General features: G+C 38.0%; 5 protein-coding genes and 1 pseudogene across 6 annotated transcripts; 3 read left to right on the top strand and 3 right to left on the bottom strand.

The window, feature by feature from the left end:
• Positions 1–4,899: 4,899 nt before the first annotated feature.
• LOC144642155 (uncharacterized) lies at positions 4,900–17,961 on the top strand. Its single transcript, XM_078501146.1, has 5 exons — positions 4,900–4,993; positions 5,939–6,059; positions 6,706–9,216; positions 14,270–14,350; positions 15,264–17,961. The coding sequence occupies exons 2-5, from the start codon at positions 5,972–5,974 to the stop codon at positions 17,885–17,887; spliced, it is 5,304 nt and encodes a 1,767-aa protein (XP_078357272.1). The 5' UTR covers positions 4,900–4,993; positions 5,939–5,971; the 3' UTR covers positions 17,888–17,961.
• Positions 17,962–18,241: 280 nt separating this feature from the next.
• On the bottom strand, positions 18,242–29,929 carry LOC144638858 (mitochondrial proton/calcium exchanger protein-like). Its single transcript, XM_078498151.1, has 14 exons — positions 29,739–29,929; positions 29,580–29,613; positions 27,348–28,104; positions 26,721–26,864; positions 23,232–23,372; positions 22,789–22,992; positions 22,526–22,645; positions 21,929–22,060; positions 21,494–21,640; positions 20,651–20,680; positions 20,035–20,175; positions 19,434–19,609; positions 18,956–19,097; positions 18,242–18,732 (listed from the first exon to the last, which is right to left on the bottom strand). The coding sequence occupies exons 1-14, from the start codon at positions 29,767–29,769 to the stop codon at positions 18,589–18,591; spliced, it is 2,343 nt and encodes a 780-aa protein (XP_078354277.1). The 5' UTR covers positions 29,770–29,929; the 3' UTR covers positions 18,242–18,588.
• Positions 29,930–29,985: 56 nt separating this feature from the next.
• LOC144638957 (WD repeat-containing protein 1-B-like) lies at positions 29,986–50,265 on the top strand. The gene is made up of 16 exons (XM_078498236.1): positions 29,986–30,125; positions 30,281–30,402; positions 35,537–35,627; positions 35,818–35,965; positions 36,763–36,943; positions 42,216–42,293; positions 43,037–43,117; positions 43,790–43,881; positions 43,979–44,120; positions 45,391–45,472; positions 45,767–45,920; positions 46,389–46,473; positions 48,289–48,399; positions 48,937–49,107; positions 49,231–49,375; positions 49,609–50,265. Exons 1-16 carry the CDS (start codon positions 30,110–30,112, stop codon positions 49,716–49,718), a joined length of 1,809 nt encoding a protein of 602 aa, XP_078354362.1. The 5' UTR covers positions 29,986–30,109; the 3' UTR covers positions 49,719–50,265.
• Positions 38,672–41,491, top strand: LOC144638036 (uncharacterized). The gene has a single exon (XM_078497146.1). The coding sequence runs from the start codon at positions 38,672–38,674 to the stop codon at positions 41,489–41,491; it is 2,820 nt and encodes a 939-aa protein (XP_078353272.1).
• A 1,353-nt stretch (positions 50,266–51,618) lies between the features above and the next one.
• LOC144638988 (ZP domain-containing protein-like) lies at positions 51,619–58,655 on the bottom strand. Its single transcript, XM_078498260.1, has 9 exons — positions 58,504–58,655; positions 57,089–57,145; positions 56,761–56,901; positions 55,780–56,022; positions 55,046–55,117; positions 54,225–54,242; positions 53,442–54,024; positions 52,876–53,186; positions 51,619–52,054 (listed from the first exon to the last, which is right to left on the bottom strand). Exons 1-9 carry the CDS (start codon positions 58,589–58,591, stop codon positions 51,915–51,917), a joined length of 1,653 nt encoding a protein of 550 aa, XP_078354386.1. The 5' UTR covers positions 58,592–58,655; the 3' UTR covers positions 51,619–51,914.
• A 5,808-nt stretch (positions 58,656–64,463) lies between these two features.
• On the bottom strand, positions 64,464–69,772 carry LOC144638791 (metabotropic glutamate receptor 7-like; annotated as a pseudogene). Its single transcript, XR_013568011.1, has 3 exons — positions 69,541–69,772; positions 69,277–69,413; positions 64,464–67,415 (listed from the first exon to the last, which is right to left on the bottom strand). The product of XR_013568011.1 is annotated as a metabotropic glutamate receptor 7-like (transcript).
• Between the last annotated feature and the right edge of the window lie 1,400 nt (positions 69,773–71,172).

The following is a 71,172-nucleotide window of genomic DNA, read 5'->3' on the forward strand; positions in this document are numbered from 1 at the left end:
GAACACACTTCATGTTAGATAACACTACAGGAATATCCTAAACTTGAAACTGAGAAGAAAGACTGAAATAATTTTTCAACTGAAGTAAGATGTACGCCGAATGACGTTAGTTTTCTAAGGAGTTTGAAATAAAGTCGAACCTCCCTTATGCGACAACAACCTAAAATGTCAAGCATAGTTAAGCCCGTGGCGTCTTTAGAAGAGGTCTAACGGAGGCTTAACCACTGCCTAAATGCATAACTAAACCCTAGCTGTTTTAAGACCATGACTAATCGCACCATGCACGAAATCTCACGGTAAAAAAAATAAAATAAATAAATGAAACAAGCGTACGCATGCGATGAATGTCATCCTTTAAACAAGTGGTCAGTCTGTACTAAGACTGGCAGAGTCAGAATGCATGATAGTTCAAATAGAGTTTTCAAATGGTACAATGTTCACATCAAATACAAGTAACAATAATATCACTACCATGCTAAGCCAATACATCTGAGTTACGATGTATACAGCAAACATCGAACGTCGGAAAAAGGTCTAAATGTAAGAACAACGTTAACATCTCTCGTTGTCTCAAGATTGTATAGCCTGCGTTGCAGACGAACAACCGGGGTTTTGTTCGTCTGCAACGCAGGCTAAAGATTGTAGGGCTTCTCGTTTTCCAGTCGCCCTTAGTGTGGTCGGCTTCCGTGTCAAGTGGTCGCTGAAAGTAGAAAATAATATAAAACTTCGAACCATGAGAGATGGTCGCTTACAGAAGGTCCCGAAAATGGTGATTTGACTGGGAGATATTTGACACTTTGTAAAAGTGGTCGCTTACAGGAAGTCCCGACTATAGTGATTTGACTGGGAAATATTTGACATTTTGTAAAAGTGGTCGCTTGCGGGAGGTGGTCGCACAATGAGGGTCGACTTTTTTGCAGCTGCTTTCTACGAACTTATCCAGCGTTAAATACTAGTTACAGTTGTATCTTTGAAAACATTCTTACCTCAATTCCGGGCCTCAATTTCCACTTGGTATAGTAGACACAAGCGTTTGGGGTGAGACCGAACAAAAAAGAGACAAAAACATTCCTACCTGCATGATAAACGATCTTAGATTAAACGATTTTAGATTAACCCTTTTGGAGTTAAACCCGACTTTTTTTTCATGCAAGATCATGAGGAGTCAAAGTAAAGCACCTAAAAATTAAAATCGCCAAGCAACTGTCGAAAGGACTTATCTTCTCATCTCAGTTACCAGATTTTTTACTTAATGCGATTTTTCCTCTTTTTCCTTAAAACGCAAATGACCACTGATCGGAATTTCTTTGAATTTCTTTGTGCAACCAACATACCGGGCATTCCTCTAAAGTTCTTTTTGGTGTAATGGATTTTGTATCAGCCGTTGTACCAAAATAAGCTGTCAGTTTATAAGCTAATATTTGACCGACAAAAACCAAAAATCAACCAGTATAGTATCAGTGTTTGCATGCAAACACTGTCTTGAAATGTCTTTAATTTTTTATTGAATCATAAAGAAATGGGCACAAGCTTGAGCTTAAAACAATAAATACCGGTAGGCGCCAGAACAATAATTCGTTACGTTCTAATTTTCTGCACCGCAGCTGTCAGTCTGGATGTAAGTTTTTTGTGAATTTTCAAAATGAATTTTATGAGTAATTTTATTAAAATAATAATGAAATGAGACTGACGGTAGCTTCCTGAAAATGCTTTCAAATTAATCACACATATCATTATCTTTCTAATAAAAGAAACAAAGACAGCCTTTACTTCTTTAAGATTAAAAACATTATATTTTCATTTGACCACATCTGACCAACTGTCGCTGGCACAACGTTAAGCTGACCCCAGTTTACGCCGCAGGAGGAGTGAAATCGCCTCGGAATATATTGCCAGCCGCAAGATCATGCACTAAAGTAACCCAGTCTGGACCGGGTAAGCGAAAAACATTTAAAAAAGTTCACAAACCAGTCAAAATAGGATTTGAGGGAAAATTTAGCACCGGGTGAATATTATCGCCAATGTTTTTTAATACAGTGATCTTCTACCAGTCATCAAATATAGGAAATTGCATAAACGCGAGTGTTTTTTGTCATTTCTGGGCACAAGGTTCTTAAAATTGTACTAGCCTTTAAGTGATTGCAGTTCGAGAAAACAACGCGAGTGACAACTTTAACACTGCTTTTACTGAATGCTATGGTAGTTGACATGTTGCCGGGCTTTGATTCAAGCGCTTTATTAAGACACTTACGAAAATGCGAAGTTTACTTTCACAGGTTTAAATCTCTTCTTCAATAAGGGCAGTTTTGATAGCAAAATAGAAAACGTTGACAGTCAGGTTCAAGTTATTGAATTACGTAATATCTGTAAAAAAAACAGCCTCAGCTAGTTGATGTGAATAAGGTTTTATGAAAACTTCTCGATTTTACCGAAAAAAAATAAACAGAAACAATCGTCTGTCATCTAGGTTAGGGGCAATGAAGTTTCTTTCCTCTGGTTTTACTTAACAATAATATGCAGACACCATAACTAGTACCCAAGCCAAAGAAATATTTAAAAATTATAAATTGCTTTGTATATCTTATTTACATGTCGGCTTTTAAGAATTGTTTTGTTTGGTTTGCTCGAATTACTTTACTAAAATTCCATAAATTGTAGGTTAATACAAAATCACCAGTGAAGCCACTTAAACGTATTTTCTTCGTCTTAGATATAAGTTTTTTTTCTTGAGTATGAGTATATCTCACATAAATATCTCGCTTAGATAGTTGCATGTACTTCTGTAATCCGTACTATTACTTTTTTATGTTACCGATCTCATTGTTTTTGTTTTTAAATTTTCGGGGCCTTATGTTTGTTGAAGGTGGAAATTTAGTAAAAAACAAAAACGTATCGGCTTAACTAAGAAACCTTTTTCAACACTTTGTTTTTTAGTTCACATTTCACAAACGAAAACTAATAGCTACAATCACTGACAAAACTCTTTGGCACACCCACCCCAACTCACCCCTATCCCCCCGTTTCGGTGTTGAATAGCGCAATGTGCCCAAACTTCTTGTAGTGCGTTTCAGTTTGTGAGCATAAGTAGGCAGCAATTGAAGGCATTATTTTTTTGCATGTTGCGCAACATTGTAAAGGGAGGAGGGGGAATTACTTCTTTTATTCATGTTTCAAGTAAGGAAAACAGCAATTTTGCCAAGGTTCTGTAGCCAAAGCCGACTTTTTGTATTTGTTTAAACTGAGACAGACACTGTCAAACAAACAGGTATAGGCAAAGCTCACACTTTTATGTGCTCGGAGGTAATTGAGAGATACGCAAAGACATCTTAATGTTCTTTCGACATTTTGACATGGAAATAGCTGTTAACATTAACTTACAACCCTTAACCTTTTAAACAGTGGTTCATGTAATAAGAGTAATGACGGAAGTTCTGTGAATTCAGTCAGATTAGTCGCAGACACACGCCATCTGTTTTACAAAAACATTATTTCCATTAACCACACAACACACACAGTAAGATCATTTAGTTTACATCGCAGAATTTGCTGTTTTTTTATGAAACCTACCTGCCATTTTCAAATTGTCATCACATTCTTGGTAAGAAAAACGACTTTTTAACTGATATTCATTAAATTAAAGTGTTTATGATCTAGCGATTGGGAAGAAGCTCGTTCTCAGTAAAGTTTGTGAAGGAAGAATGAAATTCAGATTTTACCGGGGAAGAAATTCAATAAAGGTGAAATGAACAAGGGGAGGATGAGTACTGTTTGTATTAGCTAGGACGATTACTATACTTTCGGAAATTATATAAGAGCAGGCTTAACAAAAATAAAACCGACACTTTCCACACTCGCCGGCAGAAAAAATGTCAAAAGTGGTTTCCAGTGAGGCTTGTTGACAAAAAAATAAACGATTGTTTCCATTTCATTTAAAACTTTATTTTGGCATTTAATTTGCGATTTGTTCACTGCCAATGGTGTTCCTGTAACAGCATTTATAAATGGATTCTTTAAAAACTTGCTTTAATAATGTCAGTGCATCAAATTCGCCTTTAAGAGTTGTGCCTCAATCTCTTGACTTTTTTGCTTTTTCGCCACTTAATATTCAAGCTGGGTTCGATTTTTGGAATTGGGAAGCAGCAGAAAATCTTAATATCTTCAAGAATATATCATCGTTTTGTTTCGGCTACACGCTGTAGATAGATAGTACTGTTCCATGAAAAGATAGCCATTTAATACTTTTCAAGTTTTGCTTGATTCTGGAAGAAACCAATTTTAGAAACTAATATTGATTTGTGTTTTTGTATAACAGCATAGCTTTTTATTATTATCAACACATCACATTTGTGATCAATCACCATACATAATCCTGTCAATCTAGCCATGGCTTATTTGTTTACGACAAGTCATCTCGCGTTTCTAACTTTATATTTACGTCCGGCCATTTATTTTTACATGTATTAGAACGATTCTCTACAGTATATCAAGGCCTTCTCCTTGTAAATTACGCCCTCAAAGATGTCCATATCACCTCCTTCCCGCGGTATCTCCAGTGCTTGACATTTCGTAATAAACAGAGGTAAAATTTTAATGCAAAACTGTCACATAAACTTCAAACTTATTCTTCTTGCGTCAAAATGAGAGGCGTATGTCAGTGATAGCACGTCTCTTGATGACAACCTATATTGTGCGAGATTTGTTCAGAGCATGGTGGGGCGCATGCAGCTAAACTATAAAGATATACAAAAACAGGTAGAGAAAGTTCACTTGTTTGGACTCGCTTCAAATCACAAAAGTATCAAACTTCGCAGACTATTTTTACACAGTCTTATTAAGAAATTAGAATTGAAACTTTCGCTGTTTACTTTCAGGAAAAATTAAAATTTTTGACTGCAGCTGTGTTTATTTTAGCATGACAAAATCGTTGGCGCTAAAATTATCAGTTCCATTCTAGAAAAGTATAGCTCCTTAATGGAAGACATACTAATCAAAGGTAAGCTTACTAATGTCTTGGCGTGCCTCACCTTTGATACTACTCAGTTTTGTTATTTTTAATTCATCCCACGAAAAAAAAACAGCTGTACAAGATGTGTTTTGCTGGTTATGTACTAAGAGGTGGGATGTTGACTGCATTCACATTTTATTTAATAACCTCATTTTGGAAAAAGCGAAACAAAAATCATTCAAAGGAAATGTGTTCTAGCCATTTGGTTTGTAACAACAATAAATATCAAAAAGTGGTTCGAAATTGGAAGCCGTCAGCTTAAGGAAAAACGAAGCGGAAATTTTAATCTATTACCTGTTTCACGACTTCCGCTCACATTTATCGGATTAAAACTTTCTTTGAAGGAAACGATTCTTATTTCCCTCAGGTTATGGTTCGCTTCCAAGTAAAGGGACCGACATCAAATTAGAAATTCACTCAATATGACTTTTCCTCGGGTTTTAATTACGAAAAGATTCGAAGCCAATAAGGAAACCAAGCCAAAAACGTCAAATATAAAATATTCGCAGTTTAATTTTGTAATTTCAAAGTTTCCTGTCTTTTAACATAATACAGGTTCGTTCTCACATTTAGCCTGTACTAAGCTCGGTAACTGATTTCATTTCGATATTTACCTGTCTTTACTAGACATGTCTCACAGTCTTTATCCGCGGTTGCAAGCCGCGAGAGGCGTATGTCACTAATAGCACGTCTCTGGATGATAACCTATATTGTGCGAGATTTGTTCAGAGCATCATTGGTGGGGCAGCTAAACTATTAAGATCTATATATACAATAACAGGTATAGAAAGTTCACTTGTTTGGTTGCAAGCCGCAAATTCAAGGGAAACGACTCAAAGATGCATGAAGCGGCTGGGATCGCTGTAGGGCTCAAATGGTTTTGTGTTTATTTGTCAGTAACATGTGTTGTTGTTTTCGTTTATCAATTTTAAGGGGTTACGAGCTGATCACACAGGACCACAAAACATGAAGTTTAATGTTATCACCTTGATGTTAGACCTTGGCGTTATATTAATGGTTTGTGAATGCTCCAGATCGAAGAGCTATGTACAAGGTAAGAAATAATCCACCTAGCTTCACTTGAAGTACTCCTCTTTGAGGTATCTCTTATATACCGGGAGCCTGCGGATCACAGGGCACAATTATTAAATTGCTTCAGTTTCACGAAAACATAGTGGACCATTCTGTGTTCAGTTGTTGTTGTTGTTGTTGTTTTGTTTTGTTTTTGAGGGGGGGGGGTAAATTAAAAAACACAAGGATAAAACTGATGGCCTACAAAAGACTATGTTCCCAATAACCTATATCAAACATCGTGATTTACACGTGCAAAACTAAATGACGGTTCATTCAAATATATATGCGATAAAATGACCATTCTAGTGTAATTTCATGTCCCTTCCCGCGAAACAGTAGCTCGCATTTCCTTGTCAGCGTCACTCTCCTGCGCGCCACCTGCTAAAACACAATAGACCATTGCACTAATGGAGGTTCGCGCGTTAACATGCGAACTGAATTGAAAAGAAAAATGTCACGTTTGGAAAACAAAAGGAGTGCTTCAAAAACATCAGAAAGTTATTTATGGTGTCATAGTAACTATTGGGTTTGATGTTACTAGTCACGGATACGACATGCAGACCATTCGTCTAATATTTAACTTCCTCGTTACCCCAAGTTACGAGTTTTGTGTTTCTTTTTCTTAGATGAAGGAAGTCAGCTATCCCTTCATATCGATGGCGACATAATTCTCGGAGGTTTATTTCCAGTTCATCGTCGAAGTAGCACGACTGAAAACGCATGTGGAGAAATCGATCCTCTTCCAGGATATCAATATCTCGCCTCCATGCTGTTTGCTTTGGAAGAAATCAACAAAGATGATAATATTCTTCCAAACATTACACTCGGAGCGAAGATTTACGACACTTGCCGAAGTCAGACGATTGGGTCCGATGGCGCTAAAGAAGTAATAAAGTACACTCTCCGTGGGCAGAATGGTACTGCACCGTTGCCTGGTGTTATTGGACCATTTCGAAGCGATGTATCGGTGGCTGTAGCTAATTTGCTTCGCGTGTTTAACATCCCCCAAGTAAGCTATGGTTCGACAACTCCAGTTCTGAGCGATAAAGATCTTTACGGGTATTTTCTGCGCACCGTTCCATCTAACTCGTATCAAGGCAAGGCGATGGTGGATGTTGTTCAGTATTTTGGTTGGAGTTATGTGATGACCGTGTATTCTCCGGGGCAGTACGGAGAAAAAGGAATGGACAAATTCTACGAGGAAGCGGAACGCGCAGGACTTTGTATTGCAAACAAGAAAAAACTTCCAGCCTTCCCCACGGAAGAAGACTTTGAGAACACCATAAAAGAACTTCTCGAAATAAGAAAGAAAAACTCGCGCGGTAAACTAGACGTTGTGGTACTATTTTGCATCCAGCGAGATAACAGAGGTTTGGTCCAAGCGGCGAATAAAATTCTGAAAAATGGCGAGAGATTTTCTTGGCTTGCAAGTAATTCTTGGGGAGATAGAAAGCAAGTAACCGACGGATGTGAAGAAGCTGGAGAAGGTGCAATCACAATAAATTACATTGAAGGCAAAGTTGATGCGTTTAAGAACTACTTTTTGAACTTGAAACCGTCCAACAATGAATACGGTCCGTGGTTTGAAGAATTTTATCAAGCAACCTTAAAATGTAAGCTTTCTAAATCATCAAAACCACTAGATTATGAACGGGAATGTTTATCAAATGAATCTCTCCCGCAAGATCTTGAGATCGGACCTATTCGTGTGGTGATAAACGCGGTATACGCCATGGCGCATGCTCTTAACAATATGCATCAAGTGCTGTGTCCAGGACAGCGTAATCTATGCAGCGACATGATGAATCTAAAACGACAACAGTTCTTGGAATTCTTAAAGAACGTGTCTTTTCCAGACGCGTCACTTAATTTTAACGTTACCTTCAACCAAAATGGTGATGTGGATGGAAATTATAACGTGTTGAATTTCAAAAAAGTCGACGGAAAATACAGGCATGTTATTATTGGAAACTGGAGCGGTGCGTTGAACAGTGATGGAAACATCGAAGGGAAAATAAAATTAGACAAAGGTGAGATTACGTGGGGCGGAGAAAAAATTGAAACTCCGAAATCATATTGCAGCAAAAAGTGCCCGGCAAAACAAATAACAATACCAGAAATTACGAATGCTCGCTGCTGTTGGCGATGTGAAGGCTGTAGCTCTAACAAAGTGATCATAAACAATACATGTTCGTCGTGCGGGAAAGGAAAAGTACCAGACGCCAACCTCACAAAATGCTTCAAGCTGCCAGTTATTTACCCTTCCTGGAATGACACTGCTGCGCAAGTCCTAACAGCACTTATATCGATTGGTATCATCGGCAGCATTACAACAGCGGTATTTTTTGTTTTGCAAAGAAATCACCGCGTTGTAAAGGCGTCTGGAAGAGAACTGAGCGCTATTTTATTTGCTGGAGTTATATCGTGCTATGTTGGTGCGTTGTTGCATTTTGCTAAACCAGAAAGTAATGTGTGCGGCGCCATGCGCTTTATTGACAGTGTTTCCATGACAACGTGCTATGCGCCTGTATTGCTGCGGACAAACCGCATTTATCGCATATTCAAGGCGGCTCAAAAGTCAGTTCGTCGACCTTCTTTGGTGAGCCCGCTGTCACAAATGTTTGTTGCTCTGGGTATTATCGGCGTGCAGTGTCTTATAACTATGATCTGGGTTCTATCAAAACCACCACTGGCTGTGGAATATTACGGCTATGAAGATCACGTGATGCTCGAGTGTAGCACAGACGACTTTAGTGTCGCAATAAACTTGTGTTTTAACGTTATTTTAATGTTTGTCTCAACAGTGTACGCATTTCAAACCAGAAATTTCCCAAGAAACTTCAACGAGGCAAAATACATCGGCATAACAATGTATATATCATGTTCTGTATGGGTTGTATTTTTACCTTGTTACCTAAATGCTGCTAATAGTATCTGGAAATCCTACTTCTTATGCAGTTCACTATTTCTCATTGGAACTGTAACACTACTTGGACTTCTTGTGCCTAAAATTGTTCTTGTATATTTTGGTAACGCAGTAGAACCAAGCGGGGACACCACACTGACTGGTACTATTGACAATCAGGGTAGAAGTGAACACCAGAGGGATGGTCAAAATCAAACTGTGATGTCCACCCCAAAATAATCCTGCGAACCTTGTCATACGATAAGATTGTATTTCACATCATAAGTACATGTAAATAGATACAAAATAATCAAGCTACTTTGTTTGCCATCAAAGGGAAACATTTTCGTTCGTATTCTATTAAAATGTCAAAAAATGTAAAAAACTAACAAGTGTGCTACTTCGTTTGACCTAATACTTTTTAATGGCGCTGAAAATTCTGCACGACCACAGAAAACACTGAAATACATATTGCATGTTATCCACAAAGCAATTTTTGTAACTGTAATTAAAATAACTACAGGGAAGATGGTGAGATACAAGTAAACAATTCTCCGACCTCCAACTTACAAAGACCCCCAAAAATCCCAGAAATAAAGCCTATTTTCATACAAACTGTATGTACTAATGATCGGTTCACAAACAAAAGACGACGTCCAAATTTTTTAACTCTAAACCTTGCTTGGTTGCGACGGTCAGCGAGTCGTGTTCTTTTGTATGGTAATTTCTTTGTTAATATATCGAGCAACTAAAAACAAAAGTAGTATAAAACGTTGATGATGTTACACGTGATGTCCAACCACCCCCCCAAATCATCTTCAATAGTTACATATTAGTACGCCCTGGGACATAAAGCCTCTTTTTCAAGCTAATACAAAAAGATTTGTTATTATTTTGAAGCATCGACAAAAAAGCATTCATTGCTGGCAGCTTGCTACACTTGCTGCACAGCGTGCGTATCCATAAAAACAACATGAAAAATTAATTTTCGCGTCCATGTCTTGCAGCGTATTTTATGATTAGCAGGGACCACAGATGGCTTGCTACGAATGGTAGAAATAAACCTAATTTCAAATTTATTATCACGAAACACAGTATTTGTATTTGGCCAGCCTGTTAGTGTTGGAGATGTTTTTTTTTTTTTTTTGATAACATAAGAGCTTTGGTCCCTGGTTGGTTAGAACGTCATCCAAAGAAATATAAAACATCGCTGTCTGTCCTGGCGGTAAGGGCATTACTTTTATTTTAACTTAACTAAGCTTTCTTGTTTTCCAAAACTGAATTTGGCCCCTTATAGCTTAGTTTATTTCTATGACAACTTCAATTGGAAAATTTTATTTATTATTCCGCAAGCCTACCAGTTGTTTAGGATGAATTTTAAATTATTCGCTCACATTTTATTTTCCTATTTAGCCTTATTATAACACAAAAGTCATAGTTCAAAAGAATCCGGGGAAGTAATATTATTCACGGCATTTTTTTTTTCAAATGCGAACGTTTTGTTTCTTCGTCGTTACGTTACGATTTCCTACTGATTTGAAGTTTCTTTAGACATCCGCCAGAAATCCTCTCCCGTGGGGGAGGTACTCACTTACATAAGCTATTTCTGAGGAATGTGCGTCCCAAAGGGATATAGTTTTTTGAAGCGTTTTCGTCTGAAATAGGGCCATAGAAATTTTCTGTGAAATAGAGTATGATTTGGGCGCTCTGGTCAGCACAGTAAGTAGTATGATGCTTAGAAGAACCTATTTTTATCATTATTACTTTTTCCCTACTGAGAAGGGCGATTTGAAGCCCTCTCAAGTGCTTACGCAAACCGAAGCGTTCCTGGGTAGGCGTGGTCTGAAATTGAGCCTCGGATTTGGGTCAGATATGTATAATAGGGTAGAGAAAATCGCATATTTTGGTCCCAAGTAGGGTAAGGCCCAGCACGCTCTCGTCCCTGTAGATCAGTGGTAGAGCGTCTAACCGGTGTGCGGAAAGTGTCCTGACTGACTAACATCTTCTTGAATAAAAGCTATCACAAGAACATCCGCCATCACTGTCCTATTTTATATATAGCCCATCTTCATAAAATGTTCCGTTATCCATTGCCTGATTTTTCGGAATTTTGTAAAAGCAATATTTCGCGCCGTTTGATTTCGCGTATTTGAAGAATCCGTTCAGTTTTCCTTTTTGGTAATTAGCCATTTTCTGTATACGCGACAACAAAAAATCGGAAAATTTTCTGTCACGGAAGTTTCGCGCAGTAAGGTATAACAGGCGATTAACGACGTCTTCAAACATCTTGTTGATAGCGGCTCTTGTCAAAATGGCAGTCACAGGGACGTTCAGTATAATGAAGGCTCCCTTCGCCTTGTGAATTACTTATCTATTACTTTGTCGATATTTCTTTTCTCAGCTTTGTTTTCTTAACCGACTGACCGACCAACCCACTTTCACAAGAGAGATAGCATTGGAAAACGAAACGTTTTATGTGGGTGGACTTAGTTGTATTCCATGGAAAATTTCACAGCCGGTCATGATTTTGAATAATCTCCTGTCGGGCATTTATTGGCTTAAATCGAAACATCATGAAAAATGTTAAGTGAATACATTAATATATCACTTTGTTTCGAGGTTAATTTCATTTTTAACCATCAAAAATCAGCCATTTACAACTTATTTTTGTTGTATTGGGTGAAAACTGGGTTGACAGCTCAATGTTCAAACCGGCTAGGTGTAATAAACTCCACTTATGTTTGTCGCTCTAACCGAACGCGTTCTGAAATATCCTCATCTATGTTTGAAAAAAAAAACAGAGTTTTTCCGATAAGCATTTTGTTGTGCAGTTGTAGCTAGCAAGGATCGGAGAGCTGAAGATTTTTCTTCCTAATCAGTGTTTTCCACCTGATGATTTGAATATTTAGTTGTAAAGTATATCTTATCCTGCCTTTAAACAATATATTCGCCCCAGATTGAAATTTGTTTTTAATTTTCTCGTTGGGCGATCTCGCAAAACATCAGCAGATTTTATTTAGTTTTCTAACCTTGTCATTCAACAACATAATAGCATTCATTGACAATTTACAGCCTAGAGCCAAACAATTAACCAAAATTCTCGTCTTCCGTCCGATAATTAAAATCAGAATTCTACAAAATTTAATAACACCAGCTGCACTGTTCAAATGACACGCAGAATGTCAACACCAGCGAGCCGTGCTGTAAATAACTTATCACCTTGTGTGGGGAGATCTTTTAGCACGATCCTTTTAAGACAAAAAGGAAAAATCCAAAGGACATTTTACAAAATAGGGCAACTAACAGGGATTGATTTATGAAAGCAAAGGAGCGTTGGAAATCACAGAGCTTAAATTCAAAACGGCGAAAAAGGATTGGATGGTACGGTAAGCTTAAAACAATGCATAAGGGAAACATAAGTAGTTTGCTCGACAGAGAACTCGTAAAAACGATATATTTGACTCCTTCCTGCTTCATATATTTACAAATAATAAAACCTCGTTAAAACTTTTAACGAATTGGAAGGGAATATAGAGAAATTTAGAATTTTAGGCTGGGAATTCCATTGATAACTCATCATCGCCATAACCGTAACAAACGTTCACATTTGATTAGCTCAATGCAAGACAGAATAATAATCATGGCCTCTCCAGTTCAAGTTATATATGATGGCCCGTTCTATGTCGTATAGTTTTAAATTAGAAACCCACGTTATTTTTTTTTAGTTTTACCCGAAAGAGCTCTCTGATTGCTTAGGACAAACGTGTGAGAATTTTACTGTAACAGTCGTTTTTACATTACCTTACAAATACAACGATTTTGCCATTCCTCGTGTTTTAAGTTCAAGAGAAAATAAAATGGCGAATTTCTTAAGTTCTCCTCTTAGAAAGAACTGAACTACACGAAGCAAAATCATTCGGCTTATTTTAAGGTCATTTTTTCCCTGTTTAACTTTGTTTATTTTCTCACAAATCAGTCTTACAGAAAGTCACAGTGTTACGAGAATTAAGGTTGCTTCTTTTGCTGAATACCCGTAATAGCACATGATGCTTTCAAACACTGATGTGAAATTAAACACTTTTTTCCTAACAGACACTTGGCCGAGGATCCTAAACGAATTAAATGTTCTAAAGATACATCAGTGTATGCGAGTAACGACGTCTTAAACTGTATGCTAATTTTCATTTGCTTGCTCAGCGGCAGAATCGCTGGACAGCAGGAACTCCTAACGAACGAAAAAAAAATACATAGAGCAGAGTCGGAAAAGCCTTTCTTTCTCGTCCGTCGGGCGTCTTTACTCGGGGAAAGTACTGATGTAAGAAGGCGTACATTAGACAAAGACAAGAGAAAAATTGTATTGACGTGAAATGTTATGACGAATTGATAGTTGACTGTAAACTACTTTGTTCACAAAGCTGTTTAAACTCGCGTCACCTTATTAAACATCACTTGTTATGGCTTAAAAACAAAGTAGTAGCAAGTAGCCATGGTAAAAAAACGTTAATACAACTTTAGTGTCGTATCGTTCCAGTCATTAAGATATCGCGGAAGGAAAATTGGCGTTTGCGTTCCAAGTGAAATTGTGTGCAAACCATAAATGCTAACCCCAATAAAGTACATTTTCTGAAAGCTCACATAATATAGATTCTAGTTTTGGATTTTGATTTGATCATCTAGACCATAATAAGAAACGTCAGCATTTTGTTTGCAATTATGATGTTGCGCAACATACGGTTTTTTTGAGAACACATTTACATGAGTGCCTCAACTTTTTTGTGGAATTTGATCTACATAAATTGGTCTAAATTTTTTTTTTGTGAACATCTTGTATACATGGGACCTGTACATACCAAAAAAAGTACCATACCCCGATAACGCCATGCAGTAAAACAAAAGCGAAAAATGCTGTCGATTAGTTCATCGACACGAGTTACTGTGCTATCACTGAAAAATTCTTACTTTAAGAATTAGAAGGCATAATATTCTTAAATGGAAATGGTGCAAACGATGTGACGTCACTTGATTAACTTGAAAATGGGCAGCGGCCGAAAAAAAGTCTTCTTAACTGGCTTAGAATTCTAACGGGAAAAGTTATTCACTTCGATAAGGAAATGGTAACTTTACAACTTGCTGCATTCTAATGCAACTACAATGCAGCACTTAAAATCGCTGTCACCAGTTTATTTGAAACTTTACTGCAATATCAATTGAAAGCTATGAGCCTAATATTATAAGTTATTTTTATTTTACAGACTTTTTATATCTCTTCATTTGCAGATTTTAAAACATGCTGGTTACCAGATTTTTCCGTTCCCTGATGGCACTTACTATTCTCTCTTATTGGTCAGCTCATTCAGCTGAACAAGGTAAAAAATTTCAACTCACTGAGGAGTGGCAGTGGTTCATGGTTTAGGCCTGAAAAGGGCCGTTAATGGATACTTACGGTAATGTAATTTTATATGAGATCATGCGCCGCAATTGCTCTTATGCACTTTTACATCAAACTATCTAATTTTACCACCAACCCTCCCTTTGCAAATATGAAAATTTTATTATAAATGAATTCTCAACGCAGCAAAGTGAATAGAACACCCACGAGAAAACAATATGAATGTTCAAGCGGTTTGAAAAGAATTTCGTGTATTAAACGAGGCTTGGGAGTGTATTTCAAGAAACTAAGGTAATTATGCATAAAGCATATTAATTCGACAAATGATTACTTAAATACAAATTTTAGAATCAAGTTCATAAGTAGTAGATAAAATATGAGCGGGAGATCTGTATGGGCGTTTACAATGGCGAGCCGATAGGCGAGCCATTGTAAACGCCCATACAGATCGGACGCGAATATTTTATTCTACTTGTGAAATGAAAAGAATAAATTGAATGCAAAGTATTGTTATGCGAATCAGTACAGATCTGTATCAAAAGTTAATGAATACTAATAAGCTGAGCAGGAGTTTGTATCAAAAGTTAATTCTATTGTTTGATTTGTATTGGGGTTTACAGTTGTGTACATGTGATCTGAATATCGTACTGGGATTGGTTTGTACCCGCATGAATATTTAATGAATTTTACAATTTCCAGTTATGAATGCAACATCAGAATCGAAGCGGTTGCATTGCCCCGCTTTTGCGTTTAGCACGACAGAACCACGTGCATAAATCTGGGTCCGTTTAAGTTCCATAAATGTCCCTACTTTTACGAGTTTGATTTCAGCAGACTTTGTAGGTTAAGCTATTACAAGTGTTTCTTTCCCGTTTTTATTTTTTATTCAGAGACCAAGGCTATTGAGCTGAGTGGAGATATAATATTGGGAGGACTGTTTCCAATTCACAGGAGAAGTAAATTCACAGAAAATGCTTGTGGTGTTATCGATCCTCAGCCGGGATTCCAGTACTTGGACGCCATGTTATTTGCCATTGACGAAATCAATAACGACCCGGACCTACTCCCGAACATAACGCTCGGTGCGAAGATCTACGACACTTGCCGAAGTCAAACGATTGCTGCTGACCGTGCCAAAGACATCATAAAATATACCCTTGTGGATCATGGCACGCCCTTAGCGGGAGTTATTGGGCCTTTTGTTAGCGATGTTTCTATAGCAGTGGCAAATTTACTGCGTGTTTTTAACATCCCTCAGGTCAGTTATGGATCAACTAGTGCCGATTTAAGCAACAAGGAGATCTACAGCTACTTTTTTCGCACTGTTCCACCTGATTCCTTCCAAGCATACGCTCTGGTGGATGTGATTAAAGAGTACAACTGGGACTACATATTTACCGTCAACTCCTATGGGAACTACGGGCAGAAAGGAATGGCTGAATTACAAAAGGCTGCAGAGGCGGCTGGGATCTGTGTTGCAGAGGCTGCTCAACTCCCAAGCCTCCCAAAAGATGAAGATTTTAAAAAGGTTATAACGACCTTCCTTACCAGGAGAAGAGAAAGTTCAAATTCTGTTAACACCATTGTTGTATTCACAACCCAAGCCGACTCTGCAGATTTACTCCGCGCAGCTAAGGAGGCTGGGGCGACACAATTTACCTGGGTCGGGAGCAACGGCTGGAGCAATCGTGTTGACGTCACAGAAGGAAAGGAGGAAGTCGCAGACGGCTCTTTAACTGTCAATCATCTTGAAGGAGAAGTCCCACGATTCGAGAAACACTTCAAGAATTTGAAACTGAATGAGAACAAGTTTAATCCTTGGTTTGAGGAATTCTGGGAGGCAGTTATGAAATGCAATATCCCGGAAAGAAATGAAAGCACTTTTGGTATGTCAAGAACTTGTGGGAATGATGAAAGCTTACCCTCTGGAATAGAAATGGCTCCTGTGCGAGTGGTAATCAATGCAGTTTACGCTATGGCGCATGCGCTGCATAACCTTCAACAAGTCTACTGTCCAGGGGTGAGAGGAGTCTGTCTTAACATGACTAAACAGTTTCAAAGAGAGAAATTGCTCGCATTTCTAAAGAATGTGACTTTTACTGATTCTGCTTTGAACTTCAACATTCGTTTCAATCAAAATCAAGAAATGGACGGTGTTTATGATATTAAAAACTTTCACGATGGAGAGGGTGGCAAGTGGGAATACACCAATGTAGGAAACTGGCAAGGACGATTGCTCTCCAATAACAAAATCCAAGGAATGTTAAAAATAAATAACTCCTTGCTACGCTGGGGAAGACACAAGTCGCATCCTCCAACGTCATTTTGTAGCAAGCCCTGCAATGATACACAAATCCACAAACCCAGACAAAGGAATCCCAAGTGCTGCTGGGATTGTATAAACTGTGGGGAGAATGACGTCATCAAAAATGACACCTGTCAATCATGTCCGCCTGGTTACTCTCCTAGCGACGACATAGCATTCTGTACAAAACTACCTGAGCTGTATCCAAAGTGGTCAAGCGCGTCCGTGGTGACCTTTATTGTTCTTATCATCCTTGGAATGCTAGGCGCGTTTGCGACAGCAGCGTTGTACATAAGGCATAGAAGTCACCATTTTATCAAAGCAGCTGGAAGAGAGTTAAGCGCCATTTTGTTCCTAGGTGTCATGCTCTGCTACGTAGCACCATTCACGTTTTTTGGTAGACCGACTGACACGCTTTGTGGAGTGCGGCGTTTTCTCGGAAGTGTCTGTTATACAACGTGTTATGCTCCTGTCCTCATGAAAACAATTCGTATATACCGAATCTTCAAAAGCGCCAAGAGCTCAGTAACCCGGCCTTCAATGACCCGCCCGGGATCACAGGTCCTCATTTCCATAGGGCTGATAGCAGTACAGCTGTTGCTCACCACACTATGGTACATTTCTGATGTCCCAAGGGCCCAGGAAGTGTATCTATCTAAGGGAGTTGTCACTTTGCAGTGCGCAGTTAACGAGTACACCTTAGCGGTTAATATAAGCTACAACTCTCTTCTAATGCTCCTATGCACTATTTTCGCTTTCAAGACAAGAAATTTTCCAAGGAATTTCAACGAAGCAAAGTACATTGGTGTAAGCATGTACCTGACCTGCTCCGTGTGGATAATCTTCATTCCAAGTTACCTTAATACACCCGACACTTTCTTTCGTGTTTATTTAAGCTGCGCGACTTTCGTTGTGATAGGTACCATAACTCTGTGTGGTTTGTTGGTTCCGAAAATAATCATTCTTTTCTTCACAAATGGTCAACACCCTAGTGTAAGCGAAACTTACACCACGTCTGGTCCGCCAGGGAACCTTAACAACCGCAGGCTAAGTAGCGTGTTCACGGATCCACATTTGCAAAGGAGTGCCTCCCGTGAGATGTGTGCAGTAACGTACAACGAGCCTCCAACATCACAGTTTCTCACTTTAAAGCCAATAGGCACAAGCACATCCAATGTACCCAAACCTTCCAAAGAAGTGCTCTTTTAGGGTGGATGGGGGACTGCGTATTGCTGTTGTGCACTAACTGATTCTTAGTCATGTAGTTTTAGGAGCTGTATGGTGACAAATAACATCCTTTATCAAGATGTATAAAGTTGCTTTGAAATCAAAGAAAACTTAACTTGTCAGAATATTAATTTAAAAAAAAAAAAAGAAAGCACGAGAGGTACAGGTGGTCATAGTTTTATTGATATCCTACTAGTTTACATCTTTGGATAGAACAATGTATGCACGATAGAACAATTAAATATATATTATTAAAGTACTTATTGAGACTTACATGCACCAACACCAGCCACAGAATTTTACATGCTTGTTTTCTCTCTATTTCTCTCTAAGGCGTTTTGATTGGCTATTCAGCTATTGTTGTTCATTGTACAAAGTCGAAAGACGATGACCACTGGCCGACAATCTTAGCATTTGGGTCGGTTTTTTGCTATTTCAGTTCACCATTAAAAAATTCCACTTTGAATAATATTAGCTGTTGTCATTAACTTTTAGTTTTGTTGACATTTAATTTTTAACGCGGCAGTGGCGCTCGCGCCGCGGAAGCATTATAGCAGAGTTAGTAACCATACGGAAAGGTATTTTCAGTTCTAGTTACGTGGGGTATGTGTAATTTTCACGATAAATGCTATTAAAATATCAAAGTAATAAAAAAAATCAACGAATATATGTATTGTGAATTATTACTCGGTTCTTTGTGTGACCTTGGGTGAATCTTCTGCCGCGCTAGTTTCTCGCAGCATGCTTTCTTTCTCCAGTATGTCGACAATGTCTTTTATTTGTTTAGGCGTAAGATCTACATCCTCCATTGACAACAGCTCAACAATCTGCAACACAACGCACAAAGTAAATCATTTCACGAGCGATATTAAGAAAAATGAAAAAACTGCGAACTTAGGACACCGAAGATAACACCATACATCATAGGGAAATGGGAATGGATTGCTGTAATTTAGCTTCTGTCATCAGTTTAAAGATTGGTCATAGACTCTTGACACGTCAAAAGCTCACGGAAGAATTGCAAACACTTCATGAACATAACCGACTAACCGTTCCCACGTCAACTAAGTCCAGGGCGCCATCGTGATCCTGGTCAAGCATTTCGGCGATTTTCTGGCATTTAGCTTCACTAGGAGCGTCCCTTAATCTGCGCACAGCAGATATCATCTCCTGTACAGTGATCTTGCCATCACTGAAATAAACAAATAAAGACGAGTAAGCTGATGATACAGGTTAACACCCAGTTTAGATCAAACAACTGGCGATCTGAGCTGCCCTTTGTCAGCACAAATGGTTTTCTCCAGCAAGTAACACAATAACGTACTTTCCGACAATACAACAGTCTTTTTTTAAAAAAAATAATCTAATGTTTTTTAAGCACTTCAAGGGGCATGAGCTAAGCTTGTAAACATCAAATATTTACATCTCCTACCCCGTCTCCTCTGTGTATCTTGCTATAAAGGACTCTTTTTTCTGCGTTTATTGCAGTCATGAAATACTTTGGTTATTAACAGGCCGTGTAACTCACCCATCAGCATCAAGTGGCTGTTCTACTGACTGCTGATCATCTATTTCAGCCTCTATATGCTTCAACCGATCTTCAATCTTACTTATCATCACATCAACCTTTCTACCGAGCCGTGTGGAACCAAGGGATTCTTTAAGCACTTGTTTTTCATCCTCAGATTCCAGTTCACGAAGTTCCTTGGAAACAAGAATATGAAAGTAAAAATTAGCTGAGTGCAGGGATTTTCATAACAAAGGTTCATAGCCTAAAAAGCACATAAGCACAGCATCTAAAATGAGCTATGTACAGTGTATCAGTCAAGTCCAAGATCGCCTAAGGGACTAACGGACATTATTACACTAATGAAGGGCTAAGCCCGAAACGTCTGGAATCAAATTAAATATTTTGGCATTTTCCATTCAACTTTTTGTATTTTTCTAGTCTTCCTACAAGTGCCACGCAGCCCATGAACCTTTTTTCTGTTCAAATTGCACTCGACAAACACTCTATTTAAGTCACCGTCACAAGTCAGAATTCTAGTTATTCTTATAATATACACCGTATTTTGTATTCTAAACTTTCTTTTGGGGATTTCTTTCAGGTAAGCTGATCACAGCAGTACCTCTTGATACTCCACTCTGTCTTCCTTGATTCTCTCCAGTTCCTCTCGTTCATTAGCCTGAGCAAGACTTGCTTTAATTGATAACCAGTCCTCTTGTGAGATATCTTCTTCAGCAGTTGGTAGCACTTCTGGTGCTCTGTCCTGTGGAAAAAAGGACGAGAAAAACCAATGTTCAAATTTTAAAAATAGCCACAGAAAATGTGCTCTCTCTTGATTGGAAAATTACTGTATTTCTGTCAGTCGGTATTTTCTAAAAGGATATATGCAAAAGCCTTTTCTTGTTGCTATAAAACGTTTGGGAGTACTCAAAAAAGGCCAAGTACATCTAAAATGAATGTCTTGTTCTTCCGCTTCTTAAAAACTTTTGCATAAGAGAACTGAGACCTCTTTTCCCACAGTGGATGAATTTTATTGTTTGTGAAAAAAAAGAGCTGCCATGACATTATAAAATGCTCTATTATACCAAAGAAACGACTTGTCATCTTTGTGGTTAAAAAAACATTCTTTTAGACATGTAGTACACCAAATTATTTCGAGAGAAATTTCACATAGTGGACTAAAATAAGAAATCTTGTAAAACCAATAAAAATACTATCTTTATGGTTATGGAACTCACCTCTAAAATCTCAGCAGCAATGGTTTCAATCTGTAGATTAAAAAATTGTCAAGTTACAAAAGCATTCACAACAAGACTCCACAATCACCCAAGAGTTTTATTTTGTTTCCTCAGAAACCAAATGGTATTGTTTTGACTTCAGGGGTGAACTATTGACATAGCAGTAAGCAATGTAAACATCTTCTAGGTTCACAAACAAACTCTCGAACACATGTTTTAAGTGATCAGCACAGACACAAAAGGAAATAAAAATATATTACAAATTAAAAGAAATTTTGATGACTGAAATGATGCTAAGTCACATTGAAATGATTGTGATTGTGGAAAAATGCCAAGGTATCCCTTTCTATGTTAAACTGTAATATTAACAAGGTGGTGAAATTTCCATCAGTATTACTGAGCTGCTACAAAATGTGGTCTAGTGCACTTTTTATAGCATTCCTCGTTTGAAAATAGGGAATTAGCATGTGCTTAAAATTCTTATTATTTTATTGTCATTCTGTTATCTCGAAGTGGACTTCTTACCAAAATAAAAATGTCAAGAAAATAATTATCTTTTCTAGGGAAAAACACTACTGTACTGTGCAGCACAACTGTTTATGTTATATTTTAGGCCTATCAAAGTAATAATTATTTTTTTTTTTTCATTCAATACTTTTGGCTTACATACAATGTAGGTAAACTTCCTAATTTGGAGTGACCACCAAAAACACAATGCAGTGACTCTGGCCTGAGCTCAAATCTCAGACCACTCAATCCCAAGTCCAAGGTGCTAGCCACAGATTACATGCACTGATATGTACTGACCAAACGTAACAATAACTTAGCCTTTTTGATGCAAACCTTTTTCTTTTTTTCCTCTTCCTCCTGAAGAAGCTCTTCATTTTCCTCAGCAATCATTTGCTCCTCTTTCTTCAGAACATCCAAACGAACTTTGTTATCAACTGGTTCTCCAGAAACTTCACAGATTTTTATTTCAGCCTCTTCCACCTACATGCAAAGTCATTTGTTAGAATATTATACTTAACCTTGCAGTAAGTTGGCAAATGAAGACAATCTTATCTGTAACATGAATTATGTGCAGTGTCCTCAGTTTTAGTCAACAGGAAACCGACTCCTATCCAATTATCAATCACTCCTTTTTAACTGGAAACAAGAAAGTTTTATTGCACTTTATCAAAGTTCATACCTTGTTTATTTATCCCAACCTGTGATAAACAATGGTAAGGAACTTGCAAACAATATATCGTAGCATGTTGAACATGTGGTATTACTCACCAAGGTTTCTGGCAGTTGTGATAATGTCTCTTTGAGCTGATCAACCTTACTGACATTTTCTGGAAGATACAGTGCTCTGGACATAAGCAACAAAGATGCTGGGATTTGTTCATCCAGGTGCAGTTCCAGCCACTGTGAGGAACAAATAATAATACATGTAATAAGAATTAACACCTGTCATATTGCCTTGAATAAGGAAATTACCACAATTAAGCACCAGGCCACACTCCAATGCAAGTATTATAACAAATATTTTTATATAAAACAGGATAATTTCACATTGATTTTTACAAACATGTCTTGAAAAAACTTCTGCCCTCTTTAGAAGATGCAAGTTTGAAATGTAAATTACTTTGTAAATGTAACTACCCAAACACATTAAAGAAGAAAGTGTTAGAATTTCACAAACGCTTAAATTAACATGTTGAAGTTGCTTACTAAGGGACCGTTTACCTAAAGGGAGGGGTATTCCCACAGGATATGAGAAGCTTTTCTTATAGTGCCAGCTTGAAACAATCATTGGAACTTCTGGAACCAAGTAAGTTTGCAAGGTACAAATTATGGAAAATGTAGAGTAGGGATCAGAACAAAATGTACCTGGCGAAGTTGGGACCTTAATCTGGCTGCAGGAACACCAATAGCTCTCATACCACGAGCTTGGCAAGCTGACTGCAGTTCTTGTTCTGTAAGGCTATCAACACCTTCTCTTTGAATTAACTGATGGTTGCAATAGACAAAATATTATTACTTCAGTCAGTATATGGTACCGGTATTTTTAAACTCATGTTTGTAAGCATAAATACCAAATTATGCAGGAGTTGTATATTATGGTTGCTTTTATGTACATGTAAAAGTCATACCAGATCATCAGCCCTAAGCTGACGCAATTTCATCCGTAGCTGAAATCTCAAGTAGTTGTTTGTTCCAATGGTTGGCAGCATCAGAAGTCTATTGATTGCTTTGAGCTGAGCACGGCTCATGTTGTCCAAGGTGATTTGATCCTCAAACAGTTTGGAAAATCTTAAGATTTCTTCATTGCTGGGCTGCTGTCCTTTGCTTCGAATCTGTTAAAAAAAAATGTTAAAGACAGGTTCAACCAGACACTTACTTTGATAATCCTGCTGGTAATTCCAAAGATATTCACGAAAAAAAGGAAATTCCGAACGGGAGGGGGAGGGGGGTTAAAGACAATGGAATTCCCACGGCATGGGGGATAACTGGATAACTACATTCTTTTTCATTATATATTTTTATTATTATTATTATTATGTACACATGTACCAATGGCATTATTTTTTATCACCTTTTCAAAGAAGTTTGCAAACTCAGCAACAACTTCCTGTGTTTTCTTCTGCTTGGCTGTTACTGCCATTTCTTCCACTGTATCCTGAAGAAACTTGGCCATCTGAATTTTTACCTTCAACTGTTTCTTTTTGTTTTCTTCCTAATAATTAGTTAAAAAATACAAGGATTATTGCAAGTCTTGATATGAACTTCAAGACTTGTTTGTGTTACAGATGATAAACAGCACTGGAATATACCATGAGCTATAGGATAAGTGGAGTTTTTTTCTAAATTAAAAGCCAATATCTTACCACTAAATTCTTTTCTTTACTACTCTGTTTACTACTTTGGTTGTTCGATCGCAACACATGGGTAACCAGGCTTTTATTCAACCGAGAAGACCTGGATGCTAAACTAATTTGCATTTGGTGTTACGGCGAATAATAAAAACACTGGGTAGGAAAAACTTTTACTGTTGCTAGGAGATTTTGGTTTTTGGCCAATCACTAAACCGGACAAACAATGGGTATTGTTTTTTAATTTCGTATTGAGCTCGTAAGATCAACGAGCACTCTCAATCCCCTAGTGAGGTATGAAAAAGGCGACAAACTTGAGTCTTTCCCCACATGGACGAACAAAGGTTTGGCAACCGGAAATGAATTTTGGTTTATTTTGGAGATGTTCGCAACTCAACGGTGGAAAAAATGTAAATTTCGGATAGTTTTGTGGTCGTTGTCGTTATTTTTGAAGGTTTTCACTATGGAGTAAGCTGGAGTTGTCTTAAATTGCCTAAACAAGCAACGAGTGACTTTTTACCGCTGCAACATGAACGGGAAAACACAGGCGTTGAACTCTACGCGTGTGTTTGTGTGGTCACAACTTACAAATATGAATATTTAAATCTATTCACTAATTGTTGTTGTGAATATTTAAGCTTCGAAAAATCGGCTTTTACGACTGAGGTTTTGAAATAAAATAAATAAGAAAAATTTCCGCATAGGGTGAGTTAGTTTTTATGCAGGTTTTTTTGACGAATTTAAGCTTGTAAGAGCGCTTCTTTGTTTAATGTTTTCGACTCGTATATATAATACAATTATTTACATGCGGCGTGCAATTTATTGTCGTCGGAGAATCCACTACTGTTTCTGGAATGTAGCCGATAAAACTTTATTTCCTCCACTCACTACTTCTCTCAACATTAGAACGTCAGATTATGACAGTAAAATAAAGAAAAGTAGTAAGAGCGGGCGAGCCCGTATTATTTCAATTTACTTTAATAGTTCTTAACTCCAATTCATAGTCGCAAAATTCAACCATTTAATTAAGCAAGACTCCAACGACTTCGGGTAAACCCATGTTCACCTCATCCCACTCCCTGTGTGAATGAATGGTTTCCTTTGTATAACCCCCAGGTGGGCCACCTTTACATTCCTTGTAAGGAAAATGGCGACCTTTGGATCTTACGAGCTTCACACGAAAGAAGGGATTATCTTCCTACCCATGGTATTATACACATAGTCCCAAATGCAAATTAGCGTGGTGGTCCACATTTAGGAATACCTACCCCCAAAGGCATGAAATGGTGCTTTTTTTCGGGGAGTGGCCAGGGGCACTCCAAATGCAAATTAGTTTAGCATCCAGGTCTTCTCGGTTGAATAAAAGCCTGGTTACCCATGTATTGTGATCGAACAACGAAAGAAGTAAACAGAATAGTAAAGAACAGACTTTAGAGGTAAGATATTAGCTTTTAACGTAGAAAAACTCCACTTATCCTATAGCTCATGGAATATACAGGTAAATATAATTAATGGCAACTGGCAAGGTGAATTCCATGAATAAGACACTTGTAAGACTGTGCAATGCTCATTAAACAAAGTCAATTTTTATTTTATTTTTATTTTTTGTAGGTGGAATGTTTGAATGGGTATAATTTCCCATAAGTTGTCCCCTTTAGAAAAAATTACTTAAGAACAGTAAAGGATAACCATCAGAAATCTGATTTTAATAAGTTCCTTTCTTAATTGGAAATCAAATTTGATTAAACGGAATGCCCATATAGAAAGGTACACTGTAATTACGTCAACTTACACACTTGCACACTTAGTACATTGTAAGATTTCGCATTTTTCTGCTTACATGTACGACATATCATGATAGCAGAGGCTAAAATCTTGGCAGGCCAGTCTTACGATGTACAGTACATCAGTATTTAAGTATATTTCCAGAGGTGAATCAGTGTTGTCCCTAGGATTTTGGGAAAGCCAGGCGGTATTTGGAATGTGGTTTTCAAATGTCAAAACCTGATTTGCCGAACTTGTTCCTCCACGTTACTATCACTTTTCTGTCTTTTTTTCCAGAGTAAAAAAAAATGAAAAGCTTTTAGTTTCTGTTCTGAGCAACCCAAGTCGGCTGACTTCCCCATTCTTTCCACAAACGCGAGAATTTCGTTTAGTATTCCATGGACGACATCTTGAAGTGCTGTTGTGTTCCTGTGACAATTAATTTGTTCAAGGAAACAAATGCATCACACTCACAGGTTTGAACATATTAATTCAAGGGTAAATCACTTTTATAATGATAAAAAAAGTGATATAGTCTTTGCTTATGGATATGAATTCCCAGTTCCAGATCTTAAACAATAAAGGTAATGTCGTGTTAAATCTTCAATTTTAAGCCAGGTGGCAACGATTTTCCGGTGAATCAAGCTGGCGGCCCGCCTGGCCTTAAATCCTAGGGAGAACACTGTGAATGGAAGCATGGGGGATACGAGCTATATCACCCGGCTAGAGGTGATATAGCATAAAGCTTGTTTCTAGCCATGCCACCTGACATCCAGGCAAGCTAACATGGCAGACAGGTGCTAATAAATTTTTCGTTCTTTGAAAGAAACCACTCCTGACCAACTCCTAGATATATACAACATTGGGAATTTTGAGAATTGACTACCAAGGTTTGGGCCAAAAATTTTTCAAAACATTGTGCGGCAAAGAATTGATCATACATCGTAAACATGGAGGTGGCACATTGGGGTAAGAAACTCAGTGACAGATCAAAATCTGGCAAAAATCAAGATCAAACAATATCCAATTCTCTCGCACCAGAGCATTTTAAGAGGATTCACACAATTGTTCAGAAGTCACCAATGATTAAACAAAGGTACAGCTGTACATGTACCAGATAACTGTCTATTTCGTAGTGTTTGTTTGTTTTTCTTTTTTTTTCATTTTATTGCCTAACTTATCAGCGTAAATTCTGATTCACAACCCATGAATTAAACTTGTTTACACATACAATGTATGCAAGCGAGCTCTTGTGTTTGTTGTTTCCAAGTTTTCTATTAATTATTATTTTGCAGTTTTTGATATTCACCTCTGGAAAAATGTACTAAAAACAATTATTTGGCTCAGGCTCAGTGAATCATGGAGAGTATTTGCCATAATTCACTTTGCCTTTGGCAAATAATTGTGAAATAAATGAATGCATTCATCTCTGCACACATTTTTCCTACCTTCTTAGATTTGTCCTCAAATGTGCTTGGTAGCATGTTTGGAAAAAGTTTAATGGCAACTGGCAACATGAATTCCATGAATGGGATAAGTAGAAACACCAAAAATGGAACCAAACGAAATATGTCTGCTGCTGTACGAAGAAACTAAGTACAAAAAAATATAAGGATGTCATTACAGATTTTCCTTAAACAAGCATGTTTACATGTACATGTTCATGTAATTGGGTGTACATGTGTAGTACAAATTATTTGAAAATCTCAATATCATTATACTACTGTAACAGTACATAGTAGTTCATTTCAGTTAAACTACTAGTCACAAAAGTCAAGGTAAGGTACTTTTCCCCAGTCGGTATTAATTGCAGAATAATCCATAACGTTCATAGCATTTCTCAGTTAGGATGAAAGTTTTCTTAACTCTGGAGCAGTCTTCTTGTGGTCCCCAAGCTGGGGACTTGCCAGTTCCAAAATTCAGTCACCATGGCGACTAAAATGGTCGCAACTTGGAGGGTTGCTTAAGTTAAACCTGATAATGAACACAGACATATATGTTGTGTTGTCTCACCTTACACACACTGCACATTATTTGCTGGACACTGTACAATGTTTTTGATGTAAATGACTTACCTGCCTTCTTTCACGTCTTGACAGCACTCTTCCATTCATAATTTGCCACAGCATCCGAGCAGCAATATTTATTTCCAAATAAAGAAGCTTAAATCCATTGTAATAATGCACAACTTCATGTTTAACTCTTTGCCATATAGTCTTCTTTGGCGGCAGAGAAACCGCAACTATTGGTTCTATTTCTTCAGGGCTGCATTCCAATTGAAATGCTTTTTCTTTCAGTTTTTCTTTTTTCTCCTTAATGGCTTCAACAGCCTCTTCTACTTTGGATTTGTTCCCTTCCTCTTCCCATAGTTTTGTTTTCTTCGATGATTTAGCTGACGAAGGATCGTGACTTATACTGCTGGTAAAAATCGTCCTTCTATGGTGAATCCATGGGTGAGTTTTCAAAGGTTCTATGTTAATCACATTTTCAGAAAACAATGTTCTGTGCATGGCTTTTTTCATTATGGGAAAAAATGCTGGATTCCCACTAAGTTTTGAACATGATGATGCATTCTGTGACACATCAGATGTTCCATACAAACAGTATCTCTGTACCTGCTTCAATCTTTGTATAACCTCCTGGCAGGTGTTAAATTGTAGACCTAACGCTCCAGAGCTGAATGGCCTGTGAGCTGTATTAACAAAGTTTATAGCATTTCTACGCCTGAATAATTGATTGACATGGTTACAATGTTGTTGATAGGGATAACACCTTGATTCTTGATCATAACCAGTGATAGAGCGATAACTTGACAATGCTTGGCATCTATGCCTAGAGAAAAAACAAACAAATTAATGCGTCATGATGTCGCCGAAACGTCGGGCAATAATATCGTTTGTTTTTACCTGTTTGTGTATAACCAAATCACTGTTAATACAAATTAATGCTTGAAATTATAACAATTTACTATACGTACAATGGGAAAGAAACTTGATTTGCAGAGACTATGCCAATATGGGCAATTAGGTGACTCTCACAACCTATCCAATCGAATAAAATCTTAGCAAAAATAAATGAAACCCAATCGAACACCAATCCATTGATTGGGTTCGGTAATCAAAGAAATTCTAACATCTATAATCGATCAATTCAATTCGGGTTTGTTCAGAATCTGTCCCTTGATAAGTAAATCACGCAGAACTCATCAGGGGGTCGGTGCACCGTACAAAATGTCTGAAATATACCGGTAAACAAACAGGAGTTTGGTAATCAAATGTTCGAGTACGATTGTCGACTGTTCAGTAATTGAACGTTTGATTTTGTTCGAATGTCGACTGCTCTGTAATCAAACGTTCAATTTGGTTAGAATAACCAAATTTTATTGCGAGTATGATAATGTTAGATTACTGAACCCAATGGAATGTTTGGTGTTCGATTGGTTTTCATAACCAATGTTCAATTAGTAGCTTGCAAATACAGCCGCCTCATTCGCTCTCACAAGGAAGAGCGTAGTCACGTTTTGAGAGTCGCGTTTCGTAGTCGTGTTTTCCGTTTTGAGACGTAGTCTCTCTTCACGTTTCGCTCTTCGTAGTTTCTCTTTGCATTTTCCTCTTCGTTGTGGGAGTGAATGAGAGGCAGCTGTATTTGCAGGCTAGTTCAATACCTGATTCCCTTTATAGCGTGCACCTGCAGGGACAGGTAGTGTATTCATAAGCCATGCACGAGACTCAGCAACGATGCAAGTTGCTGAGTCTCGCGCATGGTTTGACGAATACAACTACTGTGATTCCCTGCAGGTGCGCGTATAGAGGGAATCAGGTATTGGATACCCCAGGCTGTTTATGATTCTAATGCCAAAATGAACATTGGGCCATAACATTTTTTCCCAGTGTGCAGCTAACTAAACATGAGCACAACAACTTTCAGCACATGTATCTTTACTCTAAACCTTGGCATCACCATTACCAAATATATGTACATGCCAGATCAAAATATGGAACCCTTAAATAATGACTATCAATATTATGCTAATTATTAAAAAAAAATATCGCATGTGTATCAAATATGCATTGTTAGAAGTAAATATAGAATCATAAAACATATTTACCGCTAACATATTAACCGGTAACCAGTGTATAGATGGTCAGTGATAAACACTGAGAATATACACAGAAATGTTACAAATCCGATGGTTTCCAAGAGAGATGGTAAAAAGTGTCATGTAAAAAATAGCCCGATCATGCATGACGTAAGACTTACGTTGGAAACTTTTTACCACACTTGAAACTCGTTTATAAGTTACTTACCGAAAATGAGGTGAAGAAGTAAACCACAACCGTCCTGTTAAAAGTACACAAACAAATATGAAAACCAACAAAAGCTAATCCATGGACGACATTTTATAGTCTAACCTGATTGTCGTCAACCCTGCAATGCAAACTCATTTCGCACAAACACATACTCACGCAGGGTGTAAGAGTGTTGTAACATCGCCATTTCCTTGATTATCTGGTATCATACAGACTATTCATTCCTTGCAAATTACAAATTTCTAATCACTATGGGGTTTTTTTTCGTTTAACCATTTCTCGCTACATTTTTCTCGACACATGCAAGACTCAAGGCACTCACGACACTCACATGGAGTGATATTACGAAGTTCAGCGATTCATACCGGTCAGCGTACTTCCATCGCCCACAGCCTGCAGAGGCCTCTGGGACACTTGTTTGCCGGAAGAGGTGTGACAGAAATATCCCAGGAAAAACAAATTTCACAGTGAATTTCTGACCATTGCTGTTATTCAGAGCCGACCAGTGTAGAGGCCAGGGAACGATAATGTCTGTTGAGAAAGGTACGTTCATTATGTATGGTCTAGTTTGAATATGCGTTGATTTATAACCCGCGGTATCAAAGAACATTTGTGGCACAACATCGTCTTGTGGTGGATGAAATTGACATGGGAGGGAGTTTCTGTTTTATCCAATAAGCTATGTTGATATTTTTCAGGACGCATATTTTCTACTCTACCAAAGACTGTGAGAGGGTCTCCGACAGTCTTGAAAGGAGATCCAAAAGGGAAGAATTTCTTATACACAAATGGAAACAGCGTTATAATTCGCGATATAGAGGTGAGCTTTTCCTGCCATACTTTAGCGGTATTTTGTGAATTAATCCTAATCATATGTAAAAGTTACTGCAACATTGCAAAGCTAAATTAAGTAAGTCAGTAGGAGACGAAAAAATCAGAAAAGTTACATCCTCAGATAATAACAGGTAGCTTATTTTTTGTCGCATTTCAAGATTTGAGTTTAAAACCATTCAACTCTTTTCTTTATAATTTCCGCAAAAGTAAGCTTACGTGACATTATGGTCGAAAGTTAAAAATGTGAAAGAAGGTTATGAGGTTTGCAAATATTTCTTTGTTTGAGATTGTCGAGAATTGTTACAGCAGTATGCTTGTGGGTTATAAGTTTGAAACTGTTTAGCTGTTGCTTCCCTTGCAGCATGTGAAGCTATCTTTGACCATATAAGGAAAAATTTGGACCCTCTTAATTTTGTTTAGTTTGCATTACGTTTTTTTCTAAACTTGGACGTTGCAATATTTCTAATTTGGAAGTATTTCCATATAACCTCATACTTAATTTTGCATACGTAGATTCTTTCATATAATTCTTCACTCACAAATGGCAGCCTTGAATAGAACAGGAGTTACAAGACTGCATGCATAAAATATTCATACAGTCCTGTATGTGGTTATACAGAAATCTCAGGGGTTTCAATAAGTTTTGGCACAAGTGGGTAGAATATAAAAACAGGCGGGTATCAATATTTTGAAATTCTATACTCTCGTAGGTGCATTTTCCTGCATTTTGGGTACTTTTAAGATTACTTTGTTGTATGTATGAAGTCAACCAGTGTAAACAGATCTGAAGAAAATTGTGTTACTCAGAAACAGATCTGAAGAAAATTATGTTACTCAGACAATAATGTCTATCAAGGAAGAGCACTCTTTTAATGCCCAAGTTGCCAACACATCTGAAACACGTGATTTTAATTTTTCGTATTCGAAATGATACGCGAACGTTACGCAATATATCAGTGCAAACTTTTCAAGTTTCTTGGCAAAACCCTAACCTTTTAATGTATTCAACTTACCCTGCGAAGAATTGACCTCGTTTGACCTTTTTTTTTTAGGTTCCGGGGCGTAAAATGCCAACAGCGTCTGTCTTTTATTTTTAGCGGCCATATTAATATTCACGCTTAGTCCTGGCAGTCTCCCTCGATTTCAGAGTGCCTGGTAGATTTTTTTTCGCGCTTTGAAACGATGATTTTACAAGTCATTACAAGACTTCGCTTCACCTTTTATGGTCCAAAGGACAGGGTAAACACCAGAATATCTTTTCTTTTTATCTTTTCTTTTCTTTCCCTAGAACCTGACAGGAATTTTATGAAATTTCTTGGTAGAAATTCGTAGCTGCGGTGAAATGATCTGGTCTGATAAGATATTCGCATTACGCTTCAAGCGGGTAGTCCGCCCATCACAAGCGGGTAGATCTACCCGCTACCCGGCTATTATTGAAACCCCTGGAAATCTTGACTCTAATTTATAGAAACTAGGAAAATAATACTTACTAAATAAATGTATGGATCCATGGACAATTTTCAGTCATGTTAATAAATTAATTAATAAATAAATAATATAATAATAATACAGTAGAACCCTGGTAATGCAAACTCGGATAACTCGAACAACCCCGCTTACTCGAACTAACTTCCATTTCTCTTGGATTTGAACCCACTTTTCAGTCATTTTTACTCGGTTAACTCGAACTCGGATAACTCGAAAACGCCGCTAACTCGAACTAAATTTCATTTCCGTTGATCAAAATTTGGGTCAAATTTACCCCGATAACTTGAATCCCGGTTCTTGCAACTCACCACGGTTGCCTATTGATTGGAGCAACGAACAGGTTACGTATTTGGCAGCCTTTTCCCACTCTTATCCTAAAAATTTATGATTGTGTTAGAGTTACTGACGAGATAAGTTTATTTGCACTGTACTGTATACTGAAGTGCTGAAAAATCAGTGAACTATTAATTATTAACTTGGAAAATCAAATATTCAATCTACTCCGATAATTCGAAACACAGATACCGTAAACACCCGCGTATAAGCCGCACCCACAGATAAGCCGCACCCTGAGTTTAACAACTCAAATGTTGGAAAAAAAGTTTTTTGAAAGTAAATCAAAGAAAATCCAAAGTCGAGTCAAAAATCCAAAGTTGAGTCTTTAGGAAGTCTTCTTCATCGAAGGTAAACTCAATGAACATTGAAACAGAAAATAGTTCAGTCTTACCCACAATTTGAGCTCTTTAATATAATGAAAACCAACTTTGACATACTATGGGTGATCTTTTTCTGGCATTTGTTGACAGGTATTTCTTCATTCAACGCAGTTTTTCCATAGATTTTTGTGTGACAACAACAAGAACTTGCGTTCGCCGAACGTTCGTAGCTTAGTAACCAGGCATTTGATCGGACGCAAAATATGGGACTAGGTCGAGAACGCAAAACAAGATGGCGATGGAGGCGTTCGGGTTTCGTGGCTATCATATTGACAAATTAAAGAGATTTGGGAGCCATCTATTGGAGATAAACTTGTTGCATAAAGAGAGTTTCGTAATCAGTTCGACAAATTTTTCATCAAAGTGCAAAATGAGAAAGAAACAATTGGCCATCTTACTCGTGAATACTCGTGGTATTTTCTCGCTCGTAAAAGTATCATAGGCCATTGTCGACACTGCAAACAGTATAGGAGCTGTCAAACTTGCAAAAGCAATGACCGGTACTCTCTTGTAGTTTTATGTTTTTTAATTTACATAATTTTCCATAAATTAGCATCAGTTAACGAAAATTAGCGGCACCTTTTCCAAATGTTCCCGCAGATAAGCCGCACCCCCGCTTTCAAGCGAAATTTTTTGGAAAAAAGGTGCGGCTTATCTGCGGGTTTTTACGGTAACTCGAATGGTTTTTCGTTTCCCTTCAGAGTTCGAGTTACTGGGGTTCAACTGTAATAATAATAATAATAATAATAATAATAATAATAATAATAATAATAATAATAATAATACATAATACATAATATTTTAAGAGCAGGCCTCCAATCACCTAGGGGTGGTTTTTAGGAGGGTCCTGTGAGAAAATAAATGTTAAACCTTAAAATACATTACAATCTAAAATTCAATAAAATAGACAAAACCTATGCGGTAGGCTAACTAAGATTAAACATTAGAACAAGAATTAAAAAAAATACTAACTAAGGTTAAAAATAAATAAATATATAAATAAATGGGCTATTCTAGAAAATATCCGTACCATACCACGGACGGCTTTTTTAGAAATCCGAGGGCAAGGGGGGGTTCATTGAACTGGCATTCCGAAGGCATGGGGGAATACTTATGATTGGAAATTCCAAAGGCATGGGGGAGTAGTTTCAGGTCTTGGATTTCCAGAGGAGAAAACAAGAGTGTTGAAAATGCTTATTTTGTGGACTACCAAGTCGCAAATAAAGCACGAACTGACGACTGCGTAGCGGAAGCAGGATATAAGACAAGTATTGATCGATCAGGCATGTGTTTGCGTTCATTTACAAAATTCATTCACTCTTTGTTTTCTTGTCAAAGCGGATCCACAAATATTTAGTCCATTCGGTGGAGTGGGAAACTCTTTTGCTACGCTTCGAGACGCCAGTTTGAAGCACGTGGGTTGAGAGCAACTGCTGACCATGAAGGCTCAAATCCAAGATGGCGGATATGTCAGTGCACTCAATCGTATTATCTTCCGAGTTTACACACGTGCATCACACGATATTCTTATTTTAATGTTCTGCACCAGTTTGGGGCAATGTAAAATTAATGTAGGTTGTATCTGTTGAACAAGGGTAAGGAGAAAAGTGTTATAATTTTTTTTACATTTTCATCCCAGAATTTCTTGAGTCATAAAGACTGTCTCTATGTACAGATCGAGTCATTTGAAATAAATTGATGTAAAATACGCCACATTGGGCGTATTTGTGAACCCTGACGGTAATTCTAAAGAGCTTGACTAAAAAATGAAAAATCTGAATGGGAGGGGGGGTTAATGATTATGGAATTCCGAGGGCATGGGGGGGGATAACGCATTTTGGAATTTCCGAAGGCAAAGGGGGCTAAAATATGGAAGCCGTCCGTGGTATGGTACGGATATTTTCTGGAATCGCCCAATAATAACTTCATCAATTTTACAGATTCAAGGCATATTAAGGTGACATAAAAATTTGGGTACAGACTCAGAAAATTGGTCCAGACTTGACCAATTTGTAGAAAAAAGGCAAAATTAACACAGGGCCATAGGTGCCTATGCCCCTGTGTTGATTTGACTGGTTCTCTAAAAGTGTTTGGGTCCAGATCAATTTTCTGACGGGTGTGTACCCAAATTTTTTTGTCATGTAAATGGGCCTTTAATAAAATTTTGATAAAATTTCAATCTCCTTGAAAACCGAAAAGTGTAAAAGCACTACTCTCGCTTCAAACATGAGTTGAAAATGAATAAAGCAAAATCTTTCTGCCGTTGAGATTTTCTTATCTTCAGATCATTATCTAAAGGTGAATCTACAGTGTATGTTGGTGTGTTAACAAAGGTCGCATATGGTCACGTTTGTTTGGAAAATGTTAGCTGGAAATTTACTCATTCCTTACCTTTTTCCTCTCTCTTTTAGGGTTCTGATAATTCTTACATGTTTAAAATATGTGAAAAGATACTATGAAAAATACTTATAATTTACCAGGGGTACAATCCAGAATCTTGAGCAGAAAGTTGAGATACCCCTGATAACTTTTAGTGCATAATTTGTGTTACAGTAGCCTTGAATGACGCATGCAGTGCCAAGCATCACTTGGGTAAAAGAAAAGAAAGGCATGGTGCAGATTTATTTTTCACAACAAAAAATACAGTCAAACCTCCCCTTACAAACACCTCTACAGTACTGACACCTCCCTACTACAGACAGTTGACTCAGTCTGAAAGAGACACAAATTCATATAAACTCTTCCTTTGTAATATGGACACCTCCATAATGTGAACACACTTCTCTGTCACTTTGTGTCCATATTAAAGAGGGTTCAACTGACTGTAACTAAGTTAAATGTTGAATATAATTAATATATTGAGCAGCCTTTTGTACCTGTAAAAAGTTGTAACAGTTGTATTTATTGTAAATATAGAACCCAGCAATCTGTGATGTGTACACACAGCATGCTAAAGAGACAACTGTTGCTGTATATGCACCCAGTGGATTTTACATTGCATCAGGAGGTAAGCTGGTACATTACAACCGTCAAAAACATATCATCATCATCATCATCATTATCATTTGTAAAAGCTGTACAGTACACTGAGTGAACTTATAATAAGGCCTGGCCTGCATTCATTAGCTGTCTGACAGTAATACAACATGTACGTACATGAATGTGTTCTAATGCAAAAGGGTTTTTAAATGTTTCAGATGTTTCTGGAAAGCTCAGAATCTGGGATACCACACAGGAAGAACACATACTGAAATATGAATACCAGCCTCTGAGTGGTGCCATTAAAGACATTGCCTGGTCACCTGACAGCAAGAGAATAGTTGTCACTGGAATGGGCAGAGAAAAGTAAGCTTTAATTATTTAATGGCATGCATCTGTAAATAGTATACACAGTTTGTTTGCAATATTTTTTTTAAATAAATCTGAAATAGTGCATATAGTCTGAGATTTAAAGTACACTACAGTTTAAATTAATGTTGATACTAAAAAAAATTTCAAATGTGGTTTCTGTGCTAGATAGAGTGCACTGTTAAGTTTTAAATTTAACAAAATAATATTTACAATGGATAATATTTTTCTTTTTCTTTTTCTTGATTTTCTGAGGTTGAATTTGAAAGAATCGGTATCAACCTCCACCAACAAACTAAACGTCTGTGGCACATCAATAGCGTGGCACAGTTCATGTTTTGAGGGGCAGCTCTGACTCATATAAATATTTGTTACAAAATAAATTACTAATAAAACATTTTTTTTTAGTTGTCACATACTGACAGACATGGTTTGAGTTATTGAGGGTTTAATTATATAGAAAATGACCTGAAGGCAAACGAAAATTGTTTCAAATTAGCGAGAGGTTTGAGTTACTGAGGGTAAAATTACAGTAAATGTATGCTGGAAATCAAGGGGAAATCAATTTTGGTTCAAGTTAGCACGAGGTTCGAGTTAGCAAGGGTTCGAGTTATCGGAGTCAGCTGTATAATAAGAATATCAGCATGACTTGTGATTTCAAACATAGGATGGTTATTCTGTATATGAACAGATTACCTTAAAAGTGAAAACAAAAAAAATAATTTCGTTTTTCATTCTATACTTTGCTTGACTAGTACCTAATGTATGTGATTTGATTTCTCTCTTGCATGTAGGTTTGGTAATGTATTTTTATGGGACAGTGGATCATCAGTGGGTCAAATTACTGGCCATTCTAAAGCTATAAATGCAGTAGACTACAAACCAACCCGTCCATTCCGCATCTGTACTGCAAGTGAAGACAGTGAAGTTGGTTTCTTTGAGGGACCACCCTTCAAGTATCATCATAATAACAAGGTTAGTTAAATATTGCAGTTTCATAAGAGGTAATGGGCAGTTCCAGAAAATATCCATACACCACGACGGACGGCTTTTTGGAATTCCGAGGGCAAGGGGGGGGGGGGGGGTTCTTTGAACTGGAATTCCGAAGGGCATGGGCGGATACTTACGATTGGAATTCCGAAGGCATGGAAGAGTTCCAGATCTTGGATTTCCAGAGGAGACAGACAAAAGTGTGTTCCTTGAAATGCTAATTTTGTGTCCAGATTACTCATTTGTAAATAAAGCACGAACTGATGACTGCATCGCAGAAGCAGGATACAAGAAGATACAAGACAAGTATCGATCGATCAGGCGTGTGTTTGCGTTCATTTACAAAAGAAAATCAATAAAATGTGGGTTGTACATCAAGCTTAGCGTTGATGAATGTCTTTATTCACTCTTTTTTCTTGTCAAAGCGGATCCACAACATATTTAGCACATTCAGTGGAGCGCAAAACTATTTTGCCACGCTTCGAGATGCCATTTTGAAGCATGTGGGGTTGGGAGCGACTGCTGACCCCGAAGGCTCAAATTCAAGATGGCGGATATGTCAGTGCACTTGATTGTATTGTCTTCCGAAAGTACACACGTACATAACACAATATTGTTATTTTAATGTTCTGTAGACTTGTAGCACGATACACATGTACATTAGTGGTTGCCCAAATATATTTTCTAATATCTTTGTGAGTAAATGACGGATTTCCTTTAAACTTTCGAATTTACTTCAACAATGATTACAGTTTATCGATAAGGCAAAATATCATTATTTGAAAGAATCTAAGTATAATAAAATCCCGAGGATGCAAGAAAAAAGTGACCAAATCGCCGTGTAACGCGTAACAGCTAATTTGCATAAAATCGTAAAAACAGTAAAATTTTACCCTCAACGCGGTCGCATGTTCAAAATTAAATCAAGCAGAAATATTTAGTAGGACAAAGTAACACTACAGGCAAAATTATAGCTCATTTCATTTATTTTTGAAACAACAAGAATTATAATTCGATGTCCAGTTGCCGCTTTCTTGTTGTGTAACGCTCAGTGTTCAACAGTGTTCCACACCATACAGATACAAGGCTAGCACCTTCCACACACACCTAGGAGAGAAGATCGTTCGTCTAATTAGAGTTCATAACATTGTTTACCATCGAGATACAATGGTTTTCAAAAAATTGTGAGAGCGATGAAGATATGGCGAATTTTCGTTTTCGGAAACCACTCTGCTGTGTATTTTGGCGAGCAAAATTAAACATTACTTACCCACGAGAAAGAGCGAAACTCAGGCGCTGGTGAACACAGGTCGCTAAAACACCGCTGCGACATAGTTCAGTTATTGGTCCACGAATCCTGCAAGTTTCACAGTCTTGTGTACGTTTTAAACAGAGAAATAACACAAAGACTGATTCGGAAACATATTTTCCAGTTGAACGCCATGTTTATCCAAGAGACGATCATATTACTACCTTGCTTTGTAGCGAAGAAGTTTGCAAACAAAAGTTGTATTCGACCATCTTTTCTTGCAAAACGTACAAGAAACGTCGAAGGAGTGCTGTGTAACCTCTCCTTGAAACATGGGGGTGTTTTGCTGAAAAAATCAGGGGCTATAAGCACGATAAGGCGGGAAAATCGGCGGGAAAATAGACCGGACGTCAAAATTGCGTTGCGCAACAGTTTACAAAGCGAGGTCAAGCGTGGATTACAAGATGAATACTGAGAAGAAAAGCCTTTCAAATGCTGAAAAGATGAAAAGATGGAGAGAAGAAAAGGTCAAGAAAAAGAGAGCAGCGGATAAAAAGCACTACGAGCAGAATCGAGAGCGTAAAATCGCCAAAGTCAAGGAAAGTCGAGATCGCAAGAAAGGTCAACTGAAGGAAATCACAACAAGAGCGACACGCAAATCTCAACTGAATAAAAAATTAAAATCAAGCGCAAGAAAGCAAAGGCAAGAAGAAAAATTTGCTGAAGAAGAAAGAAGGGAGAAAATACGACAGCAAACAAGAGAGAGAGTCAAACGATTGCGAGAAAAACGAAGGGAAAATTTGCGACAAGAGGCTGGAAATAGCGAAGATGAGGACACGTGTTTGGCAACATCCGGTTTTAAAAACAAAATGGCAAAAAGCCGAGCCCTGAAAAAAACCAAAGAAGCCCTGCCACAAACGCCAGCAAAAAAAGCTGAACTTGTTCAGACAATTTCTTCCAGCCCACGGACAAGAAAAATTCTGGCTAAGAAGGGAATGTTGAAAACTCCAGAGGAAGTGCAAGAAATGACGTCACTTCGATCTCTTGCGGCCGATATTTCTGAAAGTATGCAAACTATCAAGACAAGCAAGGTTAAAGAAGACAAAGCTGCCTACTCAGCCTTCAAAAGTCTTGCATTTGGAGAGAATGTTTCAAAATGCAAAGCACGCAAGTCTCTTTCCAAACTAGTAAATGTGGGGCGTAGGAGCGTGAGTACCGGAATTAGAGAGAGGGCAAAAATTTTGTCGGGAGAAAAAAAGAGTTGGCTTGATCTGGAGAGGAAAACTAGAGGGGATGCTATCAGCACTGAAAACAAGCAGCTCATTTTCAACTTCTGGTCATATGAAGCAAGCAGGCCAACAGGAGACAAAAAAGATGTCATCAAAAAAAGAACAGGAAAGAAAGAGTATATTGAACATGCAAAGCACGTGCTGGAAAAGACGCAAACTGAGGCATTTTTAGAGTTCCAGGCACAATACCCAGAAGTAAAGGTAAAACAACGTAAATTTGAAAGCCTGAAGCCATTTTTTGTGCGTTCTGCAAGAGAAAAGGACAGGAGATCCTGCCTCTGTAGGAAGCATGTTGAGACGCAAATAGTCTTTAAAGACTGCATGAAATTTAGGAAGGCAGTATGCCGAAGGAGTGGAACTGATCCAGTAATTCCCCTTACACTTACAGAGGCAGTAAACCTGACACTTTGTCCAAAGCCTGAAGACAACGGCCATCACAAGCTAAAATGCCTGACCAGAGAATGTAGCGACTGTGGGGTGGACAAACTGGAACTACTTCCTGAAGAAACTTCAGAAACATCAACAGAAGAAGTTACATGGAAACGTTACGAGTATATAGGCACTGGGAAATTTCTATCCAATGGGCAGGAAAAGAAAAAAATTGCACTGGTGACAAAGAAGACAGCACCAAGGGAATTATTTAAATACTTCCAAGATCTCATAAAAGAGTACCCCTATCATTCTTTCATGGGCAAATGGCAGAGAGAGCAAATGGACAACCTCATTGAGCACCTTCCTCTCAACCAGGTTGTTTGTGTTCATGATTACTCTGAAGGTTACAGCTGCCGCCAGCAGGATGAGCTCCAGTCAGAGTACTTCGATGTGGCAAAAGTTTCTTTACACATCACAATTCTGTATCGCCATGCAGTGGAATCCGTAGATGGCAAGACAAGCACAGTGGAAGATCCACAGATTGTCAAGGAGCACCTCTTTGTGGTATCTGATGACGACATCCAAGACTACCACTCAGTTCACAAGGCCCAAGAATTAATTATCGGATACCTAGAAAGTCAACTGGAAATAAAGATTGACAAGCTCCATGAGTTCACAGATGGGTGTGCTGCCCAATACAAGTCTCGTCACTGTCTTGGAGATTTGTCTTGCTGTCTTGCCGACTACGGATTCCTCGTGCAAAGAAATTTCTTCGAAACATCCCACGCCAAGGGGGAACAGGATGCTGCTGGAGCCAATGTGAAACAAAAGGTGAGCCTTGCAGTGCTGCGAAAAACAGCTGTCATCAGGAATGCAAAGGACATGAAAGAATATCTTGAAGAGAACTTTACCACCCCAGCAGCCTCTACGTTTGCCTCAAGATCCAAAGCAGTGGGTCTAGCTCGCAGGATATTCTTTTATGTTCCATCAGAAGGTGATGAGGCTGTAGTCAGATGTAGACCAGACAGAACCTTTAAGGAGCTCAAAGGGATCCGAAAACTTCACAGTGTCAAGACAACTCCAGAGCAGGGAAGGATCTTCGTTAGAAACCGCAGCTGTTACTGCTTCGACTGCATTAGTGGTGAAGAGGAGAACTGCAGCAACAAAGAGTGGTTGGATGACTGGCAGGAGGTTAAGCTGGAAAGAGAGTCATCTGTTGCAACAACCAGGCAAGCTGTTAGGGAAACTGAAGCTACTCTTCTTGACACTGCAGTAAGAGTTGCAGATCTTGCTGCCAAGGATAGTGTAGTTGCCATCGCAGCAGCTGATGACCCGGTCTATGACTACTATTTAATGAAAGTCACAAGTGATGGTGTGGTGGAATTAGATGAGGCTACAACAGATGATTATGGGTGCACCTTCCCCAGAGGATCTTCAGGGTTAAAAGGATATTTTTTCATCAGAGAAAATATCATTGACATGACTTACAAACTTGACAAGAAAAAAATAGCTTTTGTGCTTGCTGGCACCGTGCGGCATGTGTGCGGTGAATTACACAAAAGAAGAAATAACATTTATAGAGTGCCTATGACTGTGAATGAAGAAATCATTGCTTCTTTGTAATTCTTTATGGTTTTTCCAGTTATTTTTGTTGTATTTTAGTCTTTATAACCATGCTTTCCAAGTGAAAAGGTCAGATGCCACGCCCATGAGGGATTCTGGGTAATTTCTTAAATGGGCTGTAAACAAGAAATAAACAATGAAAACCAACCAAATATGTTTGTATGATGATAATTAACTAAAATCTGGGAAGTAATTGGTAGTTAGGGGTTATTTACAATTTTTTATAAAAATGCCCCTTGTTACCCCTATGTACATGTGTATTGTGCTACAAGTCGTACCAGTTTGTAGGTTGTATCTGTTGAACAAGGGTAAGGAGAAAACTCTTATTTTATTTTTTTACATTTTCATCCCAGCCCAGTCTGTTACAGATCGAGTCATTTGAAATAATTTGATGTAAAATACGCCAACGGGAGGGGGGTTAGGGATCATGGAATTCCGAAGGCATGGGGGGTAACACATTTTGGAATTTCCAAAGGCAAGGGGGGAGGGGTTAAAATATTGAAGCCGTCCGTCGTGGTGTATGGATATTTTCTGGAATTGCCCAATTACAGCCATGTTGCTAAGTAACTCATATTTGATGCTTATTGATTTTGATTTTGCTAACACCAAAGAAAACCTCAGTAATGACTGGCGAAAAAAGCAACCCTAAATTTAGCTTTTAGGTGACGTTATAAGCTCAGTTTTTGTGACTCTGTTTTTCTTTTCTTTCTACGTTTTTTTATAGAGCCATACGAACTTTGTGAATTGTGTGAGGTACTCCCCAGATGGTGAACATTTTGTGTCTGGAGGTGCAGATGGATATGTATGTGTATTTCCTGTTCATAAAGAGAAGTAAAATATCTTGCTTCACATTCAGATAGGATAAGTTAATGATGCAGTGATTTTGTTCGCTCAAGTAATGTCTTACACAAACAGGAGAATTAATTAGTACATGTAACTGTTGAAATACATTGTATACACTGTAGGTCATACTGTATGTATAATATTATTGTTGTAGCTCTAGATGGAACAGCCCTCAAAGCTTCTTCTATGTTTTATTCCCCTTTGGAAACGTCTAATGCACTTGCTGTATCCTGTATATCACCAATGCAGAGAGAATGTTGATAATACATGCTAATGTCCGAACATTCCATACTGTTATTAGTAATCAAGACAACGAGATAACATTTACAGCTCTAGAGCTCAGCCTAGCTTTGTGACTTTGTAGCTTTGTTCAGTTAGTTGACAGCATATTAAATTAATATACTATATTTTTAGCTGTGAGTACTTGTAGTACATAACTTTTGTACATTACATGTAGGATCATATTTTATTGTCAAGTAATCTTGTATTAAGTTTGTGTTTATTTGGACTTTCTTGATAACTTTTATGTATTCTACATCATTCAATAGTAGCAGTTAATAAAAACAGCAAGTCTGCAACTTATACTCTCCATTTAACTGTATAAATAAGGTTGTCACATAATTTGGCATTATCATTTTTGTCCCACCTACATGAACATATAGTAGCACTATTTATAGATTAATATTAAAACTGTTTTTGTAGATTTTCCTTTACAATGGTAAAACAGGAGAGGAAACATGTACTCTTGGTGGTGGTAAAGCTCACAAGGGAGGCGTGTACGGAGTAAGTACAGCTGTTTACTGAAGGTTTCTGCACATGTACTGTCAGGGATAAGGTCATTTTAATTGCAAGTACCTTGGAGATTACCTCAAACTCAATGTCTGATTCCCTCAATGGCGCACAGCTGTAGGGAATAATGGCCATTGTATTCATCAAACCATGCTTGAGACTTAGCAATGATGAATGCAACTACCATGATTCCCATGCACCATAGAGGGAGTCAGGCATTTTTTTAATATAAATGTATGTCAAACATCCATTCAAACAAGAAGAGCTGTTTTCACAAGTCAATAAGAAAAACTGAAACAAGTTATTTACTTCAGCTTTAGTTCAAAGCAGTGTTACTGAAAAACAAGACAAACAAGAAAAACATGTAAATTATTGACCTGTAAGCTTGCAGTACTGGCCACTGTACTTCTAGTTGATTTCATCAGCATTGTATTTTATAGTGATTATCAATAACAGCTGAGTTAATTTACTGTTATTAAGTAGAATGTGGGTATGATAAATACAGTCAGTGCTTTAAGAATTTAAATGTTAATCTTCTGATAGTTAGCAAGGGGATCATCCGTTCCAACTTCAGGCAAATATCAAGACAGCTTTTCATTTAATTTGAACAGTTGTAGTTCCAGTGTTTTATTATGCCACTAACAGTTGCTTTTTTTTTTCTGTCAGCTGTCATGGAGTGCAGACAGCAAGTTTCTCCTCAGTGCATCAGCAGACAAGACTGCAAAAATATGGGACATAGATGCTAACACTTCCTCCACGTAAGACTAATTGCTTGAATGTAAAGAATTTCAACTCTACATAATTTCAACATTAAAGGCCTATACAAATATTGCTATTTTTTTTTTTTTTTTGTAGTGAGTTTACATTTGGAAGTGACCTTGAGCATCAGCAGCTGGGTTGCCTGTGGCAGGGTGATCATCTCCTTACTGTCGCCCTCTCTGGAAATATCAACTATTTGGATACCAACAATCCTTCTTCCCCAAGGAAGATAATTAAGGTATGGTTCATACCTTTGTGATCGGTTAATGAGCATGTGCAATGTTATAGTAAGTAAGTAAGTAAGTAAGTAAGGTAAGTAAGTAAGTAAGTAGTAAGTAGGACTTTATTTAATGAGGGTGACACCTGACAGTAAGCAAACTGATAAACTTGTGGCCCTCACAAAAATATAACAATAACGGGAATATATAACAATGCAGTATAAACTTTAAAAATAGATTGATTGAGATAAAACTATGTACAACATTAAATACAATAAGACAATTAAGAATTTAGTTATAATAATGCACACAATATTGAGAGGAATCCACTACGAGTCAAAAGTAAGCTGACAATCTCTTCTTTTCTTTTCCTTTTTCAAAACAGGTTTCTTGTCTTGCCTTGTATTTGTTTCTCTAATCTCACAAGAATACCTAAAGCAAACGGTTTTGGAATAAGTTATCTTCCAACAAAAAAAATTATTACCTGACACAGTTTGTTGCAGATCAGTTCTTTTCAAAGATTTCTTTTATTTTAGAATTATTAGCAACTGAATTTGGGAAACAAAGTGTTTGAACATTTGTAGCTGTACAACAAGCCTTAGCTGTGAAGTATTTTTACAGCAACCATATTGTTTTTCGAAAATAATAGGAAATGTTTGTATAGGAATAAAACCCGGCATTCCTAAAGAAGAGTAATTTCATTCTCTGAGAACATCCAGCTGTGTTCTATAATAAATCACATAGCTGGAAAAAAAAAACAATGACAAGACAAGAAGTGGTCAAAAATCTTGCCAGTGCTTTGCACCCTTTTTGTTACACCATAAGCACATTGCAGGATAGTAACTGTTCAGCATGTTCCAAATTAAAACAAGTATCATAACTGTTTATTAACAGTATGCTATGAATTTAACACTTTTGAATTGAAGTCAAAATGCTGCCTTTCGTAGAGGGTCTATTATAATTTGGCGGTCTAGCAGTCTAAGCTATTTTTGAGTGTCAGTCTGCGGGTAAATTCTTATTTCTATGGTGGTTTACAGTTTAGGTCTTGAGGAAAAAACAAAGGCTGTTTGCAGTCCAGAAAGAACAACCATGGTAGTTTGTCTGTTGTGCAACCCCCTATGATAGACCCTCTTCATATGAAGCTTTGAACGAACAGGGCCAGATCATGATAAATTAGCTAAGACAACTATTCTGTGTTGAGTTAGTGTCATTATAATATTCAAGAGGATTAAGAGCTGTACACATGTACATGTTTATCCTTGAAAACTACATTTTTTCTTTTTCCTTCAGGGCCATAACAAGAACATTTTGGCCCTTGCCTCTTCTAATGATGGCTCAACCCTGTACACTGGTAGCTTTGATTCACGTATTTGTATCCTTGTACACAAATTTATTGTGAAAAGTATTAACTGTGTTCTAACTTGGTATGTGTATGAATGTCTAAGGTACATAATATTTCTTTGATAAGTTTAAGAATTTAAATTCTTTAAACAAAAGGAAAATAATGTAAAAACAATAGCTTGCTATTAAAGACAGCAAACTTCCTAAGATTGGTGGTGATAAACCAAAAGAGAACAAGTTAAGAATGGGCAAGAAATTCATATGATGGGTAGGTTAAGCTGTTGTACATGTTTTGTTGTTGTTGTTAAGACTTGACAGTTTCAAGGTCAGTGGAACGTAGCATCTGGGGATGCTGAGATATTCAAAGGTCAAGGTCACAAGAATCAAGTGTCTGACATGGTGTTGTGTGGAGACAATCTGGTAACCTGCAGCATGGACGACACTGTACGACTCACATCAGTGCAGGCTCTGGAATATGGGTACAATAATAACTGTCTTTGCTGCCAAATTACTTTACCCTATTTGTAGTATTTGTAGGTGCTTCTGTTCTGTTAGATGCACTTTGAAGGTGCTTCTGTTCCAGTTAGGTGTCATGAATTCAAGCTGTTGACATCAAAGCACTATGTAATAACGCACAAACACAAACAATATTATGGATGAGTTAGCAAATAGGGAAAATGCTGTGTTATACAAGGACCATACACATATAAGCTTGTTACTAAACTTTAGAGTTTTCTTTTTTGTGTTGGAGTGTGTACATTCTGTGTCCTAATGACTGTATGTGTATATCCCACGATAATTATGTAATGTATGTAATTTAAATTTCAGCTGTAATTGTTGTGTACTGATTGTTGTTGTTGTTGTTGTTGTTGTATATCCCAAGCTAGCTTTTTGTTACATCTTTACTGTTGTTGATTTATATTAGTTTTATTCTTGTTTGTTGTCAGTTCTCATAGTGTAGGTATGGGAAGTCAGCCAATGGGTATTGACTGCGGAATAGATGGCCTTACTGTTGTGGCTTGTTTAAAAGATGTAAGTGTCTTACTAGCAAGTGTATACCATTGAGTGCACTGGCTCAAATTTGAAATGGTCAGTGCTGGGTAATGTACATGTACCTAACATATTTATTGTACATGCTGCATGTTTTATTGTCATGCCGTCAATAATAATATTTAATAATATGATCACAACAATAGTTAATAAGTGCTTCAGTTCCTATTATTTTTGAGATGTTTTATCAGTCGTTAAATGTTCATATTTAAGAAATAGAAAACATGTTCCGTGTTTCTATCGAGTTATAGAAACACGAGTGGAAGTTTGGGAGAACGAGAAATGCTGTGGGAACACGAGTCGATAGATGAGTGTTTCCACAGCTTTTTCGAGTTCTCCCAAACTTTCACGAGTGTTTCTTTAACTCGATAGAAACACGGAAAACATGTTTTCTATTTCTTTTAGAAAACAGCACAAAGAAAATAACGCACATCAAAGTAATATTTAGCGCTTTATTTAACATCAAAACGTAGATTCTCTTCACCTCGTGGTATTACGTCATAAACATAATTCAACCAATCATAGTAAGGGAGTCGATGAACAGAAATAAATCAACTGTTCAACATTTGCTTCAAGGCTAAAATTCACCGTTTTTTGGCCAAACAAACAAAGAAAACATGCCCCAAAGTTAACGTAATTATGAGAAATAGCTAAGCCGATGGTTTAACTGAAGTCAAGCACTGGAAGGAGTCAATAATTGTGGTTTTATTTCGCTTCATCGACCTAACCGAATGGTTTGACGACGGACGCTGCCGATCGAGCGACTCGAACCTTGGAGGTGAAAGTGCATTATTTTTCTGTTAAAAGAAGTTTGACTCGGTATTCTGGAGGAATATCTTGTCCTGTTGAGGAGCTGTGAATAGTTCTGAAGTGCTGCAAAAGCCTAGAATGAAGTGAAGTTGCGCTAATTCGTTTACTTCTTTAGAAGGTCAGCCGCTTCGATAATTTCTTTCACAGACTATTTTTGAATGTGTAGTGGGCTCTGTAAACATCTTACTCGCTTGTTTTCAAGTGTGCAAATATTTGTTTAGTCTTAACCTGGTTTTTGTCAGCTGTGACATTAAAATTCGGCACAATTCTTAGTTGTTATTTTTGCATTGCTTATTTCAGCGCCGTGAATATTGATTGCCGTGTCTACACCCACTGTCTGTGTCTCCATCAAGTTATAGAAACACAATTTTTAACCAATCAGCGCACGTATTTACTTTGTGCTATTTTCTAAACTGTTAATAATGTTAGGACATTTATGTGTAAGCACAAGGTTTTCAACATATGGGAAACTCTGATTCAATCAGACTTACATACCAAGTGTAGTTGGCAGTGATTCCCTGTCAGTAGATTGCAGTTGACTGGTGATGTTGCCTTCTGGACATGTGTAGTTATGTGGCTAATGTGCCAATGGTTTCCTGTATATCACGTGACATGCAGGGTGACCTGCTCATCAGCATTAGCTGTATCTTCACCGAGCTCTGCTGGCTCACCTCTGAAGGTATACCTGCCTTGCTCTTTTCCGCCCCACTTGGTACATGTAAATATTCTTTATTTAGGTACCATCACACTGATCCAATCTGTGGAGTACTGCCTGATGGTTGCAGCCTTCAAGGTTACCTTGGATACGTCTTGAGCTGTGCCAGAATTTTGCTTGGCACCGCCATCCCCAAACCCATCTATTTTTCTTAGTTTATTTCAATGATAATGATTGTGTTTGATTGAAATGTGGAGATCTAAACAACAGTGTACAAAACTGTTCAAGATAACAGTGCTTCTATCTCATGGACTCACTGTTTTATCACACAGATTGCTGTGCTTCAAGACGGGAATCCAGTATTCTCTCTGCCTGTGGAGTTTGAACCTCAGTGCACAGCTGTACATCCTGGGCAGACGGAGGTTGCAGTAGGAGGAAAGACGGTATAGTGATTGCAAACAGTTTTGGAGTTCAGTCCCGTCCAATTCACTATGACAGCCATTTAGAACTGCATGAACTGGAGGATTGAGGCGGTGCAGTGTATTCATAGTGAGGCAAAAATCAAAGCCACTGACAGCAGATAGAGCTCATTAGTTTGAAACAATTATTATTTAGAATCCCTGGTCTGTGTTTACTTAAGGTGATTGCATTACATGTGCGCTTGTTTTTAAACTACTACCACCTCTAAAGAATGGTAAAAAGAGATAAAAAAAAGTTAAATAGGAGTCAGTACAGGTGATCAAAACACATCACATTGAACTGCATGCAGCCAACTTGATTTTTGTCAAGCTCGTGAAAAAGAAATATTTTCAGCTGAGATTTCATCACCTAATGAACATTTCATTCTTATTGTAAAGTTTGCGGCTCAAAATGGTAGGAAAGAAGTTAAAAAAAAAAAACAAGAAATGGCCACTCCAATTTCTTTGATTGCATTTTGGTTGTGTTCAGTTGTGCCAATCGATCTATATTTTTTTTCTCAGAACGAAATTCACATTTACACTGTGGACAATAACACGCTGGTGAAGAAGACAAGCACCCCTGTGTCACATGCGACTGCTGTATGTGATGTGGCATACTCTCCTGATGGCGCTTATTTAGCTGCTGGTGATGACAACCGACGAATCACTGTCTTTAACTCAACTGATTATCAGGTGAGACATATTGGAACGGCTTGCATGGTTCACGCTGCAGATTTTGAAGTCCTGAGGTTTATATGTATTATCTTTTTTCTCAGCCACGGAGATTTAGTCATATTTATTTACTTTTTCTTGTAGCGCAAGGCGGAGTTTACTGGACCTTTAGCCCGAGTAACTTGTTTGGCCTGGACACCAAACTCGCGACATCTTGCCGTTGGAGGATTGGACACCAACTTGTTCATATACGATTTGGAAAATCCCTCTAAAAAGATCGAAATAAGAGGTGAGAGATTGGTGAATACTCAGCTCTGGAAATTGTGCTAAAGTCGAATATGAACTTGAGCAGAGAGAACAAGGGAACACATTTGGTTGTAGGGTAGTATTCCCTCCCCTTAAGGCTAGGGAGATGTAAAGTTGCACATTATTCTTGAAGTGACACATTGTGGAATCTTTGCTGGGTTTTACTGTCCTTTTAGCATGCTTGCTGATCTTTTTTTTTTTTTGTGATCATTTTAGGTGCTCATCCCCAAAGCGTTATTTCTCGGGTCACGTGGTTGGATAATAACACTCTGGCTAGTGTTGGTCACGACTGCTGTATCCGCTTCTGGTCCATAACTCATAACTAGATGTTTGTCTGTTAACTGAAATCTGCAACGTTTAGCAAGGACTAATTCCAGGGAACAAGTACCCGCTTGTTGTAAACAATGACAGGATACTCCGTCCTATCGGAAATTATTTGTAATTATCTCTTCTCCTCCTCCCCCTCCCCCCTTCTCAGTGTTGTCTCGCCTCAAAAATAACATTGAAATCGGAGGGAGTGGGGAGAGGAGAAAATCGATTCATACTAGCTTGTTTTGTTATAGTACAAATTGAAGATATATAGGCGTGGTACTTGTTCCATAGAATGGACTTGATGTACTTTGTAAAAGGATTATTGACTTGAGTTTCATCTTTTCGAGAAAAAAGGTCAATGTGTAAAGTTTTTTCTGTCCTCACAAACGAAAATCAAGCAAAACCAACTGGTGAATATTACAGACAAGCACTCTTGTGCAAAGAGAAAAAAGTTTCTATCGGGGTTTGTACTGTCTTGTAAAGCAAGATGTCGGGATACCATTTTGGGATTATTTTTACCAACACTTGTAATGGCATTTAATAAAGAATCTTTAAAAAGTTTTTTTTCCATTTTTGGTTTTGATTTAGTAATCTAGCTGCAAATACAGCCACATCTCATGGCTCCAGGGCGACCGCCAAACCGGCCAGAAACGATAAGGAGCGGCTGTATTCGCAGGCTGGGAATCTTTAAAGGATATTTAAATTTTTAGAGGATCGTTATAGCGGACACACTCGGGGCGTCGTTTAGTGTCCATTATAGCGAGAGTCCGTAATAGCGGGAGTCATTTCCAGTCAAACCGGGGATCTGTATTTTGTCCTGTATTTTGCGAGTTTTCGCAATAGCGGGGTGTCCGCAAGGCGAGAGTTGACTGTATTTTGGCGGTAGAACCTCTTATCTTTAACAATCAGATACAGACGACTCTCGCCTCGCGGAGACCCCGCTATTGGGGACACTCGCTACATTCTTTTTATTTTATAAGAATCTAGTTTATAAGAATATCGAGGCTGAAATTTGCGAATTTTTAAGAATATTTTAAGAATAAACCCGAGGCTGAGATTTTGAAAAGAATATAGTTTTTAGTTGAAACAAAATCAGGTATTTTCATTTCCGTCACTTTATCTCTGTGAGGAATGCTCTGTTTAAAAAAAAAAGCCAAAACGGCCAGGCTGCAACGAAAAGCAATGGTACATGTGCACAATGTAACACGATACAGATCTGGACACCAAACACTTGTAATTGATTACCCAATACTTGCAAAAACGGAAATGTCGAACGTTCTAAGAATGTTCATAAGAATATTTTCCGGCCTAAAATCGGCAGAAAAATAAGAATATTCAGCCTGGGTCGGAAAAAACTGTATTCTTATAAAAAAAGAGTGTATTACGGACAAAATACAGATCCCCGGCGAAAGAGTTCAGACTGGAAATGACTCCCGCTGTTACGGACTCTCGCTATAACGGACACTAAACGACGCCCCGAGCGTGTCAGCTATAACAAGAGTTGACTGTATTCAGTACCTTTTGAAATCGCATAACGTTTCTTTTATACAATTTACCACCGTCAAACCATAAACATTGAATATTAGTTTTGAAAGAAAACAAACCTTCAGCTGGTCGGTCGGATTGAATGAAACTAGGCTAGCCCTAATAAGGGATTTAAAAAGCATGGAGAGTACACTTCGCCGAGGTGTTCATTTGTGCCCCTACTAAGTCGCTTTGTGTTAAGCCGATCAAGGAATTCAACAATGCCAGGCACGTTAATTGTAATCATTACATGTAGAAACAAACTGCCGCAGTGTAAATTAATTTTGCCTTGTACCAGATTTTAACTCGGTACTGTATTTGCCTAGTCGCTGAATATAGTGACAGGGTGATGCCGAACTGCAGGAAAGGAAAAAATAATCCAAGACGATCTGGTTTTAATAAAAAGCTTTATTTTCTTGTTACAAAAACTAGCTTACAGTAGAACATTCATTTCTAGATACAGGTAAACTCACTCAAAACTTTTTATGTTTTACAAATTCGTTTTTTACATTCGATTATTAGCAGAAAAACAGAGCAGGTAACTTTTAACATTTTACGTAAAAAATATTGGTAGCCAATCGAAACAAATCTATTCCCTTAAAATGGTTTGTGTGTACATTTCAAAACGATTATCAGCATCAATAAAAAGCGTGTTATAAAAAGCTTGTCGGATCACTGCTGAGCGGCTAGTCTTCTGTCGCCACACGCAGCAACTGGTAATCTCGTACAGCGCTTCGTTTCTTCTTGTCCCACGCGAAGTACGAAACGCCCACAACGCAAACAGCAGCTACCACGGCCATGGCGGCAATGAGAGTGGTGTACTGACCTGTGACACAAGGATAAAATCACTGTTATTCGCTGTTCCATACTTGAGATAAGAGAGGAAAGTTTAATCGCTAATCAAACATACTAACGAGGACAAGAGACGGTGGGTGGTAGCAATTCGTGCAAAGTAGTACTGATTCTAGTAATAAGCCTCCTATTGGACAGCTTTCTTTTATAAATTGTTATCACAGTATCGAGAGTGTCTTGCATGCGGTATTATCGTGCGCACTGAAAATTTTCAGACGAAACATTCGGAAACATTCCTTCAAAATAAAACTTTAACTTTTTTAGGCCGATTTACACGGTACGATTTTGTCGCATGGGAGTGATGGGACATGTTTACGACAGGCCTACGACACCGCGAACTGTGTCGTGTAAATCAAACCAAAAACTCGCATACGACTGTCGTAGGTCTGTCGTAAGCATGTCCCATGCGACAAAATCGTACCATGTAAATCGGCCTTTAGAAATTGAAAACTCCTTCTAATATCCTTCCCCCCCCCCCCCCCCCCCCGCGCGCGCGGGAGCCACTCCACGTCGCGCTCGGTCTTCGAACGAGAGCGAGAGGTCTGGAGCCAATGTCAAAACTGTGAGTGAGACTGGGGAGTCGTAGCGCTACCCATCCCCACCTCCGATAATACTCGTTCATGAAATTAGCCCACCTAAAAAGACATTGGACAAATTTAAGAGAGGATGAGGTCAGGGAGGATGAATCATGTTTTTGATGAACTGCTGATCGGAATGCTCGTGGACTCGTCCTGAGGAAAATTTTTACACTCCATATTCTGCCTTTGCTTTTTTGCATGTTTAAGTTAAGCTTACCTTTATTCTCAACATCACGCATTCCAGTCAACTCTGTTTCATCATTTTCCACTTCGGAACGCATGAATGGTCCCTGAGCCAAAGTATACTCCTCGTCATTTGTCTCTTGAGTATACAGCGACCTCCTTCGTCGGGCAGGCAGACAGCCCTGCGCGCAGCGTGAGTTAGGATCCGTTGCGTTACATATCTTGACCCTACAGTGCATGAACACAAACGGATGATCACCCACGAACGAGAACGCTTCCAGGCTAAACCGCTGAGTTCTCCCATCATCAGTTGGGATGAGCGTCACAGTTTCATCTGTCGCACATCTGTTAAGGATACAAAGGTAGTTGGTGATGACGACAAAAAAGAGGGCAAGGGGGGGGGGGGAGTTATGTGAAGGTATAACCAGCTGGTTTCCAATTACGAGCGGCGAGGGGAGGGAGGGGTGACTCTAACAAGGACTGTTTTTGATGTATGACAAAACCGCCTGTTTTGCAAAATAAGGAGTTTTGAAAATTTGTGTCTAGCCAAAGTATCTTATGTATTCGTGACACTGAAAAATAAAAACAAATGTTTTATACCCATCTTCGATGAATGTGTATTTCAATCCAGGTTTATTGGGATCAGAGTCAGGTGTAGCAAAACACTCTATTGCCAAAATATCCAGACTGCTATCTTCTGTATCCACGCTGACTTCTATGAACAGTATTTTTCTCAGAGGCACGGATACTGGGAAATCTTTCTTTTTGTAGTCGCCAATGAACTGGTCATTTGGGAAAATCTTCATTTCTAGTACAAATTCACCATATCCTTTCTTGGAGAAGATGATCTTCTTGCTTTTGACTTGGAGACCAACAGCAGACACGACTCCCATGTTTGAATAGTAACAGCTGAAGGGAATTTCTACTTCGCGCACTCGTGTGATTATCTGATTATGTTCCACGGGAATTTCCTCCACCTTGTTCATGTAGCAGACGAAATCCTTGGTGTGCCTGCTTGTTGTGTGGCATTCCGTCAGTCTTGTGTGGAGAATGAAGTGAGTTGGGGTTTCTGTGGCTCCACAGTTTACATCAGTAAGGCGAAGATGTTCTCTGTCCAGGCCGTGAAGAAGATACTTTGGAATGCTGATCCTCATCTCGTCCTTGAGACACGTGACATTGACCTCTGAGAAAAGACAAGATAGGAAAGTTAGCTACATTTAAGCGTTGCTTGACAATAGGCCTGGCTTTTCCGGTTCCTGACGTGAGTCAGGAATATAAATTGAAAACACAAAGTAATCAAGATTCATTACAATACTTTTTAAAATGATAGATAGATTATTGATATTTTTACTTGACAGTCTAAAACTGAATTGTATCACATACCTTCATGGGGCGGGGGAACTGCAACAGAAAGAAGAAGTAGTTAACAAATAATGTTCATATACGGTACTTCTATTAAGCAATTTTATTAAATAAGATTTCCAGGTTTTTTTTTCCTTTGACCAATTCGTCCTGAACATAGGACGCTGCTTTAATGTTCTAGTAGAGTAAAACTAGAATTTCACCCGGCTTGTTCGTCTTTTCTTTCGAAGTATTTTTCCAGGGGTGGGTGATTATCAGCTTGTGCCCAGCTTGGCTCGATTTTCAGCCCGTTTTGTGAGCCAGCGTTCTTTGCCAACATCGGCTGAAATCGAGCCTTTATAATAATAATAATAATAATAATAATAATAATAATAATAGCGCAGCGCTCTTTCACTGTCAACTAAGCTCATCCCCACCTAGCTCTTGCTTCACGCTTGCTGTACTAACGTCTGAACGCCTAACGTGACGTATGCTAGATGACCAGTTGTCTGCGAGCTTTAAGTCAGAGCCTGTCTATTAATATTGAGCTATATTGGAACAATAGTATTAAATGCCAATCGTAATAACGATTAGATTCGGTAGACTTCTTAATTGAATTCGCCGTTACCTCTTTTAGAATTGATTTGTGTCATAACTTGTTCAATTCAGAACAGAACAGAAACCTTTAATAAACTAAACCAAACTGATTTGCTACTTTGTTATTAATTATTCTTGTATTAAAATCTCATGTCCGTTTGTGCTTTTGGACAAGCATTAATTTTTGGACAAGCATTAAATCGTATAGTATTGGTCAAGCAAATACTTCCATTCAAATAAACAGCGAATCATGCAAGTTTACTTACGTGATGGTTCTGTAGTAGGCCCTTCGGTTGTAGGCCCTTCAGTTGTAGGTTCTTCAGTTGTAGGCCCTTCATCTAAACAACAGAAAAAGAAAACCGGACACTTCTATTTAGTAAATCGCAATAAGTAAATTGGCATAAATCGTCAGTTGGTATTCTTAACATGTTATGTTCATTTAAAACACAGCGGAATCCCGATTTCTTGAACTTCTAAGGGAAACAAAACTGGACAGAAAAATCGGGGATAAAATTGCAGTGTTTGACTATGAGTAAACGACTTTAAGTTCGAGTTGTCAGGAGGTTAGAGAAATGGGGACATGCCTGGAAACCAGCTATCTGGAAGCTCAGTGCATGTAAACAACAGTTTTCGCTGGATGGGAAAACTATTTGTTGAACTTTCTGGAAGATGTGTTTTGGCTGCTCCGAACACAGTTGTTTGCTGGTCAAAGGGTGTTAATTGACATTGAAGGATACAAAATGCTTGCGCTTTCCTGTTGGATCTCGTTATTTTGTCATTTGTACATTTGGCTTGCTATTATCCTGTCTAGGAGATATTGCAATACTTTTAGAAATATACAGCGATACCCAGTACGGTCAGGAAGAATAAGAGGACTACACGAAACCTGTTAAACCGGTTTTGTGGAGTAAAAACATCGTGTGTACTCGTCTCGCGCGTTATTTGTGTTCCAAAAGGCGGAGCTAGATAAAAATGTGGACGAAGTTAAAATAAATCTTACTTTGCACCCAGACATGCGCAGGATAAGCCAGATCAGCCTGGTTTGTGTAAGGTGTTATTTTTGATGGATCCAAGCAGACGAAACATGCGTAGTTGTACTTCTCCCAGAACTCAATTGCTTTGCATCCTGGCCTGGCTTCACAGCGTCTCTGACATTCACGGAAATCTATCGGATTATTTCTGTCTCTGGATATTTCCTCCCTGTATTGAACCGTGCACCAACTAAATGGATGCTTTGTCCATCCTAGTAACATAAAATATAACATTTTATCCATTTTCCGTAACATGATTTAGTTGGCGTATTTTTTGAATTATGGCGGACATTTTTCTTTTTTGGAATATGCGAAGCTGTAGGCACCAACTGAGCTTTGTCTTTAAGACATGTTTTAAAAAATAAAAGGTTTAAGATTTTCTTGGCACTGAAATATCATCCGCAGTAACGGTAGCAACAGAAACAGAGAAAAACGCGGGCACATTCAAACAACAAAAAAACACGGATAATTTTCTTGCCGTCATGTTAAGTTTGACCATGTTTTAGACAAATTATGCGGTTTCATCTAAATTGTTAACTTTCTGATATCTGTTTTGACTGTTTTCAGTGAGAAATAAACCAGCGTGAGGTTTCCTCACATTCTCTCCAGTTGTCTTTGATGGTTTGAAAGCATATAATCACATGCCAACGACATTTCTTTGTCAATATTTATTCTCGTTGAGTTGCTTTTGTATGAACTTTTCATTGCCTGAACTTAGGCGCACTGCAAGCGTAACAAGCAGAAACAGACCTTATCGTGACGAAATGGAACAAAATTTCACAGCATCAAGGAAGAAGCTACGGAGATTTCAGTGGCGTTTTCAGATATGCTCAAAAAAGGGAAACACTATTTAACCCGTCACTAATATTGCGCCAGAGGTAGAATGTTTGTCGAAAATAGGAGATGAAAACAACAATTGAATGCTTAATGAAAGACGAGATCATGCGTACCATACAGTGCTTCATCGTCAGCTGTGTCATCCATTTCATCCGCTTGTTGCTCGCCATCAATGATCGTAGGATCTTCAACAGAATCAAACTCCATATCCTCTGCTCCAAATTCTTCGCCATTGATTAAAAACTTGTTATCATCTGTAAAAAAAAACAATGTTTATCATTATCTCTCTATTTTAATACAATTGGGTTTCCTAAAACGTCCGCTTTTTTGTAAATGTGTACATTTTTACTTTTTTAGCCTTTAAATGTTTACATTTTAACAAACAAATTGTTTAATTATGTTCGAATGATAAATTCGCCTTCAACTGATTTTAATTCTTACCATAAAGTAGCTCATCCTCAAGGTTTCCTACGCCATCAACAATGGTTGGATCTTCAACTAATAAAATGAAATAATTAATTCAATTCAACGATTCCCTCCCTCCCTCCCTCCCTCTTTCTCTCTCCCTCTCCCTCGTTCTCCCTCACTGCTTCGCTCACTCATCGCCCCCTCCCTTTCTCGCTAGCTCACAAATTCGTTCTTTCATACAAGATATAAACGCACACAAAAAATGTAATACGAATTGATGTAAATGAGACCCAGTCACATTTGAAAACTTATACGTGCAACAACGCTATACAGAGATCTTTGAACTAATCCATACCAGGTTACATTCCTTGAGGACAAAATAAATTTTTCCGTCTTCGGTGAAAAAGGCAAACCCTCTTGGACTGTGATCCTTATTACTCGTTCTTTGGGGAGGACATTTTAACTTGAGTGTTTTACTAATTTCAATCTGATCCAAATTAGCATAGAGTGGGGCAATAACATAACACGTTATTTTCTGCACGTAATTAAAGGTGGCTGTCAGTGAATTGTACGTCTGATTGGCTTATAACAAGAAAAGATTCAATTAACGTTGTAATCAATCTAGATAAAGCTATTGCCTTTTGTCATCTTTTAGGACGATTCTTGGGAATTTTCCGCTTTGCATGTTGGAGTCCATGCATTCAGCTCAGTGAGATAAAATCAATGTGTTAGGCGCGATGTTAACAAGAACTCAACAATTTCAGTCAAGATTAGCTACCTTAAAAAAACGATTTAGGATCCGTCCAAAAAATCAAGTTTTATGGCTCTTCTTTCATTTTTTCAATTCAAGCTTGCAGTAAGATTTTTTATCATGATATTGTCTTCTACAGATTGCAGAATGAATAGGCGAAAAGAAAACAGTTCCTTCTGTGTGTACTGGACACTCGATGACTTAAAACCAAACAAAATAAAAGCTACAAACAAAACCCTACACCAAAAAACGATGACTCACAAAAATGGTAAAACAATGCACTGGTGCCGTCCTTTGCATCCGTACCTCACAAACAGACGCAAAAAACTGAAAAAAGTCTTCATGAAATGGAGGCGGGAATGCAATGAAAAAGTATCATGTTTGAGTTTCACTTCATTTCATCAAGAGCTGAACTTTCTTAGCAACATTGAAAACGTTTCTGAGTTTAGCTGTTTACACATGCGCTGCTGCTGTTCACTGCTCCCTAAAACGCGATTAACTGCAAATAACTTCACTAAAGACTGACATCAACTGCCGCTAAACAAATACCAGCTGCTCAGTAAAATAGTTTAACTAGAACTCTTGCATCCCGCTTTGAATGTGTTTCCAAACTCTTAAGTTTAGCTAAAAGTAAGCCATGCATTCGGTCCAAAGTGTTAAGAAATAAGTAAAAAGATAGGCGAGCCGTGTCATTTACCTTCACTTGTCAGATCTGAAGTTTCATCTGCCGCCACACTCAGGGCAGTCAGTAAAAGGCAAGAAAGAAACAAGAAAAAATTCTTCATAGCTAAAGACAACCTGCACGTTAGCCCACTGTCTTACACTGATGTACTCGTGTTCTACACTCAGTTATTTAAAATACAAAATTTAAATTCAATCAAAGCGGAAAAAATATTTTCTTTTGTTCCACTTTTTTTCCGGTTTGGTTGAAAACAAAACTGTTGTGATAACAAAACATGCCTAAGTAAACGAAGACTTTTTGCCAGTCATTTTTAGTTAAGCTGGAAAGTTAGCACAGTACAGTACAGTTGGTATAGAGTAAGTTAGCTTAAAGTTTTTATAGAGAAAGTTTTATTGCCTGATGTTAAAAATGACGATGTTAATGAGTCTTTTGTGCAAAAGGACAATACGTCAAACCAAGCCTTTTAAAACGGTCTTCATTGTTCTTTTACATTTATACCTTACAATGTACTGATCAAAACAGAATACTTATGAATTGAGGGCGGCGTATACGCAATCTTTGTACCCCGGCTTTGTATAATTGACGTACTTTCATTAGTAAAATTATGCACGGGTCGCACTTGGGACAAAATTCCTGTTATCAGTTGACTTCACAAGTGCAACCTCGTCGTCTTGTTATGAGCAAAAACTTGTCTACGAGGACAAATCAGGTCCCATCACCCTACTTCGGAGCAGGACTTTTTATGAACAACAAACGAAATGATTTGCTGTGACCCGGGTCTTGTGATAAAATTGCCAATCAATTCAGAGATTCTAACGAAATTGTGCGCTTTTCACTGTCTAGTTCTGAATTCAGCCGGTTTTCGACCGAATCGGTTTCCGTTATTTCGGAGAACAGCTCTCCCTAAAGTAATAAGAATGAAATATTAGCCAGGGTAGCTGTCCTGTAGCCGCAGTCAATATGAAAATGCACAGCAATTTGCTTATTCTTTTGAATTCCGCTAACTGCGGTAGTTTTGGGGTCTTTTAACATCTCCAGTCCGTGTTCGTTCAACCCAGCCTCCCCATTGTTTCCAACACTCACGTTTAGAAGGTAGAAATATACATTTTGCGTTGATACAATGCGACCGGTTTTCCTAACCTTTATTAATATATTTTTTGCAGGGAAACTAGTACAATAAAGTGACGGTTAATTTTGTGTCTTCAGGTGGGACCCTAGATATAACATTGTCTTGGACAAGTTCCGAGACAAACATTGTCCGCAACATCTTACGACAATTTAGATGTTTGTCTCAACCCTGGTAATCAAATAATCCATAACACCGAGATAGAAACACATGTATGTTTTGAATCAATCGACATTTTTTCCGCATTGACAAAACAAAAGATTCTTATCAATAACGCTTATGAGTGCCCTGGGGGCTGAAAAAGTTCCGCTTTCCGTGCAAAAGATCTCTGAGTTAAAGTTCAAAGCAATACATGACTATATATTTGCTGTTCTATAAAATTCAAGATCTTTCTTTTTATTCCAGTTGCAAAAATCGATCTAACGAGACTATGAAAACCCAGTGCTTGGATGGAGTACTTCATATTCCACCAACGTAATTGGCGGCTGCCTTCAGCGACTTTCGCTTGAATGGCTTTAAACAAAAAAGATTTAATTTTTGTCAGAGCTCACTCAGACAACTGTCTTAATAAAGTACTATCGTTCCAAAAGCCTTTTATGACCTTCTTCTTGATCGTGAAGGAATTTTCCGCGTTGCGTTGTTGAGACGGCTAACAATTTGGTCTCAAAGTTAGATTCAGCTGAATTGAGTACACTGTTCCACAACTTTGGCTATATTAATTTTCACCGATTTCGGTCAATGCACTGCTCTTACATACCAACAGAAAAATGTCAAGATGTTTTTAAAAGCTTGTACTGAATAAGGGTCACATTCGCTTTTTACTTTTAATGTTACTTTTATACTTAAATGTTATAGTTTTTAAAGCTTCCTGGATGATTTACAAATGAACGAAAAAACGTGCAAAAGGCTTAGACTTTGGTGTATTGCATTGAAGGCTGTCGAAATCTTTTGTGATGAATGATACTGCTCCACTGCGTCTACGTACTTCATTACATACAATTCTTTCTTCTACACTACCCGGCACAAAAAAGTGCATCGCGCTTGATATTTGATTTCCAAACATGATTGAAATCGCCAACCCCTAACTCATCTATTTCTCTCCCAAGTGCTGGGGTCTGTTTAGAAGTGAGAAACATCTTCTTAAGTGAGCTAAGCTGCAGTAGACTCGCTGAACTGCAATCATTAAGCGAGCCGTGTCATTTACCTTCACTTGTCAGATCTGAAGTCCCATCTGCCGCCACACTCAGGGCAGTCAGTATAAGGCAAGAAAGAAACAAGAAAAAATTCTTCATGGCTTGAGATAGCTGCAAATAAACCCAATGTCTTATAACACTGATGCAGTTGTATCTCAGTGCAGTGTCGTATGATCAACACGCAGCTATTAAAGGAGCAAATTTAAATGCTATAAAAGCGGAAAAAATATTTTCTTTGTTCCACTTTTTGTCCGGTTTTTGGTTAGCTAAAAACAAAACCATTATGGCGGTAATATAGTTTTCACGATATTGCCTAAGTTTATAAAACTGAGAGTTTGAAAAGGAAGAGACTTGATAATAGACAAGTTTAGCAAGTCAGTAAATTAACTTGAGGGAAACGAAATACACTGCATTATAATTAAAACACTTGTACAAAGGTCAAAGAACGTCATACCAAGCGCAGTTCAAGCGAGCTGCATTGTCCGTTCATAACAGGTATATCTAATAACGAGTTCATTAAAATAGTATCTTGTGTAATTATATTTCGTCTCTATTGAAATTTCCAGTCAGATTATAAACAGTCAGAAATCGGTACCGAAAATGATCTTGCAATTGCGGTATGCCTTCGAGTTCTTTTGCTTAGCGTAAAAGATGATTTTCAAATATGAAAAGCTTTTCATTGAGTCCAAATTTCTAAGGTATAACAGGAGCCATAATCGATTATGGCTCCTGGGTATAAATAAAACTTTTAATGACGATAAACACGAATTGAGGAAGGAATGTATCTGGAGGTAGAATTGAAGAATAAAATATGTTTCGATCAGTAAAAACTGCATAAAAACTTTGGAATGTTTATTGTGATGAAAAATTAACGACGGACAAAATACGTTGATCCTTTGTTGTGCCATTTTTCCTGTTACGTATATATCACTGATGAATACGACATTAAACTTCCTTACAGGTCCCAGTTCTTTTATAAATACTTTCACAGAGTAACCTAAAAAGACAAAACTATGTAAATGATTGAGTTTATAACCTAACGCACAATATAAAACACAAGTAACTAAAGAGGCCTACATGTTATTTAACACGAAAGTAATATAACACAACTCTATTATTAAACATCTGAAAAACTGTGGTTTTTAATCTTTTGTGAAAAGCAAATCATGCTTAACCAGAGAGAAGACACTTAGTAAAACTTTCCCCTTCATAAGTATGTCGTGTTTTTACAACTTAACCACAAACATTTGATTTTGACATGGACACACACATTCGGCTATTTCTTGCTCTAAACCACAGAAGAGAAATTTTGCCATTACAAGGCCAAGATTCAACTTGATCAATTTCAAACATTGTAAACCCTAACAAAATTTACACACATCATAAGCAAAGACGCCTCTCAACCAACCCATCATTGTTCAGTCAGTTAACCGTTTCGTCCAGCGTAAAAGGCTCGCTGTCTTTCTACAAAAGGCGAATTTACACATTCCGTATTGGAGAGGTTGATTTAAAAAAATTAGTAGATTAATTTCTTATACGAGTATGTTGCGACATATTAGAGTGCTGAGTCACAATGTTATTGTGCTGAGTGTTTGCTTTTATTCAAGGCACAGATGAGGGGCGTTAACTTTGTTAACGAACTAATTCCTGTCAAGTAAAATAACTGAAAGGGAAAACTAAAAGGACATCAACAATGTACTTTTTATATTTCACTTGACACAACATTTCCTTTACATTACAACGCACACTAGCAAGTGAAGTTTTGTAAAATTCCTGTCCTGTAAAAATACTCAACACCGGCAAAGCTTACAAGGATTATATCAGGTGCATCTAAATATCACTTATGACCACACGTTCATGCGGCAAACTTTCACGTCTTCAGAGTGGTTTTCTTTGGAGATATTGTAGATATCTACAACGCTTGGCTGAGTACTCTTTTTGAATGCTAAAAAACCATGATATTTTCCATGCTATCTATTGATATTTATGTACAGCAAAACTTTAAAAACGATTTGCCATACTTTTAGACCAATTTGATAAAGTGCTTTCGCCAGAAATTCTCAAAGGAGAGGGAAGGGTCCACTGAAGTAAAAATGAAACTTTTCTTGCTTGAAACAGTAGGCGTGTAGTCGTTCCATTGTTTAGTTTTGTTGGGTCTGACAACTTTAACAAATGCAAAGTTCTTATTTTCGAAAGTTTATATCGCCAATTACTTCGTCATTCGCTATTGCCTCGACACGTTTCTTGTTGTTTTATTTTACAATCACGGTACTGTTAAATTTGCTTCTTCTACACAACAGACCAAAAAATCATTGCATCACTTCAAGTCACCTATAGTGTTCTGTTTATATTCCCCTTGTGAGTAAATCGCTACGTGATAGTCGAGAAGTAAGGGTTTCTTTGGGAATTTTACAAGGATATCTAACGACATAAAAAATTTGAACAGTTTGGTATGAGTGATTTCAGGTAAGTTCAATTTGTTACGGGAGTTCACAAATAACAATTAACAAGACTGGAAGAACCCAACTAGCAGGTCGAAATCTTTTTTTTTTTTAACCTAAACAGCTAGGCTCGAAGCAGGCCGTCCATTAATCCAGACAAATGTTGGACGCTTTAATTCCACAGAAGAGTTATTTGTTGGATTGTGGCGCGGTCTCTCATGTTCTCGGAATCTTAACTTTGTTATCGAATATTTATAGTTATACTCGACTTTTCTAAGAAAGGAATTCGTAACCCAAGACGCAGAAAACATCCTCGTTCTGTTTTTTTACCAACTTCTGGGAAACTGACTCCGTTATTTAGTACTTAACTAATTTTACTTTTCCAAAGCACATTTATAAGAAACGCCGTTTTGTCCGGTAAAATTTCCTGTGCTATAAAAATGCTAAGCACCGGGAAGACCTAAAATGATAATAACTATCCTGCGAACGGGCTCCCGAATGGGATTTCCGCGAGCGGAAGAGCGGGGCCTAAAACTGAAAACCCCACTCGGGAGCCTGTTCGCAGGATAGATAATAACAGGTGCAGCTAACGTCATCTTAACTGCAAACTTTCCCGGTTCCATGTTGGTTCCGACATTAAGTACGTTAAAGACTTAAAGAAACTTTATTCCAGGGATTTTGCAGATTTTTGGTTTAATCGGCTCTGAAATTAGTAGGCAACTAAACTGAAAAAAAAACCCTTATCTTTGAACATCTAAAGGAAGATATAACCTTAATTTGCGAGTAGAAATTAGCCTAAGGCTATAAATATCGAATTTTTTATGACGCGCTGAAACAACTTCAAGTTGCAATCCGGTTCCAACCGAGCCATAGATTCAGTGCTCTGATACAGCAATTTTTAGTAAAATGGACTTTTATTTTTAGGTTTCCTGCGACGCAAATATAAATATTAGCTGTTTGAAAATCTGGTTAAATCCGTAACATAGTCCCTTTAATGAAGAACTTACTATAGTTTGAGACCAATTTGATTGACTGGTGTATCCAGAGGTGCTCAAAGGAGAGGGGTGGGGGTCCCAAAGTGAACATTTGCTACTTTCTTGTTCGAAACATAAGTGGATTGAACTCGCAGAGCGTTTCAGGTCTGAAAAAGAACAAACACGACGAATATGCCACGTCTTATGGCTCTAAATGAAAACGAGGCTATATCTTTTTTCGTCCAAACTCGTGTTTATTGCTCAATGAACTTTCTATTGTTATTTAAGTCACCATGTACTTTTGTGATTATTACGCACTCCTTTTTTGTGAATGAACACAAAACACACTCAATCTCATTACGGTCGAACCCTACTCACTGCCCTTCCTCCCTTATCTACCACCTTAGTTAAAAATCTTAAACAGTGAAAAATTAAGTCAAAATAAGTGGGTAGGAGTCATAAACAATTTTATTTGGCGGCAAATAAAATACTTCTGGGGGGGATTGGGGGAATGTGACAATTGTTGCTTAAAAGTTTAATTCCCGAAAAAAGTGAAAAAATTAAACTTTAAAACTGTCCGCATGTGCATATGATCTTAGATAATAATGCCTGCCGCATCAGTTTTGACATGATCAGTAGGATTTGAGCTGCTATCTTGTGTCTTTAGTTTGGGAAGAGAAATATCAAGACCTAAAACTTTGTTTGATCTTGTTGAAGAATCCATGTTTGATTCATCTCTCTCGCCATACGCGGATTCATCAGCAACATGCACTCTTTCTCTGGGCATGTTAGTTAAAACGATAATGGCGACCTTAGGGAGCAGCAATCCCACAAGACTAACACTCCCGACCAGGATGAAGACACAACAGTAAATATAATCCCTCCAAGCCGAAGTTTTAGTGTTGAAGTAAGTTGGTATAAATATAATCCACAAAGAACAGGTTATGTACATGGTGATACCAATATGCTTCGCTTCGTTAAAATTTCTGGGAAAACTACGCGTTTTAAAGGCAAAAACAGTACACAGGAACATAAGAAGTAGATTGTAGCACATGTTAACGGCAACAGTAAGTGCACTGACAGTACAAACAAGTGAAGCTGTTACCAATGACGGGTACTCTACAATGGCTTTTGCTGGGTCTGAAAGTGTCCACATAGTAGTTATAATAAGCTGCACTGCCACCAGTCCCATGGAGATAAGGACCTGAGACGTCGGTTTTATTAAAGACGGTCTTGCTGCTGAGCGTCTGGCGTGCTTAAAAATGCGGTAGATGCGATTTGTTTTCATCAATAACGGCGCGTAACACATTGTAAAGCATGTATTTCCGATGTAACGACGAAGACTACATACTAAGTCGGTCGGCTTAGCCAAACAAATAAAAGATGCCACAAAGCACAAAATGATTCCAATGAATATGATAAAAGAAAGCTCCCTACCAGCTGCTTTGATTACGCTGTGTGTGTGATTAATTACGTAGAAAACAAACGTTCCTATAGCGACTAGCGTCCAGGCTCCTGCAACTACTCCCAATGAAGTTGATGCTGGATCAGTCCACTTAGGAAAAGAAAGATCAAGCTTTAAACACTTCGTCAGACTTGTATCAGGTTGGTAACCAAGGTTACACGCACGGCAAGTGTTGTTTACAATCACTTCGTTAGATTCACAGTGTTCGCAATCCCAACAGCACTGCGAATTAACTGTTTTGTATTTTCGTAATTGTCTCAAAGCACATGGTTCACTGCAGTATGATTGCGGAGGTCGTGTTTTCGCGTTTCCCCATGACACTAAGAGAGTCGTCGATATTTAATTCACGTTTTTGTTTTTCGTTTGAATTTCGAAGTGACTTCCAAGAGCCCACTTTAACATATGCCCATTCACCAGATTTCCTTTGTTGAAAGTTAATGATACTATAAGCTCCATCCATTTCTTGGTTCTCGTTGAACTTTACACTCGAGTTAAAAGCCGCGTCAGGAAAACTTACATTTTTCAAGTAACTAATTAGACTTGTTGCTTTGAGTCTGTTTCTCATTCGCTCGCAAATTCCAGTCTGTCCCGCGCATAGATCTCTTTGCATGTCATTGAGAGCATGAGCCATTGCGTAAACCGCGTTGATCACAACGCGAACAGGCGCAAGTTCTATGGCACGCGGTAGCGACGCATTCCTTTTGCAAGATTGAGCTGAACGTGATCCTGAGCTTCCCATGCTACACTTTATAACAGACTGCAAAACCTCTTCAAACCAAGAATTTGTAGGGTTTCTTAAAGTTGTGTTTTCCAGTGTTCTGTCCAGATTTGTTAAAAAATCCAAGAAGCCGTTCACGATTCGTTCATGGTGACCCACTGTTAGAGATCCGTTAGCTATTTCCTCTTTTCCCTCAGTGACGTCAACACGATTGCTCCAACCACTGCTTCCAAGCCACGTTAGATCTTTTACACCAGACTCCTTTGCTGCGCGGAGCAAACCGGCCGAGTCAGTCTGGGATGTAAATAACACAATAACATGTGCGTTGCCTTCTCTGTGACTCGTTATCGTTCGGAGAGCAGACTTATAACTGCTCTCGGTCGGTTGACTAGGAAGACTAGCGCCTCTTGCAATACATATACCAGTTTCTCGAGCGATTTTATGGAATAACCTCATGCCCTTTTTGCCATAATTGCCGTACGAGTTTATCGTGTAAACATAAGTCCAGCCGTAATGTCTGATGACATCCACAAGAGCCTGGGCTTGAAATGAATCTGGTGGCACCGTTCTGAAAAAGTTTCCGTACAGTTCTTTGTTAGAGAGCTCGGCACTCGATGAGCCGTAGCTTATTTGAGGAATTTCAAAAACTCGCAAAAGATTCGCCACTGCGATGGACACATCGCTGGTAAAAGGACCAATGACTCCAACCAGAGGTTCCTCCTTATCCAGCAGCGTGTATTTGATTATGTCCTTAGCACGGTCGGCTCCGATCGTCTGGCTTCGGCACGTGTCGTATATCTCCGCTCCGAGAGTGACGTTTGGAAGTAAGCTGGTGTTGTTATTGATTTGTTGAAGAGCAAACAACATGGCGGCCAAGTATTGAAATCCGGGTTGTGCATCTATTTCACCGCATGCTTTCTCAGTAAATTTACTTTTCTTGTGAACAGGAAATAGACCGCCGAGAATAAAATCTCCATCCATTTTAAGCTGCTGAATGCCAGGACTTTGACCTAAATTAAAAATAGAAGCAACACTTATTTGATTATTTATAAACTAGCCATAGCTGAACTGCTGATGCGATGATTTCTAGAAAAATCGGTAAGGAGTAAGGCTCTGCTAGGGCTTACTAGGTGCTGGTTCTTTTTTTTTTTAAAAATCAGCGAAAGTGTTCTTTGGAACTGTTAAACAGCTAGCAGGAGAGGGGATTGGTCGAGGAGTGAGACATTGAAAAAAGATGCTACAGATAAAAACTTGATTATCACAAACCACACTCGTACCTAAAATAACTTGCACTCTCCCACTTGTTCCCCTGTTTCAGTGCTTACAGGGCTTTACTTTGTAAAGTTTAGACAGTTGAGCAGTACATTTTGTGTCTGGGAAATGCAACCCTAAACCACCTGATAACAGAACCAGATGAGAGTCAGATGAGTAATTGAGGCCAACAAAAACGAAAGAAAGAAATAGGTGTGAGCTGTTAAAGATATGATAGTTGGATAAGATGACTCTACCCTTAAAAACAGTTGGCAAACAGAAGAATGTCCTTGGTAAGGTGATTTATGAGGCTCAAAACAGTTTTCAGTACTTTCGAATTCCAGCTCTTATATACTTTGATGGGTCAGTGACTCAGTGCTACAAACATTTATCAGTTACCACTACAAAAATGGTATCAAACAAATGCCCAGTCATTGGCAAACAAATTTTGATTATTTTTTTGACGTCACTTGTAACCATAGCAACGGTGTGACCTGTTAAAACACCCTTAATTTTAGCTTTAAGTGCTTATAACTTTAAAACAAGTCCTGTGACCCCCATTTTTTATTATTGACTAATGATCAGCATGTTAAGATACAACTTTTTGCAAAGTTTAAAAAAAAATTTTCTGGAGCGGTTCCAGAGCCACCTTAAATTTTCAAAAATTTTTCTTAGATAGCATCAGTTCGTACGTTTTGAAGGCAGTTTGAACTAAAACCAAGCAACCAAAGCGAATGTAAACACGTGAAGCATAATTTAGATAGGAAAACATGAACCATATATGAAATAGAGAGAGGATGTGTGTGGAGAGCTAATGGAAGAAGTAGTTCATTGTCACGGAGTGCACTTTTAGATAAGATAATATTGCCTGCTGCTCTGTCAAAGACAAATGTTATCAAATACACTACTGCATTGAAAACTATCTCATTTTCTTGAGTACATGTATACTTAAGAAATTTAGAGAATACTTTGTATTGATTTCTGTATTATCCACCTAAAAAGGTTTTTTGCTCTTCAATCGACAAAATTTACTTCCTGTATTTAAATCTGCACGCCACTGCTGGTCAAACACGGCACGCGAATAAAGTGTTGTGTCAGCTGCCCCAGTCTTGTCAGCAAAGAAGCACGATTTATTTGTGCCAGTTGTAAAACTGCTTGTTTTTCAATCTTAAAGAGTACGAAAAAGTTTAATTTAGACTGTTCATTGCCAGAGGTATTTTAAGTTGGTCGTTGGTCAGGGCAGCCGAATATGAAATGAACAAATGATGTTTTAAATAAAGAGTTGAGTTAAAAAACTTGTTCGCTTAAATTTTTTTATTATGTTGTTCAGTTGACAGCTATATCCGAACCCTGTATTACGTACACTCATTTTATGCCCGCAGTAAGTTTGGTAATTTATCTCAAATTAACACTTTCTCGTCCGCCGGGACACCCCTGCCGTTCCAGTATAGTACGGGCCATACGGTGTCCGTGTTCCAAACAAGAGTTGAAAACTTTATTTTGAGCACTCAATAAATGCATGTGAACTGTGGGTAAAACATACATAAGGAAGCCGTAGAGATCTTCGCAGTTGCAAAGAAAATGTAGAGTAATACATTTGAATAATAGATTAGCACTTACCTACGACTTCGTTGGACCAATAAGTTTGCCATAAAACCATGCATCCAAGAAGTTTTGAGATCAGTTTAACGCTGTCGAATTTCATCTTCTGTTGGGTTCAGCCCGTTGACTTTATCGAAGGGTTCACTTCAAAAACTCTGCAAATACAAACAACGGGAAAATAAATGGAGGCGAAGCGAATGTGAATTAAATGAAGACTGTCTTTTTGTTTACTTAAATTGTTTGGGTTCAGAAAAATATTCTAGTTTCATTCGAGCTTTATACCTTTGCTTGACTTTTCCACGTCGTAGAATTTCCCGGAAAAGGTTCGCTAATATATCTGATATATCGTGGATACTACTTTCCCTAGGGCAAAGTAACGCGTCGATTTTGTCGATTTTTGTTCAGGGAATACAATCTGTCATAAAAGCTTTCTTCATTTAACACGGGTGATTTATTTGATGTTGTCAGGAAATTATATTGAAATGTCATAAGCTGATGACAACATCAAATAAATCACCCGTGCTAAATGAAGAAAGCTTTTATGACAATACGTCAACCTTTTAGTGGAATCGTGTGTGAAAGCAGCTTTACAGAGTACGCATGTGATGCAGAATTCTCATTAAATAGGAAATTAGGCATATTGAAATGTCACGTCTCGATATTTAATGAGAATTCTAAAACACCTGCACACTCGGTAAAGCTGCAGCCACGCACGATTCCACCAAACGGGTTATATAGAAAGAGATCGAATACCACGAAATTTAGCCCTCGATTCCGTGTAAAGAGAATTTTGTGACTGTCACAACTGCACAGAAAATGTCGTTTTTCCTATTTGACTTATTTCCGATGTTATTCAGTTTCCATGCCAGGTCAGACTTGAGTGGGTGCAATATTCACGTTGTTGTTAGGTGTGTAGATTATTGGTGCAAAAATTAGCGGCGTGCTGTTAAAATTTTAAATTAAATCGGCTATAACCGTTTTAATTATAAATCGAACCTGGTTGACAGTTTGTTAACCGCGCTCATATCAAAGGAAAGGGTTGAATCGTGAGTTGAGATCAGTGTAAACCGTGGATTTCGTAAATTCCTCATGTAGAAGAAAAAGTATGAAGCTTTACTAGGTGCAGAGTAGGGTATTGAATAGAGATTATTGTTCGTGATGAATTTGGTTCCTACAAGCCCCATCAGTAATATAGCTTTAATCATGACCTAAGCGGTACTGGTGCAAACGCTTCAGTAAGCTATAAAGCCGATAGTAATTAAATCAACTACGAGTACTACTTATTTCCTTTGAAGGACAGGAGCCCTGGGAATGATGAATAAAGAAATAAATCGTATGAGAACTATGCGTGAGAGAGCAAGGATCCTCGCAGTTTTGCAGAAACTTAGACAACTTTTTTTTTTTAAGAGAATACTGTCAACTTTAAACATTGTTTAAAGCCACTTCCTGCAATTAAGTTAATGGTTAGATAGAAATCAGACTTATAGGGTCTCCTTTCATCACCCCATTTTACATTCCCTTTATTACTTCCCTTAATTAGTTCGTTATCCTAAAATCTGTGTTGTACACTAAAGTGATTAGTGAGATGCACACTGAACTGCGACGCGCAGTGGCCCTTGAGGACATTAGCATTAATGGAGTGAAAGTACCAGATCCTGTAAAGGATTTCTCTCTAAGACTAATTCTCTGTAAGTCCCTGAAGAAGAATCAAAAGGCCGTGTCTTTGCGGTTCAAAAAAGTTAACCCTTTTCCGGAAACCAAACATCTGCTAAAAACTAATTTCAGTCTTCAGTCTTCCTTTTAAGTCTTTTACACTGGAGAATGAGGCCCGACATTAGTTTTAACAAAATACAAGCTTGAAGATGCAAAGCAAAATAATTTTTTTCAAATCTTTGCACAAAAAAAAAGTTATAA

Source organism: Oculina patagonica, chromosome 2 (genome assembly GCF_052425735.1).
Source record: "Oculina patagonica isolate OP01 chromosome 2, crgOcupat, whole genome shotgun sequence".
Lineage (NCBI taxonomy): Eukaryota > Metazoa > Cnidaria > Anthozoa > Scleractinia > Oculinidae > Oculina > Oculina patagonica.

What these genes read in the sequence shown, in the direction of transcription:
- LOC144642155 (XM_078501146.1), top strand. Translation starts at nt 5,972, where the DNA reads ATGAAGTTTAATGTTATCACCTTGATGTTAGACCTTGGCGTTATATTA. An exon ending in ATCGAAGAGCTATGTACAAG is followed by an intron (nt 6,060 to 6,705) that starts GTAAGAAATAAT and finishes TCTTTTTCTTAG; the next exon opens with ATGAAGGAAGTCAGCTATCC. An exon ending in TCAAACTGTGATGTCCACCC is followed by an intron (nt 9,217 to 14,269) that starts CAAAATAATCCT and finishes GCAGATTTTAAA; the next exon opens with ACATGCTGGTTACCAGATTT.
- LOC144638858 (XM_078498151.1), bottom strand. Translation starts at nt 29,769, where the DNA reads ATGGCGATGTTACAACACTCTTACACCCTGC. An exon ending in ACTTCTTCACCTCATTTTCG is followed by an intron (nt 28,105 to 29,579) that starts GTAAGTAACTTA and finishes TTTTTTCTCTAG; the next exon opens with GCATAGATGCCAAGCATTGT. An exon ending in ACTTAGTTGACGTGGGAACG is followed by an intron (nt 18,733 to 18,955) that starts GTTAGTCGGTTA and finishes GTTGTGTTGCAG; the next exon opens with ATTGTTGAGCTGTTGTCAAT.
- LOC144638957 (XM_078498236.1), top strand. An exon ending in ACTGGAATGGGCAGAGAAAA is followed by an intron (nt 35,966 to 36,762) that starts GTAAGCTTTAAT and finishes TCTTGCATGTAG; the next exon opens with GTTTGGTAATGTATTTTTAT. An exon ending in TTGCAGTAGGAGGAAAGACG is followed by an intron (nt 48,400 to 48,936) that starts GTATAGTGATTG and finishes TTTTTTTCTCAG; the next exon opens with AACGAAATTCACATTTACAC.
- LOC144638988 (XM_078498260.1), bottom strand. Translation starts at nt 58,591, where the DNA reads ATGAAGAATTTTTTCTTGTTTCTTTCTTGCCTTTTACTGACTGCCCTG. An exon ending in TTCAGATCTGACAAGTGAAG is followed by an intron (nt 57,146 to 58,503) that starts GTAAATGACACG and finishes TCATTTTATTAG; the next exon opens with TTGAAGATCCAACCATTGTT. An exon ending in GCGTGATGTTGAGAATAAAG is followed by an intron (nt 52,055 to 52,875) that starts GTAAGCTTAACT and finishes CTTGTGTCACAG; the next exon opens with GTCAGTACACCACTCTCATT.
- LOC144638036 (XM_078497146.1), top strand. Translation starts at nt 38,672, where the DNA reads ATGAATACTGAGAAGAAAAGCCTTTCAAATGCTGAAAAGATGAAAAGA.